Source organism: Lutra lutra, chromosome 4, assembly GCF_902655055.1.
Source record: "Lutra lutra chromosome 4, mLutLut1.2, whole genome shotgun sequence".
In the NCBI taxonomy this organism is placed as follows: domain Eukaryota; kingdom Metazoa; phylum Chordata; class Mammalia; order Carnivora; family Mustelidae; genus Lutra; species Lutra lutra.
In genome coordinates this window covers 86,337,075-86,409,163 of record NC_062281.1, presented here as the reverse complement: position 1 = coordinate 86,409,163, position 72,089 = coordinate 86,337,075, and the positions used below count along the sequence as shown (strand labels likewise).

Here is a 72,089-nt window from a genome sequence, read left to right as displayed (position 1 = left end):
TTCTTTATCTTGATTAACAGTTTTCTTATGTAATTGGCTGCTCCCATATTGGGAGCATAGATATTTACAATTGTTAGATCATCTTGGTGGATAGTCCCTTTTAGAATGATGTAGTGTCCTTCTGTATCTCTGACTACAGCCTTTAGTTTAAAATCTAATTTTTCTGATATGAGAATCGCTACCCCGGCCTTCTTTTGAGGCCCATTGGCATGAGAGATGCTTCTCCATCCCTTCACTTTCAGTCTGGGTGTATCTTTAGGTTAAAAATGGGTCTCTTGTAGACAACATATGGATTGGTCCTGTCGTTTTATCCAATCTGCAACCCTGTGTCATTTTATGGGCGCATTTAGGCCATTCACATTGAGAGTGATGATTGATAGATACGTTTTTATTGACATCGTGTTACCTTTGAAGTCTTTCTTTCTGTAGATTGTCTCTATATTTCTGTCCAATGCTATTCTTAGGGTTTTTCCTCTTTTATAGTACCCCTCTTAATATTTCCTGCAGTGTCGGCTTGGTGGTTGCATAGTGTTTTAAGCCTTGCCAGTCCTGGAAACTCTTTATCTCTCCATCCATTTTGAATGTCAATCTTGCTGGATAAAGTATTCTTGGCTGCATGTTCTTCTCATTTAGTGCCCTGAATATATCTTGCCAGCCCTTTCTGGCTTGCCAGGTCTCTGTGGACAGGTCTGACGTTATTCTGATGGGCTTTCCTCTGTAAGTAAGGAGCCTCTTTGTCCTAGTGGCTTTCAAGAGATTATATCTACAATTATGATTCCTCAACTTTACTATCAGGTGCCTTGATGTTTTTCTGGAATCTATAATCTTGGGTGGAGACCGTTCGGCCTCTAGTACAGGAACGCTGGTTCCATTCACGAGATTGGGAAAATTTTCCTGAAGAACTTGTTCCACTATGTCTTCTAGACTTCTTTCTTTCTCCTCCCCTTCAGGGATTCCAATAATTCTGATGTTGGAACGTTTCATGGCATCATTTATTTCCCTGATTCTGTTTTCGTGGCTTCTAAGTTGTTTGTTCCAGGCTTCTGGCTGATACTTTCTATCTGTTTGTCCCCCAGGTCACTAATTCTATCTTCTGTCTCAGTTACCCTAGCTTTGAGAGAATTTAGATTAGATTGGAACTCATTGAGAGCTTTGTGAACCTCTTCCCTGGTAGCTTTCAGCTCTGCCCTAACATTGTGAACATCTTCCCTGGTCGCTTTCAGTTCGGTCCTAATCAATTCCGTTTGGTCATCCATGGTTTTCTCCCACCTAGCTATTGCCTGGATAATTGTTAGCCTGAATTCTCTTTCTGACATATTGTCTATGTTGATAGCCATTAGCTCTGTTGCAGAAGACCCATCCTCTGTATTTTTCTTCTGTTGGGCATTCCTCCTCCTAGTCATTTTTGTGAGAGATGACTGAATGGATGTAGCTGGATGTATCGACCGTGCTGCAGTCAAAGGGCACCCTGGAACACTTCTGAGCAATCAGGATTCCCCGCCCAAACGAGAGAAAAAAGAAAAGAAAAAGAACAAAAGAGAGAGAGAGAGAGAGATACAGGAAAAAAAGGGAAGATAAAAGAGAAGGTTCAGCCCAAATGGGCCCCAAGGTAAGATTTAGGAAGTATACAAACAAAAACAGACAAAAAGACTGATAAACGTATATGACAAGAGAGAAAAAAATATATATATATATATAGGCAAATAAAGGAAGAACCTCGTCAGAAAGAACCCCAAGTATAAGATTTATATACTCTCAGGACAAACACAAAAACACAGAAGCACTGGCGGCAGCAGAAAAAGATGGGAGAGTGGTAATAAATTCTCAGTGTGGGCGAGGAAGATTGTTTTGATTTTTCCTGGATGTATCTTGATATGTTTGTTAAAGGACTCAACTTTCCTAAGATAAAGGGGGGATTAAAAATTGGTTTACCTATAGGGGTAGCATTGATTGGGGAAAGGGGATTACTTTGAAGTTTAACTCTATATGAATATTAGAAAATAAAAATAAAAAAGGAATAAACTAGACTAAATTAAACTAAAATTAAAAAAAAATAAAAGGATGAATACCCAACTTTTGTAGCAACATGGCAGGACTGGAAGAGATTATGCTGAGTGAAATAAGTCAAGCAGAGAGAGTCAATTATCATATGGTTTCACTTATTTGTGGAGCATAACAAATAGCATGGAGGACAAAGGGGAGATGTAGAGGAGAAGGGAGTTGAGGGAAATTGGAAGGGGAGGTGAACCATGAGAGACTATGGACTCTGAAAAACAATATGAGGGTTTTGAAGGGGCGGGGGGGTGGGAGATTGGGGGATCCAGGTGGTGGGTATTGTAGAAGGCACAGATTGCATGGAGCACTGGGTGTGGTGCAAAAATAATTAATACTGTTACGCTGAAAAAATAAAAAATTTTAAAAAATGCTTTTAACTTGAATGAATGAATGAATGAATGAATGAAATCCAGTTTATCTATTGATTTGTTGGGTTGCTTGTACATTTAAGAAGCAAGCTTCTATCCCCAAATCATGAAGATGTATACCTATATGTTCTTTAAAACATTGCTTTTTAATGAGAACTTTCCTGGGTTTTAGTGTGTGGTAGACATTATTTAATAATGTCTTTTGAAAAAAAAAAAAAGTCTCATCTGTTGATTGACATTTCTCTCAATTGATGCTCATGTACCTGTTTTCCCTCCTGCACAGCATGCCATGGTCTGTAACAGTGATTTTGGAAATGGTATCTATCAATATCCTGGCTTTGGTTCAAGGAAGAGTCCTGGTTCTATAGTGGAGCTTGTCTTAAACTCACCCACAGTTTCACAAATTGCTCAGTGCCTTTGGAGGTGAGTAGTTGATCTTTTTGAGGAACATGTGTCTTGTAGTCCAGATCATTCTAGTGTTCTAGGACTTTCTTAGCTCCCTCCAGACTGGAGGGGCTTCCATTAATCTCTGGTCTGAATGGAAAGTAGATCTGCTTCAGGGTTTTGGGAAAGTTGTTCCATACAAATTGGTTCCTCTCCAATCTTGTTATTATATACATTATTTCTTTCTAGAAAAGGGGAAAGGATATTTATATTAGAACAACTTGTCTATTCTTTGCCAATTGTCTGTGCTTTTAAAAATGCATAAAGGAGGGGCGCCAGGGTGACTCAGTTGTTAACCATCTGACTTCCGCTCAGGTCATGAGCTCAGGGTCTTGGGGTCAAGCCCCATGTCAGGTTCCCTGCTCTGCACAGAGCCTGCTTTTCCCTCTCCCTCTGCTGCTCCCCCTGCTTGTGCTCTCTCACTATTTCTAGCAAATAAATAAATAAATAAAATCTTAAAAAAAAAATAAATCCATCTATATCCTTACCTGAATCAATATTTCGTGACATTTTTATGCTGGGTAAGATTTTAAGGGTTTCATGTTTGTTTATACATTCCTCTGTTACTGGACTTTCATGTTCTGGTTTGAGGCAGTTATAATTTAGGCATAATAATAAAACTGTTATGAACATTCACATGCTGATCATTCTGTAGACATATTGTGTAAATACCTAGGAATGGAATGACTGTCCATAGGATTTGTATTTCTTTAATCTTATAAGTGGAAGTCAGCTTTTCTTTTTTTTTTAAAGATTTTATTTATTTATTTGACAGAGAGATCACAAGTAGACAAAGAGGCAGGCAGAGAGAGAGAAAGGAGGAGGAAGCAGGCTCCCTGCCGAGCAGAGAGCCCGATGCGGGCCGATGCGGGCCTCGATCCCAGGACCCTGAGATCATGACCTGAGCCAAAGGCAGTGGCTTAATCCACTGAGCCACCCAGGCACCCCGGAAGTCAGCTTTTCAAAGTGGTTGTACAATTTTTCATTCCCACAGCTACGTGAGACTTCCAGGTGTTTTTGTGAGATTTCAGACTTTCTGAATTTAGCCATACCAGTAGATACACATGGTATCTCATTGTATACTGATTTCTTTCCCTCCTGACTAATGAGTTGTGCCTCTTTTCATGTGCTAATGAACCATTAATATATCTTATTTTGTGAAGTTTCTGTTCAAGTCTTTTGACCAATTATTTTATTGTGTTAATTATCTTCTCAGACTACATGATATCTAATTCTAGAGAAAAGTCCTTTATCAGAGATAAACATACTTCTATACTGTGGCTTCCCTTTAAATTCTCTTAAGGTTGTCTTTTCTTTGAGAGTTACATATAGAAAGATAAAGATAGATAAATTCATTTTCATATCCTAAGAAATGATTCATTGCTTACTTTAATCTTGCAAAAATATATGGTTGATTTTTTTTTTTTGAAAGTAGAAGAACCACTTATTGAATTTCAGGGTATGAAACGTTTTGGGGATTTTTTTTTCTTTTGCATTTAAACTGTTTCAACAGGTATATTGAGATATAATTTCCATGCAGTAAAGTGTATATAATTAAAGTTTAACATTTAATAAGTTTAAACATATATATGCATCACCCCAATAGTGGATATATCTACACACCCCAAAGTTTCTTTGCACTTCTAGCAATTCCTCCCTCACATTCCCACCTCAGGAAACCACCGATTGGCTTTCTGTAACAATAGAATTATACGCAATTTCTGAGGTTTTATATTAATGAAATAATATGCAATGTACATGTTTTGTTTTGAACTCTTTTTGCTCAGAATAATTATATGAGCAAAAGAAAAAATTTTTCTTACCCATTTTCTTACATATGTGAAGAGTTTACTCTGTAAAACTGAATAGTATTCCATGAGCTGGGTATGTCACAATTTGTTTGGGTCACTAACCTGTGGATGGATTTGAATGACAATTAAAAATAAGAGTTGAGAGGTGGGACAAGATGGCAGGGAAGTAGGATGAGGCTCCTTTTCAACCTGTACCCTAAAGTGAGCTGATTACCTACCAAAGAACTCTGATCACCCATGAAATCAGCCTGAGATCAGAATTATACAGGTCTGGATCTCTACAGGGGCAGGAAACGCCAGTGGGCAGGTAAAGCAGAGTGGGAAAGTCTAATATCGGAAGATAAAAGGGGAGGGAGCCACCAGAGGCGACCGATTGGAAAGTAACACCCTTAATACAAGAGCGCCCTGCATCTGGGGACCAGCATTAACTTGGAGACTGGTTGAAAGCACTCCAAAAGAGCAATGGATCACGGGGGAGGGGGATTGTGGGGGAATCGGGGCAGCTAGGGACAGGGGCTTAAGTCCCTGGACCCAGGACAGCCTCCCTGGTGCTGAGCCAGAGAGAGTGCGGCGGAGAAACCAGGTCTTGGTCCCTGAGCCACCAGCACACCCGAGAACGTGTGGTGTCCTGCTCCTATGAGGGGCTAGGAGCCACGCCAGAGGGCAGAATGCGCAAGCCCTGCTACAGAGCCCAAGACCCGCCCGCCCCTCACCCTCCCCTGAGAGAGGTGTACAAAGGCCCACCCAGCGCCCTTAGACCTGAGCCATTGTTTCAGAGCCTGAGATGCATGCCCCAAACTCTCCCCTGAGAGAGTAGTGCACAAGTCCAGCACTCTTAGACCCAGAAAGACCAGGCACTCCCATCCCGGGCCAGCAGGAAAATCTCAGTGTGTGATCGCTGCTTGAAACCTCTCTGGCAGTCTGGAGCTGCCCAGACAGCCACCGCTGCCCTGGTTTTGGGTACTAGCAGAAGATCCTGCGTCCCCAGGGACTGCGACTTGGAACCTGCTCTGCCAGCGGCCAAGGGGGAATTTATATGGGCTCTGCAGCCAGACTGAGGCTTCTCTCTGAGAGGGAGGTCAGGGTGCAGTTTGCTTTCCTCTAAACCTACAAAAACCATCAAAAGCGGTCAAGATGAGAGGGAAAAAAAATAAAGGTGAACAAACATAAAAAGCTCCAGAGAACAAAAGCCTAAAAAAGCCGGTTTCCTCAGAGCGCACCCCCTTGAGGGGGGCGGGATGACTTAACTCAGGGAACATCATTGACTGAAAACCCACGAGGCAGGCCCCTTCCCCAGAAAACCAACCAGGAAAGAAAAAAAAAATCTACAAGAGAACAACCACCACTACTTCATAGGACAACTTTTATTTTTAATTTGTTCCCACTATTTTGGCTCATTTTTTTTATATAGATATTTTTTAACCTATTTACCATCACAGTGAGCTGTCCAGTACATCAAATTCCATAAGAACCTTCTAACCTGAACTTTCTGATACATACACCTGTGTTTTTCTTTTGCATTTCTATTTTTTAAATTTCTTTTTATTTTAGTTTAGTTTAGTCTAGTTTATTCCTTTTTTATTTTTATTTTCTAATGTTCATATAGAGTTAAACTTCAAAGTAATCCCCTTTCCCCAATCAATACTACCCTTATAGGTAAACCAATTTTTAATCCCCCTTTATCTTAGGAAAGTTGAGTCCTATAACAAAGATATCAAGATACATCCAGGAAGAATCAGAACCTTCCTTGCCCACACTGAGAATTTATAACCACTCTCCCATCTTTATCTTCCACCAGTGTTTCTGTGTTTTTGTGTTTGTCCTGATAGTATATAAATCTTACACTTGGGGTTCTTTTTGACAAGGTTCTTCCTTTATTTGCTTATATATATATTTTTTTCTCTTGTCATATACTTTTATAAGCCTTTTTGTTTGTCTGTTTTTTGTTTGTGTACTTCCTAAATCTTAACTTGGGGCCCATTTGGGCTGAACCTTCTCTTTTATCTTCCCTTTTTTTCCTGTATCTCTCTCTCTCTCTCTTTTGTTCTTTTTCTTTTCTTTTTTCTCTCATTTGGGCGGGGAATCCTGATTGCTCAGAAGTGTTCCAGGGTGCCCTTTGACTGCAGCACGGTCGATACATCCAGCTACATCCATTCAGTCATCTCTCACAAAAATGACTAGGAGGAGGAATGCCCAACAGAAGAAAAATACAGAGGATGGGTCTTCTGCAACAGAGCTAATGGCTATCAACATAGACAATATGTCAGAAAGAGAATTCAGGCTAACAATTATCCAGGCAATAGCTAGGTGGGAGAAAACCATGGATGACCAAACGGAATTGATTAGGACCGAACTGAAAGCGACCAGGGAAGATGTTCACAATGTTAGGGCAGAGCTGAAAGCTACCAGGGAAGAGGTTCACAAAGCTCTCAATGAGTTCCAATCTAATCTAAATTCTCTCAAAGCTAGGGTAACTGAGACAGAAGATAGAATTAGTGACCTGGGGGACAAACAGATAGAAAGTATCAGCCAGAAGCCTGGAACAAACAACTTAGAAGCCACGAAAACAGAATCAGGGAAATAAATGATGCCATGAAACGTTCCAACATCAGAATTATTGGAATCCCTGAAGGGGAGGAGAAAGAAAGAAGTCTAGAAGACATAGTGGAACAAGTTCTTCAGGAAAATTTTCCCAATCTCGTGAATGGAACCAGCGTTCCTGTACTAGAGGCCGAATGGTCTCCACCCAAGATTATAGATTCCAGAAAAACATCAAGGCACCTGATAGTAAAGTTGAGGAATCATAATTGTAGATATAATCTCTTGAAAGCCACTAGGACAAAGAGGCTCCTTACTTACAGAGGAAAGCCCATCAGAATAACGTCAGACCTGTCCACAGAGACCTGACAAGCCAGAAAGGGCTGGCAAGATATATTCAGGGCACTAAATGAGAAGAACATGCAGCCAAGAATACTTTATCCAGCAAGATTGACATTCAAAATGGATGGAGAGATAAAGAGTTTCCAGGACTGGCAAGGCTTAAAACACTATGCAACCACCAAGCCGACACTGCAGGAAATATTAAGAGGGGTACTATAAAAGAGGAAAAACCCTAAGAATAGCATTGGACAGAAATATAGAGACAATCTACAGAAAGAAAGACTTCAAAGGTAACACGATGTCAATAAAAACGTATCTATCAATCATCACTCTCAATGTGAATGGCCTAAATGCGCCCATAAAATGACACAGGGTTGCAGATTGGATAAAACGACAGGACCAATCCATATGTTGTCTACAAGAGACCCATTTTTAACCTAAAGATACACCCAGACTGAAAGTGAAGGGATGGAGAAGCATCTCTCATGCCAATGGGCCTCAAAAGAAGGCCGGGGTAGTGATTCTCATATCAGATAAAATAGATTTTAAACTAAAGACTGTAGTCGGAGATACAGAAGGACACTACATCATTCTAAAAGGGACTATCCACCAAGATGATCTAACAATTGTAAATATCTAGGCCTCCAATATGGGAGCAGCCAATTACATAAGAAAACTGTAATCAAGATAAAGAGTCATATTGATATGAATACATTAATAGTAGGAGATCTTAACACACCTTTCTCAGAAATAGACAGATCATTGAAGCAGAAAAATCAATAAAAAAACAAGAGAATTGAATGACACATTGGACCGGATGGACCTCATGGATATATACAGAACATTCCACCCTAAAACAACAAAATACTCATTCTTCTCAAGTGCACATGGAACCTTCTCCAGAATATACCACATACTGGGTCAAAAATCAGGACTCAACCGATACCAAAAGACTGAGATCATTCCCTGCTTATTCTCAGATCACAATGCTTTGAAACTGGAGCTCAATCAGAAGGAAAAGTTCAGAAGGAACTCAAATACCTGGAAGCTAAAGACCACCTTGCTTAAGAATGCTTGGATCAACAAGGAGATCAAAGAAGAACTGAAACAATTCATGGAAACCAATGAGAATGAAGACACTTTGGTCCAAAACCTATGGGACACAGCAAAGGCGGTCCTAAGGGGGAAATACATAGCCATCCAAGCCTCCCTCAAAAAAATAGAAAAATCCAGAACACACCAGCTGTCTCTACACCTTAAAGAACTGGAGAATCAACAACAAATCAAACCAACTCCACACATAAGAAGGGAAATAATCAAGATTAGAGCTGAGACCAATGAGGTAGAAACCAGAGATACAGTAGAACATATCAATGACACTAAAAGCTGGGTTTTTTGGAAAGAATCAATAAGATGGATAATCCATTGGCCACACTAATCCAAAAGAAAAGAGAGAAAGCCCAAATTCATAATATTATGAATGAAAAAGGAGAGATCACAACTAACACCAAGGAAGTAGAAGCAATCATCAGAAGTTATTATCAACAGTTATATGCCAATAAGCTAAGCAACCTAGATGAAATGGATGCATTCCTGGAAAACTACAAACTCCCAAAATTGAACGAGGAATAAATTGACAATCTGAATAGACCGATATCTAGTAATGAGATTGAAGCAGTGATCAAAAACCTCCCAAAAAACAAGAGCCCAGGACCTGATGGATTCCCTGGGGAATTCTACCAAACTTTCAAAGAAGAAATAATACCTATTCTCCTGAAGCTGTTTCAAAAAATTGAAGCAGAAGGAAAACTTCCAGACTCTCAATGAAGCCAGCATTACCCTGATCCCCAAACCAGGCTAAGACCCTACCAAAAAGGAGAATTTCAGACCAATGTCACTGATGAATATGGATGCTAAGATTGTCAACAAGATCCTAGCAAACAGGATCCAACAGCACATTAAAAAGATTATCCACCATGACCAGGTGGGATCCATTCCTGGGCTACAAGGATGGTTCAACATTCACAAATCAATCAATGTGATAGAACAAATTAATAAGAAAAGAGAGTAGAACCACATGGTCCTCTCAATTGATGCAGAAAAAGCATTTAACAAAATCCAGCATCCATTCCTGATTAAAACGCTTCAAGGTATAGGGATAGAGGGAACATTCCTGAACTTCATCAAATCTATCTATGGAAAACCCATAGCAAATATCATCCTCCATGGGAAAAAGCTCACAGCCTTCCTGCTGAGATCAGGAACACAACAAGGATGCCCACTCTCACCATTCTTGTCAACATAGTATTAGAAGTCCTAGTAACAGCAATCAGACAACAAAGAGAAATTAAAGGTATCCAAATTGGCAATGAAGAAGTCAAACTCTCTCTCTTCACAGATGACATGATTCTTTATATGGAAAACCCAAAAGACTCCACCCCCAAACTACTAGAACTCATACAGCAATTCAGTAACGTGGCAGGATACAAAGTCAATGTACAGAAATCAGTGGCTTTCTTATACACTAACAATGAAAATACAGAAAGGGAAATTAGAGAATCGATTCCATTTACTATAGCACCAAGAACCATAAGATACCTGGGAATCAACCTAACCAAAGAGGTAAAGGATCTGTTCTCCCAGAACTACAGAACACTCATGAAAGAAATTGAAGAAGACACAAAAAGATGGAAGACCATTCCATGCTCTTAGATCGGAAGAATAAACATTGTTAAAATGTCTATACTGCCTAGAGCCATCTATACTTTTAATGCCATTCTGATCAAAATTCCACCGGTATTTTTCAAAGAGCTGGGGCAAATAATCCAGAAATTTTTATGGAACCAGAAGAGACCCCAAATCGCTAGGGAAATGTTGAAAAACAAAAATAAAACTGGGGGCATCACGTTACCCGATTTCAAGCTTTACTACAAAGCTGTGATCACCAAGACAGCATGGTACTGGCATAAAAACAGACACATAGACCAATGGAACAAAGTAGAGAGCCCAGATATGGACCCTCAACTCTATGGGCAAATAATCTTCGATAAAACAGGAAAAAATATACAGTGGAAAAAAGACAGTCTCTTCAATAAATGATGCTGGGAAAACTGGACAGCTATATGTAGAAGAATGAAACTCAACCATTCTCTTACACCATACACAAAAATAAATTCAAAATGGATAAAAGACCTCAACGGAGACAAGAATCCATCAGAATCCTAGAGGAGAACATAGGCAGTAATCTCTTCGATATCAGCCACAGCAACTTCTTTCAAGATATGTCTCCAAAGGCAATGGAAACAAAAGCCAAAATAAACTTTTGGGACTTCATCAAGATCAAAAGCTTCTGCACAGCAAAAGAAACAGTCAAGAAAACAAAGAGGCAACCCATATTTGCAAATGACAGTACAGACAAAAGATTGATATCCAGGATCTATAAAGAACTTTTCTCAGCAGCCCAAGGAAAAGGAATAATCCAACCCAAATCCAATCATGTGCCAGGGAAGATTGTCCAGAGTCTTGTGGACAAATGGATGTGAAATTTTGTGTGGCCATTAATACACTTTCCTTGAGAGTAACCATTCAGTTGGCAAGGCTGCCAATTTATCTTGTGTGTAGCTGTAACACCACAGTTGCAAAATTTAGAGACCGATGTTCTCTCTTATCACTTAATTTAGTCTTCAGTAATCTATTGCCGGCATTATGTACTGACAGAAATTTTGGAACAGTATGCAATGATATATCCATCAACTGCCATGAGTTTGTGCCCAAATCTAATTTCTCTCACTTCTGATGTGGTCTATTATAGGATGGCACCAACAAAATGAAAATAAGTAATAATGACAGGCTGAGGGGTGTGTGTGATGAAGTTGTGTGATCAGTTGTGTGACTGAGTTGTGTGACTCAGTTGCCTTATGAGACAAAGGCTCATACTCCAGGTCTGAAGTAGGTGTCCACTGCCATCTGTAAGCATCGGGTCTGGATTCTGCAACAGAATCTGTAGTCCTTTGTGTCAGCTCCATTCCCCCAAGGAAGAGTGAAGATGTTTGATTTAAGTAATGATTGGTGTGTGTAGCATATTTAAGATACCTCTTTAGTCACTGAACTTAAAATCCTATCAGGTAAAACTTGCTCACCTGCATAACTCACAAGGTCACATTCCCTGTGTCTCAGGTAACAGGTCTCAAAGAAATCAAAGCATCCATTCAGTGTTAGGTGTCTCATAAAGTTCACCCTTGATGGGTTAACATGTGGCTCACAAATAGCTTTAAATGTGTTTGCTGTAGGTTTGCCTAATGGTTTTCTAAAGTCCAATTACACGAATGACTTTCAGGTGAGTTTTTTTTTTTTTTAAGATTTTATTTATTTGACTGACAGAGATCACAAGTAGGCCGAGCAGCAGGCATAGGGAAAGAGGGAAGCAGGCTCCCCGCTGAGCAGAGAGCCAGATGTGGGGCTCTATCTCAACCCTGAGATCATGACCTGATCCAAAGGCAGAGGCTTAACCCACTGAGCCACCCAGGTTCTCCCCTGGCCAGATTTTGTTTCCCAGTGCTCTGCCTATTTCACTGGACCTATGAGTCAATATAAACATAGATTTATTCCAATTTGTTTATAACCAACTGATCATTGTGTAGATGACATATAATTCCATACATTCTTTCTTTTACCTGTTTACTTTTGGATGTTGAAATGATATATTACTCACCTCTTCTGCTCTCTGTTGGAAAAAAAAAATTTAAAAATCTGCTTTGCCTTGTTGTTCATCAAAGTCATCATAGGATGTGTTTAAATCTGCATATTTGTGAGCATCATTATTTTTTACAGATTTTATTTATTTTAGAGAAAGACAGTAGTATGATCTGGGAGAACAGAGGGGGATGGAGAGGGACAAAGAAGTTGAAGTAGATTCTGTGCTGAACATGGAGCCCAACTCAGTGTTGATCCCACTACCACCAGCTCATGACTGAGCTGGAACCAAGAGTCAGACGCTTCACTGACTGAGCCACCGAGGTGCTCCTTGGTATCTGTGAATAGAAAAGTCATTTTTGGTTGAAGCCAATAGTGGATAACCTGTGAAAGAATGACTGCAGATCATGGATAAAACATTTAGTGTCCATTGAATCCAAAATTGTGCTAGACATGTTTTCCCAAGATTGTATAATGTTACCATGAGACAGCCCACCTGCAACTTCAAGCCCCAAACCACCTTCTCCAAGACCTAGGAGACACTGTCACAAACTCAACCCATCCCCTTCTTGGGCCACTGCCCAAGTGATCTGTTCTATTGCATGACCCTACAGGCAGAGTAACTTTCCAGTTATGTGCATTAAGGGCATCCTGTTTCTGTACAACCAATGGAAGTAAGTGGTTTGCTTTGTTATTTGGCACCTAGAGCCATGATTAGGGTCAGATTTGTCAGGACATAACTCTCTTCAGTAAGAATGGACATCTCCAACCCTTATCCAAACATCCTTGATCCCTCTAAGCCCACACTTTCTTGGAAGACATCCACCATGAGGGCAGCTCCAAGGTCGAAGCTAGGGGACTGGGGCAGAGCTTCATGGTTGCATCCTCCTCCTCTAGGAATTGGGTGTTTCCAGCAGTACAAACAAATCCCAATCTGTCCTGTGGGGTTCCTTGGCAGGGGCACAGGTTCACTATGGACTAAGTTACTCTCCTACTCCTCCCCGCTGAGCTCAGGCAGCTCCTTGCAGAGTTGGATGCTGGTGTATGCATTCCTCAGTTTCCCCTGATTTTTCTGAACTCAATTTGTCCTTATTCTTCCGTCCTTTTGCAACCACTTGCTCCACCATTGCCTTGTCCTTCTTTGTGTTATTCTCATCCCCCAAACCTGCTGATATCCTGTCTTCCATCTGCTTCCTCTGTTCTCTGCTTTCAGTGTGGACTCAGCTCAGGCACCTGCAGGAGACACACAGAGAAGGGACCAAGTCAGGTCTCAGCTGCAGTCCCCAAAGCTGAGTAACAGGCACCTCAGTCCCTTGTGCACTCGCAGAAACTGAGCAGGGACTTTGGAGAATTTGAATATCAACTTTATCTTACACATGAGGAAACTGAGGCCCACAGAGATTAGGAGAATTTCCCAAACTCCCCTTCCAGCTGATAGCAGCAGAGCCCCCACACAGGCCTTGGCTGCAAGCTTCCCTATCGGGGCTCCTACACACCCTCCAGAAACCTACTTTTAATTTCAGGGGACACTGAAATTTTGAAGAGACTTTGGATCAAATGTAGGTATTTCCACTGTTTAAAATACCAGAAGGGCCTATCTGGGGACAGATCTTTTCTCACAATTATGTAATGCTGTTACTTATATTCACTTTTAAATCACTGGCTAAGAGATTAGGATCGCATAACATGAAAGTATTAAATAATATTTATCATAATCACAAGTAAAATGCACTTATGTGATTATCTATAAAATATCTAACTCCAGTGTCAAAGTTCATTTTCCTGAGACTGGCACTTGGTCTGCCTTGCTCACTCCGTGTCCCCAGTGCCTCCTACCCAGTGAAACATTCAGTAAACACTTGTCCAGTGGATAAATAACAGTTCCCAGCAATAATTATAGTTTACTGATCTCTAGTTCCAACCATATTTTCATTCAAACCCTATCCCAGGTCTGTGCTGAAGCAAGAAAAGCACAGCCTTAAGAAAAGCAGTGTGAGATCCCAATGCCACATATGCTTTAGTGGACGATATAATTACCTCTTTGAACATATTTATCTCAGGTATGATAGAGAGTGTAGGATATAAATTAGAGAAGGCAGCATGAAGCACTGAAATGTTAGATGTGAAATGGAATATCATGTAGCAGACAGGGCTCCCGTCCCTGGGCACCAGCTGCAGAACTAAAGAACACTCCATCAGAGTCACTGTGGTGCCTGTTCCATTCCCCTGGGGGTAAGGCCTCTGAAGCTGCACTTCAGACAAAAAATTGAAGGAGATCCTCAGGTATGGGCAAAGTCCATTTTAATCAAATGGCTGAGGATGGAGACTCTGAAAGACCCAATGCTCACAAGACCAACTGCTTTGAGCAGACCATGTCCTTCATCCAAGGTGGCTTTCAATGGGGCGATGGGGACATTTCCAGGAAGGGCTCCTACCTGATGTGGGTCCTGCTTCCACGATTTGGGTTTATAGGGCTTCTGCTGCCCTGTAGGTTTCTTCCTCTGTTCTAATTGCTGGTGGATGTCAGCCCTCAGGGGGGTCTTTTCTTCCCTGAAGACCTCTGTCATTGATTCTCCTCCTGGAGAAGAGACAGCAGAGATCAGTTCTGGGGCTCCACAATTCTAGCCTTCTCCTAAGGCACATGGGTAAGCTGAAAGAATCATGACAGATAGAAATCCGTTCAGGGAAGAGGATCTCAGATGAGTGACATGGTGAGGGCAGCCCCTCCTGGGGGAGAAAACCACAACAAGGTCACTATCAGAACTGTTTGGGTGGGGACAACATACCAACCATTAAGGGGAGGATGCTGTATGAGAAGTAAGTGGAAGAGCCAGAGACCTATGAGAGAAAGGAAAAAATAATAATAATTAAATGAAGATGCAAACAAATGGGAGCCCAGAGGCAAAACCTCATGTCTTAGGACCTTGAAACCTAACCAAGGAATTCCTGCTGAATTTTGTTTGGGCGGATTTTCAAATTATTTTGGATCAGTGACCTTTTAATACCTTCCATTTTGCCTCTTTTTCAGCTAGAACCTGAATAAATGTTATTCTTTATGTGTCTCACTATTGCACTTGGGGAGGAGCACAGATCAATGGTTCCATAGTTTGACAGGTCCACAGAGAGAGGGGAATTGTACTCTGTGCTTAATGGACACCTTCAGGAGTCATCCACCCCTGATATAAATGATTCAGATGTGATTTTGGAATTTTGAGCTGATTACACAACATTTTTTTTTTCTACTTTGAACTGATGCTGCCATGGGATAAAACTTTGGGAACCTTAGGGATAAGGTAAATGTATTTTGCATTTGGAAGGGACATGTATCCCTGAACCCAGAGGCTGGACTATAGTGAAGAGAAGTTAAAATGGTTTCCAAATATGTCTCCCCCAAATCCCTGGAACTTGTTAGAGTGACGAGACATTGTTCCCATGGTGATGTTGTTATATAGCATGGCTGACTTTAAGATGGAAAGATTATCTGGGTGGACCAGATCTAATTGCATGACTCCTTATATAAGAGAACTTTCTCTGGCTGGCAGAGACAGAATCAGAGTGAATCATGAGAATGACTCAGCATACAACTACTTGTCTCACAATGGAAAAGGAGCCATGAAAAAAGAATGTAGGCAGCTTCTAGAAGCAGAGCATGGCCTCTGGTTGACAGTCAGCAAGAAAACAAGGACGTTGGTCTTACAACCACAAGCAAATGAATTATTTTTTTCACTTAATTTAATTTTTTAATTTAAACTCAATTAATTAACATATATTATTAGTTTCAGAAGTAAATGTCAGGGAGTCATCAGTCTTATATAATACCTAGTATTCATTACATCACATACCCTCCTTAATGCCCAGCACCCAGTTACCCCATCACCCCACCTATCTCCCTCCAGTAACCCTGTTTGTTTCCTATGATTAAGACTCTCTTATGGCTTGTCTCCCTCTCTGGTTTTGTCTTGTTTTCTTTTTTTCCTCTCTTCCCCTATGATTCTCTGTTTTGTTTCTTTAATTCCATGTATCAGTGAGATCATATGATAATGGTCTTTCTCTGACTTATTTCACTTAGCATAATACCTTTGTTCACCCATGTTGTTGCAAATGGCAAGATTTGATTTTTTGATGGCTGCATAATATTCTGTGTGTGTGTGTGTGTGTGTGTGTGTGTGTGTGTGTGTATCACATATTTTTTTATCCATTCATCTGTCTGTGGATATCTGGGCTCTTTCCATAGTTTGGCTATTGTAGACATTGCTGCTGTGAACATTGGGGTACAGGTGCCCCTTTGGATCACTACATTGGCATCTTTGGGGTAAATACCCAGGAGTGCAATTGCTGGCCATAGGGTAGCTCTATTTTCAACTTTTTTTTTTAAAGACTTTATTTATTTATTTGACAGAGAGAGATCACAAGTAGACGGAGAGGCAGGCAGAGAGAGAGAGAGAGGGAAGCAGGCTTCTTGCTGAGCAGAGGCCCGATGTGGGACTCGATCCCAGGATCCCTGAGATCATGACCTGAGCCAAAGGCAGCGGCTTAACCCACTGAGCCACCCAGGTGCCCCTATTTTCAACTTTTTGAGGAACCTATATACTGTTTTCCAGAGCTGCTGCTCCAGCCTGCATTCCCATCAACAGTGTAAGAGGGTTCCCCTTTCTCTGCATCCTCACCAACATCTGTCATTTCTTGACTCGTTTTAGCCAATTTTCAGCCATTCTGACTGGTGTGAGATGATATCCTATTGTGGTTTTGATTTCTATTTCCCTGATGCCAAGTGATGTTGAGCACTTTTTCATGTGTCTGTTGGACATCTGGATGTCTGCTTTGCAGAAATATCTGTTCATGTCTTCTGCCCATTGCTTGATTGGATTATTTGTTTTTTGGGTGTTGAGTTTGATAAGTTCTTTATAGAATTTGGATACTAGCCCTTTATCTGATAAGACATTTGCAAATATCTTCTCTCATTCTGTCAGCTGTCTTTTGGTTTTGTCGACTGTTTCCTTTGCTGTGCAAAAGCATTTGATCTTGTTGAAGTTCCAGTAGTTCATTTTTGCCCTTGTTTCCCTTGCCTTTGGAAACATGAAACAAATAAATTGTACCAGTAACTGTAGTGAGCTTGGAAGAGGAGCCTGAGCATCAGATGAAAACATAACAAGCTGACATCCGGATTTCAGACTTGTGAGGAAACTAGTCACCCAGGCAGAGCAGGTGCACCTGGGAGAGGTGTAAAAAGCCCATCCCTGTCTCTAATCCCCAAAGGAACTTGATCTCCATCCCCTACACGCAAGCCTCCAGATAGGCAAGGAGAATGTGATCCCTGGTGACTCCTGACCCCTGAGGCTGGGGGAAGAACCTGGCAGGAGGAGCACCTCAGGAAAGCTGGAGGGAGGAAAGGCTGTGTGCACACACTTCTGAGAGTCAGCAGGTCCTTTTCCCCGGGTGGTTCCATGGTGTCATGGTGAGCACTCTGCTGTGAATCCAGCGAACTGAGTTCAAGTCTTGATGGAACCTTGCCCTTTGTGCCAAGCTGCCGCTGCCTTTTGCTTTCCTCTCTGATACCAAGCGAGTGGCACCTGCCTTCCCCTGAGGGCATCCTGACCTTGCACCCATTCACCTGCATGGGTAGAAAACGACATCAGTGTGATTTTTCTTGCAGCTTTTCTTACCTCCATCCTGCGGGGGTGAGAATGCAGTTTCTCGGGTCCTAGGTTGGAGCCCAAGGTTGGGTGTCTTTCATGTTCTTTTCCTCGGATCCTTTCCTCTCAGCCCTCAGAAGAATCCCGAGTATCTGTTCAGGCCAGTCGGGGTCGCAGTTGTCCTAAACTCAGCATGGGGCGTCTGTCTGGTTGGTCAACCCTAAACCACGGGAAGTAAGAGATTCTGGCTGAAGATTCTCTGGGCCTCATCTGCTGCCACCCACATGGCTCCCCTTTCTTACTCCCTTGGATCTACTCCAACAAGACACCATAGGAAAAGGAGACCACTATCTTTTCCTTCTATTCACAGAGTCTTTGAAGTTTTAAAGTTTTTGTAGATATAAACAGATTCTCAATTTGTTGGGCTGGAATGGCAGAGAGATAGAACCCTGAGAAGAACTAAATATACTTTGTAAAAGTACCATAAAGTTAGAGGAATAAGACTACCCATTTATGGAGTTAGTATGAAGCTTCAGTTAGCAAGATATTGTGGGTGAGCAAAGGGATAGTCACACAGACCAATGAAACAGAATAGAAGGTCCAGAAATAGGGCTACAGAAATATGTCAATTGATTATTGACAAAAGTGTAAAAGCAATTCAGTGAAGAAAGACTTTTATTTTCTTTTCAACAAATTGTGTCGGCATAATTTGACATCCGTATGAAGAAAAAATCCACCTAAACCATACAGTTTATGAAAAAAAAAAAAACATGGAGAACAGACTAAATGTTTTATAGAAGAAAATCTTCATGGCATGGGTTTAGGCAGTGTTTTTAGGGATGTCACTCAAAGTGCTATCCAGAAAAAAGAAATCAATTAATTGTACTTCATTGAAATTAAAAAATGTTTTCAAAAAAACAGCTAAAAGAATGAAAAGTTACAGGTTGAGAGAAAAAAAATAAATCGCAAATAGGACAAAAAGCTGGTGACAAGAATATATAAAGAATTCTTAAATTAACAATAAGGAAGCAAAAAATTATGAAAAAAAAACAAAAGACATGAACAGACTTCTCTAGAGGATATAAGCACATAAACGTCATTAAGCATCAGGGAAAGGCAAACTGAAACCATAATGAAATACCATTACACATCTACTAGAATGACAGTACCAAGCACCTGGGATAAGGAGTAACTAGAATTCTCTTAACACTGCTGGTGAGAATACACAATGGTATAGGCACTCTGGAAAAGATTTGGTAGTTTCTCATAAAGTTAAGCATGCAAGTAGTATATGATCTAGCAAACTTGGGTTGCCAGGAATCTACCTCAAAGAAAACTAATGTTCACACAAAAATCTCTACAGGAATATTCAATAGCTGCTATATTTGTAAGAGCAGAAGTTACAATCATCCAATGTGGTTCAAAGGGTTACCTGATAGACAAAACAGTGGCATACCCACTGGATCGAATATTCTGTAGTAAACAGGAACTGTTGATCTACAAAACAAATCCCAACTCCACCTTGCTGAGTAAAAGAAGCCAGTTTGAAAAGGCCACATACTGTATGCTTCCATTCTTATGACATTCTCAGAAAACAAAATAGAGAGATAGATAGATCTATAGATCTCTATCTATATATCCCACAAATCGATAGAGATATATATATAGTGATGGACAGATCAGTGATTATAAGGGCTTTATCTTTGATGTGAGTTGTAACAGTAACAAGATAGCACAAAGAAAGTTTTTGGTGAGATGAAACTGTATGTATTGTAATTATGATGGTGACTACACAAATCCACATATACGTTAAAATTTATGGAGAATTTGTACCAACAAAAAAGGTCTGTTTCACTATGATAATTAAGACATCAGCAGAAGTCATACACTATAGACTAAACAAGTGAGATGTGAAAAGCTGGGATTTTTGTCTTCTACCTAAGGGTAGCAAGAATTCCCTTTCCAAGGCAAAGCTGGGTGCTTTTCTTCAGAATCTTATCCATCAATGGAAGTGAGTGGTTCCGGGTGCAGGCTCTTTCCTCCTTCAAAGCGGATCTGGCCCTTTGCTGTCTTTGCCTCCGCTCTCCGGGGTGAGGGTGGGGACTCTGGGCGCTGCAGACCTCGCCTCTGGGCGACTTTTCGGCCTTTACCCAAGTTAGGCAGGTCTCTCTCTGCTCCCTGTCGGGAGCTGAGGCTGGGAGCTCCGCCACGTGGAACCTCAGGAGCCTGATTCAGCTGTTCGAAGTCTCCAGTTTCATTGCGGGAAATCGCACCCTATCGCCGGCTTTACTGGGGTGGGAGGTTGTTTAAAGAGGAAAAGAGCAAGTTAGATAACGTCATAACTCCTATTCAAACCAGGGTTACTAGGGTCGCAAAGCAGAGTACCAACCACTGTACCACAGATGCAGGCCATGGACAACCTGCTGCGCTGCGGTTGAGATCTATCAACCGACCTAAATAGCCTCAGCGCTTTTTAACCTGTTTTGCTTTCAGTGGCTAGAGTTGGTGCCTCTCAGCTTTATTTTCACTCCTCCTCCCTTTGCCCTTTCTTTCTCCTAATCCAGACCGCCCTCACTCCCACCCACTTCCTACTGCTCTTCAGCTCTCCTCATCACCTTTCTCTCTGCACCCATCCCCGTCCCCTAGGCTGAGGCCACAGCACCGCCCTGGGTGGGGAGTTCTGGGTGGTGTCCTCTAAAGGTTTCCATAATCAGGACCTTGACCTGGTTCTAAATCAGCTTCCGGTATAAAGATCTTAAAGATGGCCAACTTTGACTTTTTCCCATACAGGGAATTCTCTAGAACTAAAATTAATCATCCAAGGTGAAATTCCTGGTGCCTCTCCTGTCCCCTTCAGGCCCCTGCGGCGGAATGGACTCCTTCACGGGGCACTTATTGGGCGCCTAAGTGTCAGGCAATATTTTAAGCCAGGGGGCTGCATCGTGAGCAAACCCAAATCCCTGCCCCCATGGAGTCCCCATCTAGTGGCCTCCAGAGGTTGGTGCGGTGGAGAAACAGCTGATTCTGGTTCTTCACGCTCGTGCCCTCCTCCACCTCCCACGATCTGGGGGGACTAGAGAAGACCAGGACACGTGAAGTGGGGCATAGAACTGGACAATGGATGACTCCCAACCAAGAGGCTGCGGTTGTCACCAGGGCACCTGATGTTTGATCTTGGGAGTTCACTCGCTGGGCTCCAACTCATCACCCAAATTTAGGTAATCCCAGAACTCTTGGCCTCAATATCTCCTGCGCGCTCTCAGGCTTCAGGAGCAGGGAGGGAGGTTAGGCCAAACAGAAGAGTTGAGGGTACCCTAGCTTGGGCACAAAAATCACTTCTCTGTACCTCTGTACAATGAGATGATTATGGATAATATACTTTCCCCCCAGTTTTACTGAGATTGAAATGAGATACAGCACTTTAAAAGTTTAAGATATACAGCATAATGACTTGACTTACTTATATTGTGACATGATTACAAGTTGGGTGAACGTCCATCCTCTCATATAACATAAAAAAACATAAAAATGTTTTTAAATGTATTTTTTCCTTTTGATATGAACTCATTACGACTACTGAACACCTTTCAAATATACTATACAGTAAGGTTAACTATAGCCATCAGGTTGTGCATTCTTGTCAGACTTCAACCAGGAACACAAAACCATAATGTATATAGTATAATTGACCACCAGCCAATGAGTGATTACACGGAGTGTGTCTGTGGTGCAGTTGGTTAGTGCACTGGGCTATTAACCAGAAGGTTGGTGGTTCAATCCCATCCAGGGACGCTTTGGTTTATGGAGAAGGTGGGTTTCCAACCTTTTCCCTTTCTCTTTAGGATACCAAATTTATGCTTTCTATTTCCCAGGCACCACTAACAATAAGTACCCCTTTGAAGAAAATGTTTTGGAGCTCCAGAGCACATATAATACAACCGCCCTTACATCTTCCCCTACTTTTCCGGAGCCTGGTTTATAGCTTAACATATTTGGAACATTGTAAATCCCTAAAACGGAGGACAAGAGAACCCAGCTCACACCCAATGGTGAAGGTACAGGCTCTGGGAGGGAAACTTAATCAGTCCAAAAAAGTTATGTGACTTTTCTTTGCTTCCATTTTTACATGTAAGATGAGCAAAATGGAGTATTTCGCTTGTCCAGAGTTTTTTTTTTTTTTAGGAGTTTTTTTTTTATTTTTTTTTATTTTTTCAGCATAACAGTATTCATTATTTTTGCACCACACCCAGTGCTCCATGCAATCCGTGCCCTCTACAATACCCACCACCTGGTGCCCCCAACCTCCCACCCCCCACCCCTTCAAAATTCTCAGGTCGTTTTTCAGAGTCCATAGTCTCTCATGGTTCACCTCCCCTTCCAATTTCCCTCAACTCCCTTCTCCTCTCCATCTCCCCTTGTCCTCCATGCTATTTGTTATGCTCCACAAATAAGTGAAACCATATGATAATTGACTTTCTCTGCTTGACTTATTTCACTCAGCATAATCTCTTCCAGTCCCGTCCATGTTGCTACAAAACTTGGGTATTCATCCTTTCTTTTTTCTTGCGCTTGTCCAGAGTTTTAATGAGATGTGTGGGGAAAGCACGTAGCCAATGACTCTCACAGGCAAATGTTCAAAGCACATTAGCTCTTACCAGCGCCATTGCCATCAGCATTTTCATTACTTGCTTTGTTCTTTTTAGTTAAGATCCTTCTTGATATAAATAAGTCATTATTCAAACAGTCTCTAATTGATGGTCATGCAATTGGCTTCAATATTGATTATCACACATACTACTGCAGGGAACACGCATATACTAATATGCATTATCATGCCTCTCCTTCTCTCCAGAGTCCTGAACATGAAATTGTCAATCAAAGTTTGTGACTGCCTACCTAACAACCCTGAAAAGAAAATGTAAGTCATAGTCCCCAAATTTTATGAAAATATTATTTTCTCTAATGTTTTGCCAAAATTGGAGAGTACTTACCTGCCATTTCGTTTGAACCTATTTTTGCTCACAGTTTTATAGACCTACAGTGGGAAAATGTTCTGTGCAAGACATCAAACCCAGAATTCCTCCATGAAAAGATCCAATAATATGAAAAGAGCCAATAATATTCGAGATACAAACAATACACTTTAAATTTACACATATATACATATATGGCAAATGAATTATATTGTATTTGGGGCAAGTTTTTATCAAAGTTATGCATACTCATAAGTTTGTTTTGAAAACAGGGGGCTCCTGAGTGGCTCCTGGGGCTCCTGAGTGGCTCAGTTGGTTAAGCCTCTGCCTTCAGCTCATGTCATGATCCCAGGGTCTTGGGATGGAGCCCTGCATCAGGCTCTTCAGGGAGCCTGATTCCTCTTCTCTCTCTCTACCTGCCTCTCTGCCTATTTGTGATCTCTGTCTGTCGAATAAATAAATTTTAAAAACCCAGCAACCCCCCCTTCACTATTCCTTGATTTTCAAATTGTAGATATTATCTCTCACATATCCCTCTAATATCACCTCCACACCAAACATGCCTCCTCTTGCTTTATCGTCCAGTATATCTGTATCATAATTTTATCGGTCACCTATCATATTAACTTTGTAAGCTCTATATTCGTAGTTGGGCCACAGAGGATACAAATAGGAGGAACAAAGACCCGTGTTTTCACAGACTCTTTTCTTCAAGTGGATAAATCTGAGGTTTATTTACTCTTTGGTCACCTCCCCTTCAATTTTCATATTCCAGGGAATTTTCATATTCTAATCACTGGAGGTGATTGATGGAGCTTAGGTCCATGTCCTCACCTTGAGCAAATGCGGGCAGAGCACCTTCATGAATAGTACAAGGAGGACATTATCCAAGAAAGGAACAACAATTCCAAAAACGAAAGAAGAAAAATGCTGGAGTGCTGGGTGGGCAACAAGAAGGACAAGAAGAAAACTCTATCACTCTGCAATGGATGTGGAGTAGAGTATGGATCCAGGGTGAAGGGAAAGGAGTTTTGAGAGATGTAGGCCTTGGATATGCTTCTGTGGGTTGAAACCATACACATATGTGGGACTGTGGAGGGGCTGGGAGTGAAGGAGCATCTGCCCTCCTAGCGTGGAGGGGTGAGGGGCTGTCTTGATCACAAGCCAGAGCAGTTCAGGTGGGAAAATAAAGGGTAACTTCTCCTTGAAGCAATGTCTGGGGCTCAGGTCTCGGTAGGGACTGAGGCTCTAGTTGGCCAGGTAAGGGTACCCAAATCTATGTTTCAATGCATTTCCATTAAAAGGATCGCTCCAGTACAGAAGGTGGAGGTCAGAAAGGAAGGTCTGCAATGCTTTGGAGAAAGTCTGACTGGTCCCCTTGCTCAGTCCTCTGGCCAGACCCCCAGGCTCCATGCTCTGGGAAGGGCACAGTCTGCTCAGCCACCACATGTCCAGCAAAGAACTAGTCCTTGGCCATCTTCATGCTCTTGGGTGCCTCGACCCTCTCCAAGCCTGTCCTGACGGCAGTCTTCTTGCAATGGGAGAGAAGGAAAGGAAAGTCTGCTTTTCAGTTAAGGCCAGGGAATTCAGTAAGGTCCTAACTTGGTTCCCAGTAACTTGCAGGTCTATTTACTCTCCTACTCCGACTTCCACAATTAATAAAAAGAGCAAGGACAATGCCAGAAACGCACATTTGTACTTTCCAGGTAAAGCCAAAGTTCTCGGGGGATCGATGGGATTCAACCCAAACACTGGAAGCGCTGCAGAATGAGCCAGAAGCGGCAAAGGAATCCGCAGGTCAAAAGCCTGGCTCCCCGCCCCCAGATCCCACCCCTTCTCCTTCTATCTCTTTTCCTCCTCCTGTCTCCGCTTTTCCGTTTCTCCCCTCCAGCCTTAGGGCTCTCACTCCTTTGCTTTTCAGACCCACAAAGCGAGCCCTTGGAGAACAATTGTATTTTACATTCCTTCGTAAAGGGGCGGAAGTTCCAAAACTAGGAGAGATGTGGCAGCGGACATTTTCACTAGCTATGAGGTCCTTCAGAGCTTGTAACCAAATTTTTCTACCGAGCAGAAGAGAACGAGCGTGTTTCCATCAGGTCCAGTCGTATGGCGTCTTCTCTGTGGAGGAGAGTCGCCCCAGGAGCGAGGAAAAGAGGGGAACCCTACGGGTCAGGACTCGGAGCTGCCCTGGCTCATGTTACTTTCGCTCCTGGAGGAGCCCCGAGGGCTGCAGCAGGTGAGGCACAGAGAATCCCCAGCTAGAATCTCTTATTTCCCGCGGTTTAGGGTTGACTGACCAGACAGACGCCCCACGCTCAAGTACAAAGTTCAGGACAACTGCGACCCTTACTGGCCTGAACAGACACTCGGGATTCTTCTTAGAGGGGCGGGAAAGGATCGGAGGAAAAGAAAAAGAAAGACGCCCAACCTTGGGCTCGAACCCAGGACCCTAGAAACTGCATTCTCACCTCCGCAAGGCGGAGGTGAGAAACGCTGTTTCACATTGCCATCGTTTTCTACCGTGCAGGCGAGTGGGTGCAACGACAGGACACGCGGCGGGAGCCCCTTGCCGTGCAGCGGCTGGGTTTTACCCAAGGCCCGAGGGGGACCCCGACGAGAGGTGGCACTGGCCCGGTGCCCTCTCTGTGGCCGCAGTGTCCGTGTCGCGGGGCGGGGGACGGCACTCTGAGACGCGGGTTTCCGGGTCCCTGGTTCCTGAGGAGGAGGCTGAGGAGCGGGAAGGGCGCCGCTGCTAAGGCCCACCTGAGGGGGGCGGGGGGAGAAGCACTGCGCGAAGTCCCCGGAGTTTCCCTCCCGGGATGGGGGCGGGGACATCGGGAGGGGGAAAGCACGTGCGACTGGGTGGGTATCAGAGAGGAAAGTAAAAGGTGACGGTGGTTCGGCCTAAAGGGCAAGGTTCCACCGAGACTTGAACTCGAATCACTGGATTCAGAATCCAGAATGCTCACCATTACACTGTGGAACCGCTGAATGACCGGCGTGCTGACTCTCCGAGATGTGTGCAAACAGCCTTTCCTCCCGCCGGCGTTCCTGGGACCCGCCTCCTGCCGGGTTCTTCTTCCCCCGCCTCAGGGGTCGGAGCTGGGCTCCTGGACCGGGGAGGAGTCTCTTGGGCTCACGTTCTCCCTGCCCATCCGGGGGCTTGCCTGTCGGGATCGAGATCAAGTTCGTTTTGGGGTTAGCGACAGGGACGGGCTTTGTATGCCTCCTCCAGGTGAACCTGCTGTGCCTGGATCACTAGCTTCCTGTCCTGCGGTAACAAAAAAAAAAAAAAAAAAAAAAAAACCAAAAACACCAACCCACACACACAAAAACAAGCAAACAAACAAACAATAACAAGTGTTCCTTTCCTTCCCTTTGCATATATGTACTCTTCCCACTGTCCGGAAGCTCCAGTGATCCACAGAAAGGGACCAGGGACTTGCTGAGATTCTAGTCCCTCCCGTTCCATTCCTGATCCTATTCTTGCTGTCCCCTCGCCGTCATTCTTGCTGTCTTCCTCACCACCCATTTTCTCTAGCTGTGCGGGGCCTTCAGTGGGTTTAGGACCATCCTGGGGTTGGGGCGACTCCACAGTAAAGAACCGGGTTCAGCGCAGCTCAAGGCTGGCTGGACACCTCCCGCCAAATTGAAGCTGGAGCACGGTTCTCCGCTACCCGTGTTGGGGAATGCGCTGCGTTCCTATCGCCCTCTCTTGGCCACGCCGGGTACAGCTCAAAGAGCCCCACCGAGGGCCGGAAGCAGTAGGAGCCACAGATGCCAGAAAATCAATGCACGCTGCGCCATGTTCAGGACCTTGAAATCAAATGTCCGACAAACCACCAACTAAAATGGATTCATGGAAAATGAATAAGACACGCTCCTTTCTCCTAGCTACAAGCCCGGTTTGGAAAGGCGATTGAGATAGTGTTTGGGGACTCAGACTGGATAGTTCCCCAAATGTGAACCTGGGGATCAAAGCCAGGCAGAATACTGAGTCCTAAAACCCCCAGCCTTCTGCAGCCAGCTCGCTACTTTTTAAGTTTCCGGTGACCCAGAGATAGCCAAAGCTCTCCTGCCACCGTGTTTGCACACCCCAACACCTATCTGAGCACTCGGAGGTTCCTAACTCTTGAGCAGCCAGCTGGGTGAGGCAGGTGAGGCGGGGAGGTCTTGTGAGAAAGGTGGGGAAAGGTTTCGCCCCTTAGACTGAATGAAGTATGCTATTCAGATTCTGGGAGAAATTATCAGTGAGCCAGAGCTGTGGTTTCTATCCTGCTAACAGTGGTTACTTAAGCCAGTGGAAATTAGTGTGGAGGAGAGGAATTTTCCCCCTATGGATTCTTTCATCATGTAATTTACAAAGAGAACACATCAATGTGATCTTTGGGTTAAAAAAAAAGGATGAAAATAAAATGAGAGAAAGATACGTCAGATGCCAGTGCGGAGGCACTTTAATTGGGGAGGGGGAAAGGAGAGCTTCTTTGGGGAGAGAACTCTGAGTGGGCACCAGAGTTCTGAGAAGATCCTAGGGGATAAAGCTGGAGCTTCACTCTAGCCAGTTGGGGCAGAGGAAGAAGGTTGGCAGTTGGACTGAGCGGCATTCACCTACAGGTGGGTGATTTGGGGATCTAATCCCAGCCTCTTACAGTCTGGGCGCACCTGGGTGGCTCAGTTCGTTGAGTGTCTGACTTGGTTTTGGCTCAGGTGGGTCATGATCTCAAGGGCCCTGTGAGGAGCCCAGTGTCAGGCTCTGCTCTTAGCTGGCAGCCTGCTTGAGGATTCTCTCCCTCTGCACTTCCCTCTACTCACTCTTTCTCTCTCTCAAAAAAATGTATAAATCTTAAAAAAAAAAGAGTATTGGATACAGTCTGTCACTGAGGTTCTTGAGTTTATTTCAGAAGTCTCAATTTCTAGTTTGTAGAAGGGCATTGTGTAAGGGAAAAAGCAGAATCACTATGTAGGATAGGACTGAATGGCTCTGGATAATTCTCCTTTATAACCAACCTCAGCATGGTCAAGAAATATACACAAAAGAGGGGCACCTGTGTGACTCAGTCAGTTAAGTGTCTGACTCTTGGTTTCACCTCAGGTTATAATCTCAGAATTGAGAGATCAGCCCCTCTAGGTCCTCTTCTCAACAGGGAGTCTGCTGGAGATTTTCTCTCTTCCCTAACCCCCTGCTGTGCATGTGCTCTTTCTCTCTCTCAAAATAAAGAAGTAAGTCTTAAAAAAATATAAAAGATAAGATAAAGTAAGAAATAGATACTCCTGGATGGCTCAGTATGTTAAGCATCTGCCTTTAGCTTGGGTCATGATCCCTGGGTCCTGGAATAGAGGTCCTTGTTGGGTTTCCTGCTCAGGTGGGAGTCTGCTTCTCCCTCTCTATCTCTCTATCCCTCCCCCTGCTGGCGCTCTCTCACTCACTCACTCATTCTCTCTCAAATAAATAAAATTGTAAAAAAAAAGAGAGAGTGAGAGAGATGTAAAGAAACATTAATGAATTTGATCAGTGATTATCCTGAGATTTTGTACCTGTTAAGATATTAAGTAATGTCATCCTTGCTAACAGGCAGTTTGAAAAGCATTCATCCTTGGAGTCACACAGATGGCATTAAAATGGCATTAAATCCTTTAGAGTCTCTATCTTTCTGCCCCTCTCCCCATCCTGTCTCTCTCATACCACACACACATGGGCATGTGCACACACACAACTGCCTCATTAGCACATAATTAGTATAAGTAGCACTAGGTATTTAGTAAGTTACAGGCCAGTAAACTTAACTAAGCAGTTGTAAAATCTAATGTGCACTAGCTTTTGAAACTTTAAGAACTAGTGAGCCACAATGTTTCCAATATATCTTCAATGGTTTAAGGAGAGTACAGTAGACCCTTGAACAACATGGTTTCAACTGCATGTGTCCACTTATGTGTAATTTTTTTTCAATACGTACAGGAATATAAATGTATTTTCTCCTCCTTATGAGTTTCTTAATAACATTTTATTTTCTTTTGCGTATTTTATTGTAAGACTACAGTATATAATACACTTAACCTACAAAATATGTGTTAATTGATTATGTTACTGGTAGACTTTCCAGCCAATAGTCAGCTGTTAGAAGTTAAGCATTAGGGAGTCAAAGGTTATCTGCAAATTTGTGACTGTGTATGTGGGGGGGGGGGGGTCAATGCCCCTAACCCCCGAGTTGTTCAAGGGTCATCTGTATTTGATTTCCTTCTTATTTCAACCTTCACACTGATCAACTCTGTTATTTGATTAGCTGCCCAATGAACATATTTCATATCATTCTTCTCCATTTTGTTCTTGCTTTGGGATCAGAAGCAAAGTGATTTATGTACACTTAAGCCCAAACAAAGCTTTCATATTTTTGTAGAATACTTTCAATGCTTGTGTAAAATACTTCCCTGAGGTCAAGATTTTCAACTCTACCTTGGTTATATCTAACTTCCGTGTCCTGCTGACAACAGGGTAAATGTGTGGATTTGTCACCATGAGCTCCTCTAAACAAAAGGCTTCTTTGCATAGTTGTGTTCATTGATAACAGTCCTGCAAGTTCATGCCATGCTCCTTGGTTACCAAGAAAATGTTCGAAATATTCATGGTAATCATGAACAGCTTCTATATGTCTCTTAGGGCTTTTTGAATATCCATTTTGTGTTTTCTTGCAGTAGTTGGATGTTCTTATATTATTTGGGTCTTCTTGTAAAATTGGGTTACGTGGCTGTAGTGCAACATTATTACATTAACATTAATAATAAACATTATTATCTTTCCATGGATTCACATTTTGCTTATCTCTGTGACTGCCAGGAAAATTTGACACCTGAAGGTCAAAACCGTGCCAAGCCATACCTTGAGCTGCAATCATCACCTGTTCACATTTTATCCAAATACCATCTCTGAGCTTAGAAGCAGTCATGGATTAACTCTTCAAGGTCTACCCTTTGATCACTGTTTCAAGAATTTTCTTCTTTTTTACACTGTAGCTCACATTTCTTCCCAAGTGACATCATAAGGTTTTGAGACCTTTGCTGTCTGTCCAGAACCTAGAGGCAGCCAGGTGAGAGGATGAGACAATTCATTGTTCTTTCAGTGCAAGGGGCCAGATATTGAAAATTTAACCATCATGAAGATGGCTTTTCGTTGGCACACAGCATTGGAGGGACTCTAACCACCACTTCATGCTCCCTTGTCTCACTGCCTGACATAAATTCTTTAAACATCATCAAACCACAGGATAATTCTAGGTTAAAAAGAACTTAGAGGTCATCTACTTCTTATCCTCTTTTTATAGCTGAGAAAATTGAGGTAAAGTGACTTCATCAAATTGGCACAATATTCTATGGCATAAATAATGCTAGAACCCTGGATGCTCAGAGCACAAAGCAGACCTCCCATTTCCCCTGTACCATGTGTTTTCTCTAGAGAATAATAGAAATTATAATTTTGTGATCATTTTTTTTCATGTCACAATTCCTAATCCCAGTCCTTTTATCCCGAATCATCACAAAATGGCTTGTCTGGCGTAAGCTCTCAATAAAATTAGATGTGTGATATTTTGGACAAGTAAACCAGAGCTTTGTTCCCACATTCAAACCTACAATTGAACCATATCAAGATATTATTATGGATTATTTTCTTTATTTGCCAGAGTTACTGACCTGAAGTGCCAATTGGTTTAATCTCTCCCATGGCTTTGAGAATTTCTGATAATGCAAAACAGAGAGTCTTCCTAATAGACAGCTTACCCATCAAGGAGTTATTACTAAATTTGTCTTTCTATAGCCTGTATTGTGAACATAGTGAGTTCTTTTTTTCCTAAACATAAAATTATAATAATGAATATCCTTTCTCAAACAATACATGTACCTCTTTCTCTGCCTCCTCCATCCCCATATTATTTCAACACCTGTCCTTTCTTCTGTCTTATTGAGAAACCCTGTCCTAGTTATTCTCTTCCCCATTTTCATGTTTCAAAGCATTTTTCCTTCATGTCAAGATAGATTCACTGATCATCCTGGAGGTGATTCTTCGGATTTTCAACTACCTGTTCAACTTCAGCTATTGTATAAGAGTTGCCTCAGAAATCTGTGGGGGGAAAGGAGGATTCCTTTGCTTTATCCCTATGCCCAGAGATTCTTAACAAGTTCTGCATGTGATTTTGGTGTCCATGATCCCTAGGTTTGCAGCCAACTGGAGAATGAGGGATTCACATTAAGTGAATTCACAGACACTGAAGTCAATCCCTTTCTCTCTCACACACACACAGACACACACACACAGACACACAAGCACACACAAAATCATCCAAAAGCTCTATATGTAATGTTACATTCTCCATTTTATAAAATAAAGTAATGAAGCTTGAAGAGATTAAAGAAGTTGTCTACTATTGCATATTAAGTAAGGGGTGGATCTGGTATTCAAATCCGGTAATGTCTTTCCCCAATCCATGGTTTTATCACTTCACTCCAGCCCCAGTAAAGGACTGAGTGAGGAATACATGGAGATCTAAGGAAAATTGGTAAAAATTAGTTGTTCATAATAACCTTATTTATTCAACAAATATTTATTGACTATGTGGTGGGTACTTGTGTAGTAGGGGGACCAGATAGTTCCTACTCACATGAAGATTATCTTCCAACAACCAAACGTTATACAGATAGTTACTAATGATTACTTATGTGTTCCTTGGTCCAATTTGATCAGCTAAGGACTGAAAGCTGGCTAAGCATTTAAAGTAGACCTATAAAGTCCATGAGAATACATTTTTCCTAGGCAAGGCTCTTCTGATGTATTTGTCCTAAAAGTGAGAAAACATTGTTTATTTCACAGGGTTCTGACATTCTAATATGAGACTGTGTGGCATGGTGCAAAGAACACTGACCTGGGAAGCTCCTGGATTTGTAAAGGTAGCTAGCTCTGCCACCAATCTTGCAATATGAATGCAGGCAGCTTAAAGTCATTCAGATTAGAAAGGAAGAATTAAAATTATCTTTGTTCACAGAAGTCATGATCTTATGTGTAGAAAACTCTAAAGATTTCACACACAAAAAGTGTGGTAGGCAGAATGCAAAATCAATATACAAAAACAATTTCTGTCTCTATACCCTGACAATGAACAATTGAAAAAGGAAATAAGGAAAATGGTTCCATTTGCCTCAGAAATAATAAAATACTTGGGAATTAACCAAGGAAGTGAAAGACTTCTACAGTGAAAACCACAAAACAGTGTTAGAAGAAATTAAAGAAGACATAAATAAATAGAAAGCTTATGTTTATGGATTGGAAGACTTCATATTGCTAAGATACTACTCAAAATTATCTACACATCCAATACAATCCCTATCAAAATTCCAAGAACATTTTTTGCAAAAATAGAAAAACCCATCCTTCGATTCATATGGAATCTCAAGGGACACCAAATAGCCCAAACAATCTTGAGAAAGAACAAAGATGGAAGACTCCTCATGTTTTCTGCTTTCAAAACTTAACAAAGCTACAGTAATCACACACAGGATAGTACTGGCATAAAGATAGATATATAGACTAGTGAAATGGAATAGAGAGTCCAGAAATAAGCCCTCACATATCTAGTCAAATGATTTTCAATAAGGGTGCCAAGGACCATTTAGCGGGTGAAAGGACAGTCTTTTCAACAAATGGCTCTAGGAAAAAATGGATATTCAGCTGCAATAGATTGAAATTGGGCCCTTATTTAACACCATATACAAAAGGGAACTCAAAATGGATCAGAGACCTATGTGTAAGAGGTGAAACTATAAAGCTCCCAGAATAAAACATGGCAGGGGAAAATTTCATGGGATATGACACCAAAGGCATGACCAGCAGAGGAATAAATAGATAAATTAGACTTCATCAAAATGAAAAACTTTGTGAATCAAAGGACTGTGTCATCAGAGGAAAATGGTAACCCATAGAAAAGGAGGAAGTATTTGTAAATCATATATCTAATAAGGAGTTAATAGTCAGAAAATATAGAGCATTAAAACTCTATAACAAAAAACAAACAACCCAATTTTTTAAAAAAATGGACAAAGGAGTTGAGTAGACATTTCTCCAAAGAAGATATGGCTAATAAACACATGAAAAGATGCTCAACATGACTAATCTTTAGGGAAATACAAATCAAAACTACAGTGAGACACCACTTCACACTCATTAGGCTGGCTATTATAAAAAATGTAAAACCTCCAGAACAAAACAAAACAAAACAGACATTCCCAAAAATGACAAGTATTGGTGAAGATGTGGAAAAATTGGAACACTTGTGTGCTGTTGGTGGAAATCTAAAACACTATAGTCACTATGAAAAATAGTATGGCAGTTCCTCAAAAATTAAACACAATTAGAGTATAGTCCAGTAATTCCACTTCAGGGTACATACCCAAAAGAATTTAAAAAGGAGGAACACAAACAGATATTTGTACACCCATGTTTAGGGCAGTAGTATTCACAATAGCCAGAAGATGCAGGAACCCCAGTGTCCACTGATGGATGAGTAGATAAAAACAATATGGTATATCCATGCAATGGAAGATTATTCACCTTTAAAAATTACATGCTATGTAAGATTCTATTTGTACAAAATTCAAATCCAGGTTTATTTCAAAGTAAAACAAAAACAGGCATTATCCCTGCTCTTGAGGCATCCCCTGTTTTGGAGCCTTTGTTTCCCAAATAGCAGGCAAGGTGCTGTTACAGCAACATGAAGAAAAACAAAAAAATGCAAAGTTTGAAAGAAGTGCGCAATGAGAGGTGACGTTATTGACTCTCCTAATCTCCGCACTTGCTTCTTGTAACAGCTGAGTGACTTGTCTCAGGCTGGGGACTCTGGGTCTCAGGCAGATTTCAGCCTCTCCAGACTCCCCCAGCACCAGAGCTCCTGCCTGGCTCAGTGCAGACAGGACTGCCAGGATCTCCAGAAACTGCTGATATCAGAAGCCTTAGTCAATCAGCTGGAGGAAAATAGAGGCGTATTTAATGAGTCCTGTAATTTGAGCATTCCCACAGTGTTGAGTGATAATGTATCTTTTTCCTAAGAAACTAACTGCTTTCCAGATTTCACTCGGATATCCCCAACATCAAAGTAAATGCAATCTTCATCATTTTCCTAAGATAGACCTCAGTTTTCAGTTTAAAAAAAAAAGAAAAAGCTGGGTTTTGCAACAACATGGGTGGAGCTAAAGGGTATAATGCTAGGCAAAATAAGTCAGTCAGACAAAGATGAATACCATATAATCTCATGCATATGTGGAATTTAAGAAACAAAAAAAAAATGAGCAAAGGAAAAAAAAAAAGAGAGAGAGAGAGACAGACCAAGACATAGACTCTAGAGAACAGACTAATGGTTACCAGAGGGGAGGGTGGTGGGGGATGGGGTAAATAGTGGATGGGGATTAAAGAATACAATTATCATGATGTAAAATAAAAATAAAATGAAATGAAATGAAAAGATTAACAGTTAAACAAGTTTTTGTCTTGTTTTGTTTTTGTTTGTTTGTTTGTTTGTTTGTTTTTAAAAGCCTGAGATACAAAGGAATAAGACAGTGTAGGGTAAAACTGAGGTCAAAATCCAAGGTTACTGATTTCTACAGACACTCAACAACCTTGCCTCTCTAAGGAATGTGATAATCACTCTTCTTTCTGTTCTTCTATTTACTGCATCTGATTCTCCACACATAGCATCTTTGCTGGTCTAGGTATCTTGGGACTCTAACTTAGGACTCAATTCAGGCATTTACTGAGATCCAGTGGGTGAAGTACTGTTCTAGTTACACTGGGAGACACAGAGGTGACCTTATACAATGTGTGACTTAAAGGGCCTTAGAAGTGTTTTTAAGTGAGTCTACCCGTATATGAGAACAGCAGTATTAGACAGAGATGGCCTTATTCTGCCAGAGGGAAAACAAGATATCTGAAGAAAATTACCTCTTCTGTCACCTAAGTCCAGAATCTAATACTCTCCGCATCTGATACTCACCTGTTTCCCAAATGGATCAAGGTATGTGCTTCTGAGCTTGAGAATGTTGCTGGGAAAAATCGAATACTCCATACTATCTCTTCTTTCCCTTCCTGACCATGTAAGTGAAGTTATTTTCTTACAGAGGGGATTTCAAATTAAAGAAAAATCTTTGTGTTTGCAAGGACAGGCTTTTTTCTTACCTGGTCTGCCAATCTTAATATTTTCCTTGAAGATTTTTGTTTGTTGAAATTGAATGTAATTATTGTTATAACTGGGTTTATATCTACCCCTTTATTACTTGGTTTCTATATATTCCATTTATTTTATATTCTCCTTTCTCTTCTTTCTTTGCTTTCTTTTGGGATAGATACATATTTTTTGTTATTACATTATTTTCCTAGTAATTTGCTAACATTTACCATTCTTTGAGAGCTTACTTCAGAAATATCAACATGTATACTTGATTTATTAGATACATATTTTTAAAGGTTTATTTATTTATTTGAAAGAGGGGGAGCATGAGCAGGAAGGCCAGAGGGAGAGAGAATCTCAAGCAGACTCCACACCGAATGTAGAACCCAATGAGGGGCTTGATCCCAGGATGCTGAGGTCATGACCTGAGCCGAAATAAAAAATTAAATGTTTAACCAACTGAGCCCTCCAAGTGCCCCACTTTATTATATTTTTATACAAATGATTACTTTCACAATACTGCAGAATCTTAGAAAAACGTTCCTCCCTTTACCTACTTCTATCTTTTGCATTATTGTTGACAAACTATTGTTGTCCCTTCCTGAAGTCATTGAATTTTTTATACCCATGTGTCAACCTTTTCCAGTATCATTCATTCCATTCTACATTGCTGTGTTTCCAATTAGGAATTCATCTTTTCATTCTTTCATAAAAATTACTTTTAATATATTTGTAGCATCCTGTGCTGGTGTTGAATTTCTTCAGTTTCTGTTTGTCTAAAAACATTTATGGCACCATCATTTTCTTTTACTTTTTTACTTTTTTCTGCTTTATTGAGGTATAATTGACATATAATTAAGTGCATATATTTGAAGCACATGCTTGATGTTTTGCCATATATATATTTGTCTGTGAAGCATTAGCACAATCAGGATAATGAATATAACTCTCTTCCGCCAAAGTTTCCTCTTGCTCTTTTGTAACCTCTCTCCCTCCCTCCTGTCTCTACCATTTACACCTTCTTCCCCAGGTAATCATTGATATGATTTCTGGATCATACATCTGCTCTTTTTCTGTTTGACTTCTTATGCTCAGCATAATGATTTGGAGACTTAAGGATGTTATGTTGTGGTGGCTAATTTTATGTGTCAACTTGCCTGGGCTAAGGGATGCCTGAATAGCTGGCAAAACATTATTTTTGTGTGTGTCTGTGACGGTCTCTATGGAAGAGCTTAGCATTTGATTCAGTAGACTGAGTAAAGACATCCACCCTCACCAATGGGGGTGGGCATCATCCAATCTTTGGATGGCCCAAATGGAACAAAAAGGCAAAAGAAGGGAGAACTCACTCTGTTTTCCTGGGCTAGGACATCCATCATTTCCTGTCCTCAGGCATTGGAGCTCCTGGTTCTTGGGCATTTGGACTTGGATTGAATTGTATCATTGGCTTTCCTGGCTTGGTTCTCCAACATGCAGATGGCAGACCGTAGCACTTCTTGAACTCCAAAGCCACATGAGCCAGTTCCCATTTTATGTAGATGTGTTTGTACACACACACACACACACACACACACACACACACAAATACACACACACACGTTTACATTTATATTTCCTATTGGTTCTTTCTTTCTGGAGAATCCTGATTAATACTTGTATGTGTCAAAAGTTGTTCTTTTTATTGCTGAGTAGTATTTCATTGTATGGATATGCAACAGCTTTTTAATTCATTCACTTGTTGAGGGACATTTGACTTTTTTCTGTTTCTAGCTGTTACCAAACACGTTGCTGTGTATAAGTTTTTGTGTGAATATATGCTTTCATTTATCTTGAGTAAACAGGTGTGGAATAGCTGGCTCATATAACAGTTGAAATTTTAAAGAAATAACCAAACTGTTTTCCAAAGTACCTGTACCTATTACATTTCCACTAGCAGTATGTAAAAGTTCTCATTGCTCCACATCCTCATCAGCACTTGATATGGTCAGGTTTTTAAAATTTCAGCCTTTCTAGTGGATATTTACTGGTATGTCATTATGGTTTAAATTTCCATTTTCTTAATGACTAGTGATATTTAGCATCTTTCCACATGCTTATTTCCCATTAGCATACTTTTTTGGTGAGGCATTTGTTCAAATATTTTCCCCTTTTTTTGGTGTTATTTACATTATTTATTTTAAGATTTATTTATTTGAGAGGGAGAGAGAGAGAGAGAGCATGAGTGAGCAGGGGAAGGGCAGAGGGAAAGAGAGACTCTCCAGCAGCCTCCATGCTGAGCACAGAGCCAGGCTCAGGGCTTGATCCCATGACCCTGGGATCATGACTTGAGCCAAAATGAAGAGTTGGATGCTCAACTGATTGAGCTACCCAGCCCCCCCATTTGTATTTTTATTATTTAGTTGTAAGAGCTCTTTGTATAAACAAGAGCTTTTTCAAATATATATTTGGCAAATATTTTTCCCAGTCTGCTACTTGTCCTTTATTTTCACAAAAATATCCCCCTAAGAGGAAAAGTTTTTAATTTTTTAAGTCTAATTTATTATTTTCTTTTATTTTTTGTGTTTTTATGTCATGTTTAAGAAATCTTTACCAAACCCAAAGTCATTAAGACTTTATATGGTTTTTTTTTTTTTTAGAAATTTTGTACTTCTAGCAAAATTAAGTCTATGAAAGTTCTCAAGTTAATTTTTGTAATGGTGTAAGGTTTTTTGGGGGGGAGGTGGGTGTTTTCTTTCATTTTGTTTTCATTATGGTTGCTTAAATGTTTCAGTACCATTTGCTGAATGGATCATCCTTTCCCCCAATTAATTACCTTGACACATTGGTTGAAAATGTCAACTGATGTGTGGATCCACTTCTGAACTCTTCATTATGTTCTGTGGATCTATTCTTCTATTTTTAGACCAATTCCACACTGTTTTGATCACTGTAGTTTTATAAGTCTTGAAATCAGATAGTGTTAATCTTCCAGCTTTGTTGTTTTTTTTTTCAAAGTTGATTCAGCTATTCTAGGTCTTTTGCATTTCCATATAAATTTAAAAAAATTTTTTACACATGCTGTTTTACTTTTAAATTAGTAGAAACCCACTTTAAATAAAAGGCACATATAGATTAAAAGTGTAAGAAACATCAGGGATATGCAAATCAAAACCACAGTGAAATTTCACCTGATACCTATCAGAATGGCTAAAATCAAAAAGACAAGTATTGACAAGGATATATAGAAAAAAGATCTCTCAGGAACTGTCAGTGGTAATGTAAATTTGTTCAGCCCTGTGGAAAACAGTATGGAGATTCCCTAAAAGATTAAAAATAGAAATACCACATGATCCAGTAATAAGTTCCATCACTGGTTATTTGCCCAAATAAATGGGAACACTAATTCAAAAAGACATATGCATCACTATGTTTGTTGCAGCATTATTCACAATAGCCAAGATATAGAAGCAACCTAAGTATGGATAAATGAATAGATAAAGAAGATGTGAGTGTGTGTATGTGTTTGTAATGGAATATTACACATCCATAAAAAAGGATGAGATCTTTCCATTCGTGACAACATGGATGGCCCTAGGGGGTATTATGCTAAGTGAAATAAATCAAACAGGAAAAGAGAGATACCATATGATTTCACTCTTATGTAGAATCTAAGATATGAAATAAGGGAATAAACAAACAAAATGCAAAATTAGACCTAAAAATGCAGAGAACAAACAGATGGTTGCTGGACAGAAGGGGGTGGGGAAGATGGACAATTTGGGTGAAGAGGAGTGGAAGATACAGGCTTCCAGTTATGGAATGAATAAGTCACGGGAATAAAAGCTACAGCATAAGAACTATAGTCAATGATATTGTCATAGTGCTGCATGATAATCGATGATACTTGTAATAAGTATAGCATAAAGGATAGAATGTTGAATTACTGTGTTGTACACCTGAAACTAATGTAATATTATGTGTCAACCCTACACCCCCCAAATGAAAAAAAGTGTAAGGATTGAAAACGATAAACTATGCTAACATTAGTAAAAAGAAAGCAGGAGTGGCTATATTAATATCTGACAAAGTAGATTTCATACCAAAAAATATTAATGGGATTTAAGGGAATCATTCATTAAAACTGATAGTAGGGTCAGTTATTAAGAACCCATAAAAAGTCTTAATGTTTAGGCATTGAATAATAGAACTTCAAATTATGCAAAATGAAACTGACAAAACTGCAAGGAGAGATAGACAAATCTATAGTCAATGTCAGAGATTTCAGTAGCCCTCTCTTCAGTAACTGGTAGAACAAGCAAACAGAATACCAGTAGGGTATAGAAGTTGAACAGTCCTATCAACCAAGATTCATAATTGACATTTATAGAATACTCCATCCAAAAGAGAGAGAACATATGCTTTCAAAGTACACATGGGACATTTACCAAGTTAGATCGTATTTTGGGCCATAAAACGAGCGTCATTAAATCTAAAACGATTCAAGCCATTCAAAAATATGTTTTATCGGGGCGCCTGGGTGGCTCAGTGGGTTAAGCCGCTGCCTTCGGCTCAGGTCATGATCTCGGGGGTCCTGGGATCGAGTCCTGCATTGGGCTCTCTGCTCAGCAGGGAGCCTGCCTCCCCCTCTCCCTCTGCCTGCTGCTCTGCCTACTTGTGATCTCTCTCTCTCTCTCTCTCTTTTAAATAAATAAATAAATACAAAAATGTTTTGTTGTTATAGTGGAATTAAATTAGAAATCAATGACAGAAGAGATGACATATGGAAAATTCTCAAATATTTAGGAACTAAATATAACACTTCTAAATATTTCATGGATCAAAGAAAAAGTTGAAGGGAAAGTAGAACTATTTTGAACAGAATGAAAATGAAAACATAAAATACAAAACTTTATGAAATGCAGTATTATTTTCACTGGAATGCAATTCTAGAATGACAGTTTTTTCAGCACTTGCAAAATGTTATGCCACCTCTTCTGGCCTCCATGGTTTTGATGAGAAATCTTGTCATTCAAATTGTCTGTTCTCTAGGAAAGTGTCATTTCTTTCACTGGTTTCAAGTGTTTTTTTTTTTTTTCCTTTAGTTTCAGAAGTTTGGTTATGATGAGTTTTGTGTATTTCTTTGGGTTTATTCTGTTTAGGGTTTGATCACCTTCTGTAAGCTGCAAATTTATGTTTTTTGCCAAATTTGGGAAGTTTTTAGCCATTATTCCTCTGGGTACTTGTTAAGCCCCACACTCTTCTCTCCTGAGACTCTGATAATGGGCATACTAGATTTTTTGTTTGCAAAACCATCGTTCTTTGAGGCTCTGCTAATTTCTTTTTAGTTTATTTTCTCTCTATTGTTCATCCTAAATTCTATTGTACTATCTTCCATTTCATTGATTCTTCCTCTGTTTCATCTATTCTATTGAGTCAGACTACTGAGATTTTATTTTAGTTATTGTATTTCTCAGTTCTAAAATTTGCATTTGTTTCTTTATAGCTTTTATTCTTTACTGAGATTTTCTATTTCTTTGATGGGACTTCTTTCTTCATTTGTTTTGAGTATGTTAGTAGTTGCTCATTGAAGCATGTTTATGATGGCTGCTTTAAAGTCCTTGTCAGATAATTCTAACATCTGTGTCAATTTGTTGTTCTCGTGTACTAGTTGTTTTTTCTTATTCAAGTCAAACTCTACCTGGTCTTGGTGTGACAGGTAACTTTTGCTTGAAACCTGGACAATTTGGGCATTATGTCATGAGACTCTGAGACTCTCGATCTTACTTCAACCTATTTTCGCTAGTTTCCTCTGATGGTATTGAGGTGAAGATATTGGTGGGGTAGAAGTCCAGGTTCCCCACTCAGCCTTACTGACACCCAGGAGAGGGCTCCTTGTTAATTCAGCAGGGATGGGAATTCTAGCTCTCCACTATGTCCCCCTGATACCCTACACCCCCAGGCTGGGAGGGATAGGAGGGCCTCTTTACTGGTCTCTGCATGGTCTCCATGTCTTGCTAAGCTGCCCCTTTGCTGGTCCATGGACTAGAGGGATCAGGGAATTCATCACTGTCTCATTCCTTACATCCTGAGGTCCCTAGTCAACCTGCCTTTTTCTATCTTTCAGTGTCTTATGTTTGTTTTATATATAATAACCAGGGTTTTAGTTGTACTTAGAGGGAAGATTAGGAAATAGTATGGCTTACTGTCTTCCCAGGCAGAAGTCACTCTTTTCAGCTTTTTATTGTAAGAAAAAGTCCTTATTTCACCTTCATTTTTTGAAACCTATTTTCACAGGGTAAATAGATCAAGGTGACACAGGGTTTTATTTTATTTTTTTTTCTTTTAGTATTTTGAAGATGTTGTTCCACTGTGTTCTTTTTTTTTTTTTTTTTTTTTGACAGAGATAACAAGTAGGCAGAGAGGCAGGCAGGAGAGAGAGAGGAGGAAGCAGGCTCCCTGTGGAGCAGAGAGCCCAATGTGGGGCTCGATCCCAGGACCCCGGGATCATGACCTGAGCCGGAGGCAGAGGCTTTAACCCACTGAGCCACCCAGGCACCCACTTCCACTGTGTTCTAAATTGTACTATTTCTGATGACAAATCTCCTGTGTTCTTATCTTTGTTCCTCTCTATATAAGTAGTTCCCCCCACCATTCTTTACACTTTTCTCTTTTAACAGGTGTTGAAAGATATGGTACGATTTTCCTTAGTTTAGTGGGATTTTTAAAAAATTATTTTTTGTGTTTGGGTTTATTGAGCTAGTTAGATCTGTGGCTTTATGGTTTTCATCAAATTTGGAGAAAATTGTCACTATTTCTTCAAATGTTTGTTCTGTTCCTCTTCCTATTACATCTTTTGGGTACTCTACTTATTATGTCACTTAAAAATTTTCCATAATTCACTGATGTGCTCTTCATTTTTACAAGTCTTTTTTCATCCTGCTTTATTTCATGTAGTTTCTATTTTTATGTCTTAGGGTTTGATCTTTCTTTTGTAGTGTATAAACTAGTGCTTATTCCATTCAGCGTATTTTTCCTTTCATGATTTTTAGTTTTCTTCTCTAAAGTTCAAGGTCATATCTGATACATCTCTACTTAAAATTTTCAGGCTGGCCTGGGTGGCTTAGTTTCAGCTCAGACCATGACCCCAACATTGGGCTCCGTGCTCAGTGAGAAATCTGCTTGAGATTCTCTCCCTCTGCCTCTCCACACACTCTTACATGCTCTCTCTATAAGTAAATAAATAAATAAATCTTTTAAAAATTGTTCAGTCTTTTCTCTTTGAACATATAGGATATAAAGTTATAATAAGTGTTCCACTGTTCATCATCTGGTATTTCTAACCTCTTGTGTTAGTTCTGAGTCTATTTTAATTGTTTATTTCTTTATCTATTTATTTTTATGATGTTAAGTTAGGCACCATACAGTACATCATTAGTTTCTGATGTAGTATTCAATGATTCATTAGTTGCATATAACACCCAATGCTCATCACAAGACATGCCCTCTGTTTGTTTGTTTAAGATTTAATTAATTAGTTAATTAATTTGACAGAGAGAGAGAGACGTCACAAGTAAGTAGAGCTGCAGGCAGAGTAAGAGGGAGAAGCAGGCTCCCTTGCTGAGCACAAAGCCTGATGTGGGGCTCCATCCCAGGACCCTGGCATCATGACCTGAGCTGAAGGCAGATGCTTAACTGACTGAGAGACCCAGGTGCCCCAAGAAATGCCATCCTTAATGCCCATCACCTGGCTATCCCTACCCCCCAACCACCCTCCCCTGTGAAACAAGGATTTTTTTTTTCATTATATTTTGATCGTCCTGTTGCTCTGAATAGCTTATATATTTTTTAACTGGATGCAAGACATTATAAATTTTATCTCGATTTGTACAGGATATGTATTTATTTATTTATTTATTGTCTATGTTCTTTAGCTTTATTATGGGATGCAGTTAAATTCCTTTGAAAAAGTTTGATCCAATGGCTTTTGTGTTTGAGGTGTTAGGGGAGATGATAGCAGTGCTGTATTAGTTTCCTATCCTTGCAGTGAGAAATTACAACAAACTCAGTGTCTTAAAACAACACAAATTTGGGCATCTGATTGGCTCAGTTGGTTAAGCAACTACCTTTGGCTCAGGTTATGATCTTGGAGTCCTGAGATTGAGTCCTAGCTCCCTGCTTAGTGGGGAGTATGCTTCTTCCTCTGACCCTCACCTCTCTCATGCTCTCTCTCTCTCATTCTGTCTCTCTCAAATAAATAAATAAAATCTTGAACACACACACACACACATTTATTACTTTGTAGTTCTATAGGTTATAAGTCCAAAATGAGCATTACTGGGCGAAAATAAGGATGTCTATCTTTTCTTTTTTCTTTTTCTTTTTCTAGACTCTCGATGGGAGAAACCATTTCCTTGTCTTTTCTAGTACTTAGAGGCTACCCACATTACTTGGTTTATGATCTTCTTTTTCCATCTTCAAAACCAGCAAGAACTGGTCAAGTCCTTTTCACACTGTATCACTCTGACCTCCCTCTTGCACTTATCTGATTGGTTCCACCCACTATAATAATCCAGATTTAACCCCCCATCTTAGGGTCAACTGATTGACCCTAAGCAATTGAATTAAGCAACCTTAATTCAATCTACAGTCTTAGTTCCCCTTTGGCATGTACTCCAACTTATTCATAGATTCTGGGAATTAGTACATAGACACCTTTGGAAGACCATTATTCTGCCTACCACAAACATTTTGTTTAGGGGCAATTGTTCTCCACAACTAAGGCAAGACTCCTCTGAATATTGTACTCATTATTCTATGAATTATGAGATTTACCAGGCTGGTAGGAACAGAGACTCTTTCTGGTCCTGTGTGAGGTCTGGGTATTATTCTCTTTATTCTTTCTGGTGGCTCTTTTTCTAGACCCAGAAAGTGTCTTTTCTCACATGCATTGATCAATGCTCTGCTGAACACTCAAGGGAACCCTCTGCTGCCAGTTAAGCTCTATCTGTGTGTAGCTCTCTCCTCCTTAGTACTCCATTATGTGCTTCTAGAAGTGTTGGATTCTGAAGACTCTTAGCTGTGTCCTCAACTCAGGCAGTTCACCAGGCTGGAAATTCTCAAGAAAGGCAGCTTAGTCAATGAAAGTGCTCACTTCGTTTGTTTCCTGGAGTTCAGGGATCACTGTCCTTTACTGTTTGGTTTCCCTGCAAACCATTGTTTCATATATTTTGTCTGGATGGTTAGTTGTTTTAGGTTGGAGGGTAAATCTAATCCCTGTTATTTCATTTTGACCAGAAAAAAAAAAATCTCCTGGTAATTTTTGATTGGATATCAAATATTGTGACTGTTCACCTTGTTGATTACTGCATATTTTTGTATTCCTAGACATATTCTTTTTTCTTTCCTAAAGATTTTATTTATTTGAGAGAGAGCTAGTGTGCACTAGAGCATGTATGAGTGGTGAGGGGGCAGGAGGAGAGAGAGAAGTACACTCCCTGTTGAACAGGGTGTCCCACGTGGGGCTGGGTCCCAGGACCCTGAAATCATGAGATCATGACCTGAGGTGAGGGCAGATGCTTAAGTGATTGAGCCACCCAGGCGCCTCATATTCCTATAGGTATTCTTCAGTTTTGTTTTCATATGCAGTTATTTGGAAGCCAAATGATTTCCAAAGCTAAGGAATTTTCCTTTAGGAATTTTTAATACAGTTCTTTTTTGTTCCACTGCCACATCACTCCAATGCTTGACAAATGTCTTGGGACCATGTGCTTCAGTAGAGACCCCTTGATATAATTTGTCTTTGTCATCTCAGCATCATCAGACTTACACCTTCTATAAGCCTTTTGTGCTAGCTCTTAAGCATTCCATGCAAGTTCAGACCTCAGTAAGTATCTTTTGGAGAAAACCATGCATCTGAAGCCCCTCAAGTTTTCAAGTCCTCCCTTTATCACCATGTGCAACCAAGAGCTTTGTTGGTTTTACTTTACCCCCTCAAGATACCTTCTGCCTGGGCAAAGCTGTCTTCAGTCCATGGCCAAAATCATCAAATGGCTACAGGGAATAAGACTAGCGATCTCAGTTCACTTGGATCCTATTTCATGAACTTGAGTCCATCTAGACCCAGTTGCTGCTACAGTTCTCTATAATAGCTGAAAATTCTGAGCTCAGACTGGCTCTCTATATCTGCCAGATATAGACCCTTGTATTTTCAAAGTCCTCTCCTCTGTCTGCAGATATCCTAACTCTAGGTCACTCTTCTAGAGGACCTCTGAACCAAATCTTCTAATTGGGGAAATAAAATAATTACCATCTTCAGGTTGGCCCTATAATATTTTCTGAGATCCAATTGAATGAAATACCCACCCCACTTCCTATCGCAACATCTGATTTCAAATTGTGACCCAGAACTATTGTAATCTATAACAAAGATCCCTGAGAGCAAGAACTAAGCTATGGTATAGCTCATGATTTGAGGACTCAGTCAGCCTGGGGTTAAGATTTCCCCCAAGAATTGGGTACACAGGTCTGCAGTAATATTGGTGGCTCTTTCAGGTGCTCGGTATTCTTGCCTGATATTCTTATCATAATCTATCACTAACAGGTGGGCTTTGGAAGCTGTAGTGAAGGGAATCTAGTTTGGAAGTAGTAAAGAAGTTTGTGAAAACCTACTTTTGGTTTAAACACATCCTACATTATATGGACCTTAGGTCTTCTGACCTCTGACAACATTGCCCTCCTCCCTAGGAAGTCAATGAAAAGAGAAAACTCTCAAGACATAAACCTCCTTCAGAGCACAACCAAATGCCTGAAGAATTTCAAATGGTAGGAGAGCATGGAGAAATTCATCTTCAGCCAATGTAACTGCCCTGGAGCCAAAGAATGGGTTTGCGGGGGCGCCTGGGTGGCTCAGTGGGTTAAAGCCTCTGCCTTCGGCTCAGGTCATGATCTCAGGGTCCTGGGATCGAGCCCCGCATCAGGCTCTCTGCTCAGCGAGTAGCCTGCTTCCTCCTCTCTCTCTCCTGCCTGCCTCTCTGCCTACTTGTGATCAACTATGTTAACAAACTATGTATCTGCTTATAAGCCTAGGCCCCAAATCACTAGAACATGAGGACTTAGGAATCTCTAAGAATAGAATATTTTTCAAACAGACACAGCATAGACTATTGCATATCATTTTTAGTTGAGGTCAAAATTTTAAAAGCCCTAATTACCCAATTAAAAGCAGGGGATTCTATCATTAGTACATCTCCTTCATTTATAATCAGATTAATACAAGCAGAGTCTGGAGGTAACACTTCTTTCCAAACTTCATTTTAGCAGCATACATGGAGTACTGACAGTTTGCAAAGGTTTTATCTCAGATCCATTAGGTCTATGAGAGACAAGAATTGGAGGCCTGGGATTAGTATGATCCTCTCAGAATCTTCTCTCGGACTCTTCTTTTACAGGGTTTCTCTACCATATAAGCATTGTTTTTTTAAAAAAAAAAAAAGCCAATACACTTGAAGCCAGGCATGCCCATAGGGGGTGTAACCTAGAGTGACCAAATCCTATTCAACTCTAAGCTTAGTGCAAGCTTTAACCATGACCAGACCAGCAGGATGACAAAACATTTGTTTTAGGTAATATTTGACCTGAGGCTCTGGTAAAGTCAGCTTGACAGATGAACGTAAAGCACAATATAAAAGAAAGCGTGGACAAAAGGAACAAGAGACCAAGGGATGTTTATACAGTGGGTTTTGCACAATGAGATCCAAAGGATACCAGTATGTTATGTCTTATTTAATTAACCACAACAAAAAGGCCATTTTTAGTTCTGAGTTGCTTAAGCCTTTTAATTTCCCAGTATCCTTAGCTCAGTCACTCTTCCTTTTCCTCACAACCCCCAAACCATGATGTATTTCTTGAAGGATTAGCACTCCTGAAGAGTGATTTTCTAACTTTGACTCTGTGAAACTCCTATAGGGAAAAAAAAAACCAACAAACAAAAACAAGAACAAAAATGCCATGTTTTTTAAAAGCTAAAAAGGTGGGTTTTTTTCTGCCTTTATTCATTTTCAAAATTTGCCAAGCTCTCTTCTTTAGAAAATAAACTACCCTTTTAACTAACATAAAAGAATGAATAAGTTGTACTCTGGGCTACCTTCCTCCTTCCCTCTCTACCTTCTAGAACAGTTTCTTGGGGACAGACTGTGTGTGATAGGCTTCTCAGGGCGAAAGGGTATATTAGCAGCATGGAGAAGGAACAGTGCTAAAGGAGGCATCACCCAGTTCCCCTTGCCTATCCTCTTCCATACCAGCTGGTAGGCTCTCATTTCACATTTGGCTGGGAGATTACCAAAGAATTTAGGAAACTGACACTTTCTGCACATATCCATATTAGGAAGGTTTAATGGCCACCATCATCAGTCACTGGAGCCAGAGCTAGTTCACAGAAGCCGGCGCCTGAGAAACTGAAGGAATCTCTTTTCCTGCCCCCACTCTACTGATACATCAGTGTAAAAAATTTAAAACACGAACACATAGTCGATACTGTTGACAAGAAATAGTAGTGTGATAAAATCCTCCAAGTAACAACCAAGAATTTGAATTCTCCTATGTGGCCCACTTACCTAATGGGTATTGGGGAAAAAACAGTAGTATAACTGAAGACAGTATAGATCTGGAGAGTTGGTTATAATAGGATTTGGCCTGGATTTTTAAAATGACACACCACTCAAAACGTGGCTGGGACCACACAGGGTTTCCCACAAAAGTGTTTTGCTGCAGAAAGGAGCCTCGAGTGGCTAAAGCTCAAAGTTTTAAAGCTCAAGTATTTACTCTAAGAAAGTAAGCACCAAAACACTTAGAAATTTGCATTCCCAGCAAGACAACCCCATGCCCTACTGCCTCACTCTCAGGATCTAAGGCCTATACACCAAAAGATAGCTGTGTCATCCATTTTGAACAAGAAAGACAGGAGGTAGCTAAACTGACCTATGGGTGCCCTTTCAGTGTGGCTGGGCACATCCTAACAGTCAAGGTGTCCCTTAAGCATCAAGTTTGGCCTCCTTCACTGTTGAAAGTTTTGAGTTGCATTTATCCTTAATGGGAGAACGACAGATACTTGGAAAAAAAATGTTTTCTCTCTGATCCCTAAGAGTGGACTGGATAGCTACTTTTCATTCCGCAAATGAGAATCATTGACACCACTTCTTCATCAAACACTTTAAAAAAAGAGAAAAACAAAATGGTCCTGTTTGTACTTGGTGCAGGGAAGCAATACTATTCATGGTTAGGAACCCCAAGGGTATCTTCTTGCTTCTTGGCCTATTGAGTCTAAGATGAAGGAATTTTTAGGTGCAGCAAAGGAACCTTAATTTATTTCCAGAACACTGTTTAGTGTAGTGATGTGCACAGGGTTGGCCACATTAATGAAAGACTACAGAGAGCAAGACTACTTCTCTCTTGTTTAAGAAAATCTTGGGGACCATTTATCAAGAGCCTAAAAATTTCCTATTCAGTCTCTTAAGAATAATGAAAAGGCTTTTTTTTAAAGATTTTATTTATTTACTTGACAGACAGAGATCACATGTGGGCAGAGAGGCAGGCAGAGAGAGAGGAGGAAGCAGGCTCCCTGCTGAGCAGAAAGCCTGATGTGGGGCTCAATCCCACATTGAGCATTGAAGGCAGAGGCTTTAACCCACTGAGCCACCCAGGCACCCCAAAATGGCATTTTTTAATTAAAGAAAAATGTAGGCACATAAAAATCTCCCAAAGATAAAAGACATTAAGGTTTTCCCTGGTTCCACTCCTGCTTTCGAAGCTGTCTGCTCTGCAAAAGAAAATATGGAAGCAGGGCCAGGCCAGGTGGCACTAACCTATGGGAATATGTCAAGAAAGTATAAGCTGTGGCACTAAACTAAAATAAGAAAGTAGGTCTTTTGCCCTCAGCCTTTCTTAGAGTGCTGAGACATATTTCTTTAGTAGAAGTGAAAACAAGTGGTAACAAAGTGGCCTGGGCCTGTGCTGGGCTAAAGAGGAGACTTCCTGATAGCCCCAGTCTGTGTGGTAGGTCAGGTCTCACATAGCCTTTGAAAGGGGTCACTGGCCAATGACTTCTGTTTTAGGGATGGGTCAGGTATAGGATCTGAAGGAGGTTATCAAAGTAAAAACATGAAATGAGATGAGAAATGGTTCCTGTGGGGCATCTGGTATCACAGAAAGCACAGACAGTGCCACATACTCTGGAATACAGAGAACCCATGCAAGGGAAAGCTGCCCCTGCAAGAAGGCAACTGTAAGTGGGGCAGAAGTCTGGCACAATCCCATCTCTTGGAAAGCCAAGGTAGCAGTGGTAGAATCTCTACCCAACAAGGATCCTGAGAGTTCGCTCTTCATCCATTTTAGAGAAAAAGCTTCCTGTAATGGTTCTTACCCCGCAGCTCCCCCAAACTGGTCTTGGTGAGTCCCCACCGGCAGAGAAAACACATCTAGCTAGGAGGCTTCCATTAACTATACACACACACACACACACACACACACACACACACACACACATATATATACCAGTCCTTCACAGTCACTCACTTTTAACAGAGAGAGTTGATATCATATAAACAGGCTGGTTCAGTTCAACTTAAATTCCAATCCTGACTCCAATTGTTACTCTATTTGTGGCCTTGCTTTATCTACTTGATGCCTCTAAGCCTTTTTTCCTCATCAGGACAAAGGATAACACCTACCATGAAAGTAGTTATAGGAGACTATCTGGAACAGTACCTGACACATAGCAGATGCTGAAGAAATATTACTTTCCTACCTTCTTACTCCCTTCCCTAATACAAATTTGAATATTAGGCTTAAAACTAGCATGGAAAAAAAAAAGATATCCTGACATTTATTTTTAGAAGTCTAAAATGCAGTGAGAAGAAAGGGGAGTGACTTTTTTTTCCATTTCCAAGTCCCAAAGAAAGTCTAATTTCCATTTCATGCAGGGAAGAACTTAAAAAGTTCATTCTAATCAAGAGGAGACCCAAGAATCCCCCTCTATCCTTGAACAAACTAGACCCCAAAAATCTTCCATGAAAAGACACTCAGTGCAATGGATCAACTCACACAGCCTAAACACTCTGACAGAACCTGGAGTGGGTCAAAGGCAAGCTGTATCACAGTAATCAAGACCCTGATCTGGGTTAGAACCAATGTGCCAAGTAAGAGGTACTCTTTCCCTGGCTGTGTTACAGCTCAAGGGTATGCCATAGGAGGAGATGGTAGGCCCGGGAGCATCAGTTGATAGTTAAAGAGCAGTTACAGGAGGCAAAAATCAGTCTGATCCAAAGAACCCAAGCAAATCCAACAGAGAAACCAATGTCTTCCCAATTTCCCATACACTGAGTTATCCACAATGAGTGCTTCTCAGATTAACATTCTGTGACCAGCGTATGCTGATCACAGCCTAAATATGACAGACGCTAGGAAGGTTAAAAAAAAAAAAAAGGAAAGAAAGAAAGAAAGAAAAGAAAAGAAAAGAAAGAAAAAAACAATGTCTCCAGGAAGGGTTTGGTAGAAATGAGGAACAGATGAGAGAAAAACCTTGGAAAGACCTGGCAAAGAGATCTCTAGAAAAGAACATGGAATGAGGACAGGAGGACCTGAGTCCTCTCTCTGGTACTTACTGGCATTAGGACCTTCTCTGAGCCTTAGTTTCTTTATCTATAAAACAGGAGTTAAAAATAATACTTACCTCACAAGATTATTATAAAAATTAAATTCAATAATATATATTTGAAAAGCACCACATAATTTGTTAAAGGTAGCTGTATTTGTGATTTCCCTAATCTGGCTGAACACCTAAGAAATAAAAGCAGCCTAAAAAACAAGTACTGGAGGGTCCATGCTAGATGCACATGTTCTGAATCTCTGGGGCTGTAGGCTTTGGTACTGTATTTTTACAAATTTTCCCAGGTGATTCTGATGATGGTCCACATAGTCTGATAACTATGGAGCCATATGAAACTTCATTCCAATAGCCAAAACACAAAGACATGACAAGACTGAAAAGGTATTTTCTTTTTTTTTTTTTTTAATTTTTTTTATTTTTTTCAGCATAACAGTATTCATTATTTTTGCACCACACCCAGTGCTCCACGCAATCCGTGCCCTCTACAATACCCACCACCTGGTGCCCCCAACCTCCCACCCCCCACCCCTTCAAAATTCTCAGATCGTTTTTCAGAGTCCATAGTCTCTCATGGTTCACCTCCCCTTCCAATTTCCCTCAACTCCCTTCTCCTCTCCATCTCCCTGAAAAGGTATTTTCAACCCAAACTCTAATGTGGCAGAGAAGCTAAGGACTCTAGAATTGGAGGGGACAGAGTAAATCTGGTCACATTCCTCCTTCACCTAGTGTAGTGGAGAGATGCAGCACTGAAGAGCAGCTCACATCCACCTTTAAAAAGCAAAACCCTTGAGGAGGAGTCAAGATGGCGGAGAAGTAGCAGCTGAGACTACTTCAGGTAGCGGGAGTTCAGCTAAATAGCTTATCTAAAGATTGCAAACACCTACAAATCCAATAGGAGATTGAAGAGAAGAAGAACAGCAATTCTAGAAACAGAAAATCAACCACTATCTGAAAGGTAGGACTGATGGAGAAGTGAATCCAAAGCGACTGGAAGATAGACCGCGGTGGGAGGGGCCAGCTCCCGGCGAGCGGCGGAGCAACGGAGCACAAAATCAGGACTTTTAAAGGTCTGTTCCGCTGAGGGACATCGCTCCAGAGGCTTAACTGGGGTGAAGCCCAGGCGGGGTCAGCACGGCCTCAGGTCCCACAGGGTCACAGAAGGATCAGGGGTGTCTGAGTGTCACAGAGCTTACCGGTATTAGAACAGGGAAGCCAGCTACAGAGACAGAGCCGAGGAGTGAGCTCTAAACTCGGGGTTACCTTGAACCGGTCGCAGGCTTGGTCAGCTCGGAGTGCGGCCGGAGGCCAGGATGACGGGAGTAATTGGGCGCTGTTCTCTGAGGGCGCACTGAGGAGTGGGGCCCCGGGCTCTCAGCTCCTCTAGACCGGAGACCAGAAGGCCGCCATCTTCATTCCCGCCCTCCAGAACTCTACAGAAAGCGCTCAGGGAACAAAAGCTCCCGAAAGCAAACCCAGCAAACCCGAGTGGATTACTCAGCCCGGCCCCAGGTAAGGGCGGTGCAACTCCGCCTGGGGCAAAGACGCTTGAGAATCACTACAACAGGACCCTCCCCCAGAAGATCAACGAGAAATCCAGCCAGGACCAAGTTCCCCTACCAAGGAGTGCAGTTTCTATACCAAGGAGAGCGGCGGAATTCCAGAAGAGAAGAAAGCAAAGCACAGAACTCATGGCTTTCTCCCCATGATTCTTTAGCCTTGCAGTTAATTTAATTTTTTTTCTTTTTCAATTTTTTTTCTATTCTTCTGCTAAATTTTTTTAACTTTTACCATTTTCTTTTTTAACGTTTTTTAAATAGTTTATCTAATATATATATATTTTTTTCCTTTTTATATTTTTTATCGGCTTTCTTTTTTTAATAGTTTCTTTTTTTTTTCTTTCTGAACCCCCTTTTATCCCCTTTCTCCCCCCTCATGATTTGGGATCTCTTCTGATTTGGCTAAAGCATATTTTCCTGGGGTTGTTGCCACCATTTAGTATTTTACTTGCTCCTTCATATACTCTTATCTGGACAAAATGACAAGGCGGAAAAATTCACAACAAAAAAAAGAACAAGAAGCAGTACCAAAGGCTAGGGACCTAATCAATACAGACATTGGTAATATGTCAGATATAGAGTTCAGAATGACGATTCTCAAGGTTCAAGCTGGGCTTGAAAAAGGCATGGAAGATATTAAAGCAACCCTCTCGGGAGATATAAAAGCCCTTTCTGGAGAAATAAAAGAACTAAAATCTAACCAAGTTGAAATCAAAAAAGCTATTAATGAGGTGCAATCAAAAATGGAGGCTCTCACTGCTAGGATAAATGAGGCAGAAGAAAGAATTAGCGATATAGAAGACCAAATGACAGAGAATAAAGAAGCTGAGCAAAAGAGGGACAAAGAGCGACTGGACCACGGGGGGAGAATTCGAGACATAAGTGACACCATAAGACGAAACAACATTAGAATAATTGGGATAACAGAAGAAGAGGAAACAGAGAGGGGAGCAGAAGGTATATTGGAGAGAATTATTGGAGAGAATTTCCCCAATATGGCAAAGAACAAGCATCAAAATCCAGGAGGTTCAGAGAACCCGCCTCAAAATCAATAAGAATAGGTCCACACCCCATCACCTAATAGTAAAATTTACAAGTCTTAGTGACAAAGAAAAGATCCTGAAAGCAGCCTGGGAAAAGAAGTCTGTAACCTACAATGGTAAAAATATTAGATTGGCAGCAGACTTATCCACAGAGACCTGGCAGGCCAGAAAGAGCTGGCATGATATATTCAGAGTACTAAATAAGAAAAACATGCAGCCAAGAATACTATATCCAGCTAGGCTATCATTGAAAATAGAAGGAGAGATTAAAAGCTTCCAGGACAAACAAAAACTGAAAGAATTTGCAAATACCTAACCAGCTCTACAGGAAACATTGAAAGGGGTCCTCTAAGCAAAGAGAGACCCTAAAAGTAGTAGATCAGAAAGAAACAGAGACAATATACAATAACAGTCACCTTACAGGCAATACAGTGGCACTAAATTCATATCTCTCAATACTTACCCTGAATGTTAATGGGCTAAATGCCCCAATCAAAAAACACAGGGTATCAGAATGGATAAAAAAACAAAACCCATCTATATGTTGCCTACAAGAAACATCTTAAACCCGAAGACACCTCCAGGTTTAAAGTGAGGGGGTGGAAAAGAATTTACCATGCTAATGGACATCAGAAGAAAGCAGGAGTGGTAATCCGTATATCAGATCAATTAGATTTTAAGCCAAAGACTATAATGAGAGATGAGGAAGGACACTATATCATACTCAAAGGAACTGTCCAACAAGAAGATCTAACAATTTTAAATATCTACGCCCCTAACGTGGGAGCAGCCAACTATATAAACCAATTAATAACAAAATCAAAGAAACACATCGACAATAATACAATAATAGTAGGGGACTTTAACACTCCCCTCACTGAAATGGACAGATCATCCAAGCAAAAGATCAACAAGGAAATCAAGGCCTTAAATGACACACTGGACCAGATGGACATCACAGATATATTCAGAAAATTTCATCCCAAAGCAACAGAATACACATTCTTCTCTAGTGCACATGGAACATTCTCCAGAATAGATCACATTCTTGGTCCTAAATCAAGTCTCAACCGGTATCAAAAGATTGGGATCATTCCCTGCATATTTTCAGACAACAATGCTCTGAAGCTAGAACTCAATCACAAGAGGAAATTTGGAAAGAACCCCAATACATGGAGAGTAAACAGCATCCTTCTGAAGAATGAATGGGTCAACCAGGAAATTAAAGAAGAATTGAAAAAATTCATGGAAACAAATGATAATGAAAACACAATGGTTCAGAATCTGTGGGACACAACAAAGGCAGTCCTGAGAGGAAAATATATAGCGGTACAAGCCTTTCTCAAGAAACAAGAAAGGTCTCAGGTACACAACCTAAACCTACACCTAAAGGAGCTGGAGAAAGAACAAGAAAGAAACCCTAAACCCAGCAGGAGAAGAGAAATCATAAATATCAGAGCAGAAATCAATGAAATAGAATCCAAAAATATAATAGAACTAATCAACGAAACTAGGAGCTGGTTCTTTGAAAGAATTAATAAGATTGATAAACCCCTGGCCAGACTTATCAAAAAGAAAAGAGAAAGGACCCAAGTAAATAAAATCATGAATGAAAGAGGAGAGATCACAACGAACACCAAAGAAATACAGACAATTATAAGAACATACTATGAGCAACTCTACGCCAACAAATTTGACAATCTGGAAGAAATGGATGCATTCCTAGAGACATATAAACTACCACAACTGAACCAGGAAGAAATAGAAAGCCTGGACAGACCCATAACCAGTAAGGAGATTGAAACAGTCATCAAAAATCTCCAAACAAACAAAAGCCCAGGGCCAGACGGCTTCCCGGGGGAATTCTACCAAACATTTAAAGAAGAACTAATTCCTATTCTCCTGAAACTGTTCCAAAAAATATAAATAGAAGGAAAACTTCCAAACTCATTTTATGAGGCCAGCATCACCTTGATCCCAAAACCAGACAAGGATCCCATCAAAAAAGAGAACTACAGACCAATATCCTTGATGAACACAGATGCAAAAATTCTCACCAAAATACTAGCCAATAGGATTCAACAGTACATTAAAAGGATTATTCACCACGACCAAGTGGGATTTATTCCAGGGCTGCAAGGTTGGTTCAACATCCGCAAATCAATCAATGTGATACAACACATTAATAAAAGAAAGAACAAGAACCATATGATACTCTCCATAGATGCTGAAAAAGCATTTGACAAAGTACAGCATCCCTTCCTGATCAAAACTCTTCAAAGTGTAGGGATAGATGGCACATACCTCAATATTATCAAAGCCATCTATGAAAAACCCACCACAAATATCATTCTCAATGGAGAAAAACTGAAAGCTTTTCTTCTAAGGTCAGGAACACGGCAGGGATGTCCGTTATCACCACTGCTATTCAACATAGTACTAGAAGTCCTAGTTTCAGCAATCAGACAACAAAAGGAAATTAAAGGCATCCAAATCGGCAAAGAAGAAGTCAAACTATCACTCTTTGCAGATGATATGATACTATATGTGGAAAACCCAAAAGACTCCACTCCAAAACTGCTAGAACTTGTACAGAAATTCAGTAAAGTGTCAGGATATAAAATCAATGCACAGAAATCAGTTGCATTTCTCTACACCAACAACAAGACAGAAGAAAGAGAAATTAAGGAGTCCATCCCATTTACAATTGCACCCAAAACTATAAGATACCTAGGAATAAATCTAACCAAAGAGACTAAGAATCTATACACAGAAAACTATAAAGTACTCATGAAAGAAACTGAGGAAGACACAAAGAAATGGAAAAATGTTTCATGTTCCTGGATTGGAAGAATAAATATTGTGAAAATGTCTATGCTACCTAAAGCAATCTACACATTTAATGCAATTCCTATTAAAGTACCATCCATTTTTTTCAAAGAAATGGAACAAATAATCCTAAAATTTATATGGAACCAGAAAAGACCTCGAATAGCCAAAGGAATATTGAAAAAGAAAGCCAAAGTTGGTGGCATCACAATTCCGGACTTCAAGCTCTATTACAAAGCTGTCATCATCAAGACAGCATGGTACTGGCACAAAAACAGACACATAGATCAATGGAACAGAATAGAGAGCCCAGAAATAGACCCTCAACTCTATGGTCAACTCATCTTCGACAAAGCAGGAAAGAATGTCCAATGGAAAAAAGACAGCCTCTTCAATAAATGGTGTTGGGAAAATTGGACAGCCACATGCAGAAAAATGAAATTGGATCATTTCCTTACACCACACACAAGAATAGACTCAAAATGGATGAAGGATCTCAATGTGAGAAAGGAATCCATCCAAATCCTCGAGGAGAACACAGGCAGCACCCTCTTCGACCTCAGCCACTGCAACATCTTCCTAGGAACTTCGCCAAAGGCAAGGGAAGCAAGGGCAAAAATGAACTATTGGGATTTCATCAAGATCAAAAGCTTCTGCACAGCAAAGGAAACAGTTAACAAAACCAAAAGACAACTGACAGAATGGGAGAAGATATTTGCAAATGACATATCAGATAAAGAGCTAGTGTCCAAAATCTATAAAGAACTTAGCAAACTCAACACCCAAAGAACAAATAATCCAATCAAGAAATGGGCAGAGGACATGAACAGACATTTCTGCAAAGAAGACATCCAGATGGCCAACAGACACATGAAAAAGTGCTCCATATCACTTGGCATCAGGGAAATACAAATCAAAACCACAATGAGATATCACCTCACACCAGTCAGAATGACTAAAATTAACAAGTCAGGAAATGACAGATGCTGGCGAGGATGTGGAGAAAGGGGAACCCTCCTACACTGTTGGTGGGAATGCAAGCTGGTGCAACCACTCTGGAAAACAGCATGGAGGTTCCTCAAAATGTTGAAAATAGAACTACCCTATGACCCAGCAATTGCACTGCTGGGTATTTACCCTAAAGATACAAACGTAGTGATCCGAAGGGGCACGTGCACCCGAATGTTTATAGCAGCAATGTCTACAATAGCCAAACTATGGAAAGAACCTAGATGTCCATCAACAGACGAATGGATAAAGAAGATGTGGTATATATACACAATGGAATACTATGCAGCCATCAAAAGAAATGATCTTGCCATTTGCGACAACGTGGATGGAACTAGAGGGTATCATGCTTAGCAAAATCAGTCAATCGGAGAAAGACAACTATCATATGATCTCCCTGATATGAGGGAGAGGAGATGCAACATGGGGGGTTAAGGGGTAGGAGAAGAATAAATGAAACAAGATGGGATTGGGAGGGAGATAAACCATAATTGACTCTTAATCTCACAAAACAAACTAAGGGTTGATGGGGGGAGGGGGGGTTTGGAGGTGGGGTGGGGTTATGGATATTGGGGAGGGTATGTGCTATGGTGAGTGCTGTTAAGTGTGTAAACCTGGCGATTCGCAGACCTGTACCCCTGGGGATAAAAATATATGTTTATAAAGCTGTAAAAAAAAAAAAAAAAAAAAAAGAAAGGATGAATCCCCAAGTTTTGTAGCAACATGGACGGGACTGGAAGAGATTATGCTGAGTGAAATAAGTCAAGCAGAGAGAGTCAATTATCATATGGTTTCACTTATTTGTGAAGCATAACAAATAGCATGGAGGACAAGGGGAGATGGAGAGGAGAAGGGAGTTGAGGGAAATTGGAAGGGGAGGTGAACCATGAGAGACTATGGACTCTGAAAAACGATCTGAGAATTTTGAAGGGGTGGGGGGTGGGAGGTTGGGGGCACCAGGTGGTGGGTATTGTAGAGGGCACGGATTGCATGGAGCACTGGGTGTGGTGCAAAAATAATGAATACTGTTATGCTGAAAAAAATAAAAAATTAAAAATCTTAAAAAAAAAAAAAATAAATAAAAAATAAAATTAAAAAAAAAAGATAAAAAAAAAAAGAAAAGCAAAAGCCTTAATCACATCCAAGCATTCTCTGAACTGGAAGATCAACTTGTTTTGCCTGCAAATGAAATCCTAGTGCTGTGAACTCCAATTTAATCAAGTAGTTGGTACAAAAGTTATAGCTATCCAGAAAGAAACCAGGAAGCGGACAAGTTCATTCAATCACAGGTCAATTCAGCTAGCCAGAACATGGGGATGGGGACTAAGATTAAAAACAAACAAACAAAAACCCACCTACCAGTTAAAAAAAAGAAAGTTCATCTCCTATAATTTGACGTTACAGCCAGCTTTAGCTTCAGTGAGGTAGCAGGGTAAGTAAGCACTGGAGAACACGTGTTACCCCTGCCCTCCCATTTTGGGGAAGAGGCAGGCCCACCACTTACCTTAATGGATAATGCATAGAGATGGTTCAGCATAACATGATTGGGCTCAGGAAGCAAGGCTGGGTCACACCAAGAGAGAAATAAAAAATCACTAAATGGAGTTAAGTGCACAGTTTTGATCCGAACAGTTCACTCTTCCTTAGAGCTCTTTGGAACTGTTGAGAAAAGCTAAACTAGAATGTGTATTTCTTTTAAATAATACACTCACCCTAGTATATATCAATTTTTATGTTCTCATTACAGAGTATTAGGAAAATTCTGAGTCCAGGACAGGAGCTCTAAGCTTTAGCATCTATTTATCTTCTTTAGTAGAACTAAAACAAAAATCTTGCCCACAACACATATAGAAGATTTGTGTTAAGTGACAAAATAATCTTAGTGGGAATCAAGAGGATTGACTAAAGATGTAAATTATATGGAAAAAAAGAATAAAAAAACAAAAACCAAACCAAATTCCTTATATTCCCTTTGTATATCCCCAAATGGTATGTATGTCTTATCTTGTGTTGGACTGGAAGTCCCAGAAATTGGTTCTAGCAATCCATGGCTCTGTGTCTAATTCATTAGGACCAGAAGATTACTATGAATTTTGATATTAGTATCTGGAAAAGTAACAACTCGGCCCTGGAAAAAGGAACCTGAATGCTATTGATATGTATATGATTTATATTCTCAACATAGCTTTGTAATAACCCCTACCTCTAGGATTACTAACTTTGGCTCCAATGGTCCTAATAACCCCCAGATGCTGCAGCAATTCTCTCAGAGTACTCACAGAAATATTAGCGCCCTTGTTAAGAATAACGAAGAAGGTGAGGAGCTAGGATGGGTGGGGATTTGAATCTCTCCTCAGATTGAAACACATACATTTCTTGACCATAAGGCCCTGGGGGAGAGCTGGAAAGGTCTTGAAGTGATTTATCCAAATATAAGGGAAAGTTGTGGAGCTAGTAAAACTGCATGGAAAAAACCATCAATACATGGCAGCTAATATTAAATACAGTCATAGATCATAAACTTGTAACCTGCTGGTCTATAACTGTAATGCAAAGAAAAAGTCCGAGTCTTCTTGAACATGAACTCTGAAATTCCTCAACATGGCAACATGATGTAGATGACAGAGGAGGGGATGAGAAGTGAAAGGCATAGGTTCAGAGAAGAGCTACTCTATTTATCAGTTGTATGGTTAGAACAATATGGTCAGCTTCTACATTAATAAACTGAAAGATAATCTCTCCCCTATTTCACAATGTTTTTACAGGAATGAAAGGAGGTAACAGATGTGACAATGCCTTGTAAACTGTCAAACAATGTAAAAAAAATTAGGTTTTTTCTTTTTTCCACAAAAAACCAACAGATAACAAGGTTATAAATACTAAGACTGCTGTTACTACAATGATTGCAACAAGGAGGACAAGATTACTAACAATGTAGTAGTGTGAGGGAAATGTAAATTAAATATCACTTCACACTCATTAAGATGGCTGTAATAAAAACACAAACAATAATCATGGTTGGTGAGGATGTGAAAAAACTGGAACACTTGTGCGATCCCCATTGCTGCTGGGAATGTAAAATGGTGCAGGAGCTTTGGAAAACAGTTGGGCAATTTCTCCAAAAGCTAAGCTTGAAGTTGGCATATGACCTGGCAATTATACTCTTTGGAAATGAAAACAAGTCCACACAAAGACTTGAGCACAAATGTTGAGAACATTGTTTTTAACATACAAAAAGTGGATACGATCCATATGTGCAATGGCTAATGAATTCCTACAATGGAATTTTATTCAGCCATAAAAAGGTGTGAAGTACTGAGACATATTACAACATGGATGAACCCTGAAAATGTGCTAAGTGAAAGAAGCCAAACACCAAAGACCACACACTGCATGATCCCATTTATATGAAACGGTCCCAAATAGGCAAATCCATACAGACACAAAGTAGATCAGGAAATTGGATGAAAGAGGGAAGAGAGAGATACCAAAAGTATGCTAGTCTTCTTTCTAAAGAATGATGATTCCCTATCTATTGCTCATCAGTTGCTTCTCCAGAATCATATAATCCAAAAATGTAGAGTTGCAAGTGGTCTCATCACTTAACTCAGTATAATTAAGCCCTTGTTAATCATTGCCCCACCAGTCAAAAAGAATGTTCAGCTTTACTTACTGGGATTGTATAATGAAAACTATTTTTATGATTTTCATACACAATTATTATACTCTTGATTGGTCTTTTAGAAGCTGCATAAGCCACCTCTGTGCCCTGAGATTCCACTTTGGGTTGTGTCTCCACAGATGAGAATCAACTGAGATTCAAAGCCTCTGATTTTTGAGATATGGAACTGAGAACCAGAGGGACCAGTATACTCACTGGGAACAGGGTGCACAATTCTTTATACAGTTAAAGCCTTTAATGTAATGTACTAAAATGGAAACTGTGAGTGTGGTTAGCAAATCAGTCTTCTGATGCTGTAGCAAATGTGATGAAAGCCATGGGAAAAAGTAAGATTGGGAGAAACAAAGGGATACAGGTCTTTTCCTGTAACAGGAAATTTATTTTTTCATCAAAAACTTATAAAACCTCAGTTAACATTCACACCGAAGAGTTGTGGGGGATTTGTAACCCTTTCTCCCCAGAGATGGTCATAGCTGGAGGGCCATAGAAAACTGTGAAATACCCAGCCTAGCTACCAAACTGGCAGGATTAAGCTAATGCAGAGGCAACTAAACAAGGCAAACCAGACATAACTAGTCTCAGCTAGGTGTAACTGCCAAAAGGTCAATGAAAACTTGAAATATTGCTAGAAACAGCTTCTTAAACTGTAGGCTATAACCCATTAGTGGCTCATGAAAGAAAGGATAAAATAGAAAATAGAGTGTATCACATATAACAAAGACAGACATTCTGCTGAGACTTGTCTTACAGTGTGCATGTGTGTGTTTGTGTGTTTGTGTGTGAGACAGAAAGAGAGGGAGAGAGATGGGGACAGGGAGAGAGATGGGAAGAGAGAGAATGGGTTCCAATGTGTAAAACAAATGTCTTGCTGTAGATCTTGGTTAAAAACTTTGAAATCAAATACACTAGGCTGAGTTTTTTTTTTTTCCTCACAGACAAGAACTAAATGTTTAGAAGACAAAGATATATATAGAAATAACTATATATATAATGTGTGTGTACATACACTTAAATACATTACATATATTCCATATATATTCCATATATATGTGTGTGTATATATATGTGTGTATATACACACATATATACAAGTGTGTATATACACACTTACATATATTACACATATATACACACACATATATATATGTGTGTGTGTGTGTGTGTGTGTGTGTGTATTTATACACACATATGTGATTCAGAGGATTCCTGAGAAAATGAAAAACAAAACACTCTTGGGAAGAAACATGCATTATAAGAAAAACACATCAAGAAAGAGCAAGACATCTTGACAAGATGTCTCCAAGCTTTCCACTGAATCTAGCTTTAAGGCATCAGACACCTAAAGTGAGATTTCTTGACATGGATCAAATTGTTAATTGTGGCAAGCTGATGGGTAACCACAGGCTGAAACAATGAAAGGAAAATATTCATATATCCTGTTTTAAATTCATCTCTTCCATCTAACTCTCCAGTTTTAAAAAATGATCATGCTGGGCACCTCCATCTTTAATCAAGAGAGAAACCCTCCAGTGTAGGAGCCCATCAATCCTGAGCACAATGACGTTTGACACCAAGAGGAATAATAGCCAAAAGGACAAAGTTCAGTTAATGGTTACCCTTGGAGATCAAGGCCTTACCTCTGATGGATCATGAACCCACTGTCCATCCACGAAGAACTTGTACTGGTGCTCTCCCTCAGGGAGGTCTAAGATGGCAACAAAGTCATTATGGCTACAAAAGAAAACAGAAGGTTAAACAAGCCAAGTTCCTGTTAGAAGACAGAATGTCAATGTAAAAACCATGAGACACTCACAATATACCCCAGTGATCTCCCACATTCCTAGGTGATTGTCCCCACTGGAATAAAAAATGTATAGACCCATTCTCCTTTTCTGTATCACATTGAGCACATATTTGCCAGCCCCTCCCAATAACTTTAGTTCTTAATATCTGGAAAAGAATAATAGTTGTTAATCCCCCAAAATGATTCACCTTGTTCAACTAATTTGCTTCAGTAGGAACAGATCCTTCACAAGTGTAAAGAAGATAGTAGGTAGCTTCAGAATACAGGAAGTTCCTCAAGGTACCATTTTCCATATTTTGGTGAGCACTGTCTGAAAAATAACCTACTGAAAAAGGGCCATTCTGATTACCAAGTAGTTCATTATTGCTCTGCAAGCAACAGTTCACATTACTCCCTAGAACATCAATTGTGTTTTTAGTGTAGAAGTCAGAACAAGTGGACTCAGCCAGTTACAGATGACTTCCCACAGGCATAAGCAGGACTTGTGTTGTTAACACAGTCCTAAAGAATGTACCCACAAAGCTGTATGACAAGTTCCTCTGAGGCAATGACATTCTAACCGGTTAAACATTTCTGACTCACTATGAGATTAAAAAAAAAAAAAAAAAAAACCCACAGATGTAGTCATTGGCCACAGAAAATGTCCTAGAGAGAGTCCCTAGTGGGAGAAGAGCAGTCCAACCAGGTCTCTCTCTCCTGAGTAGGAAAATCTGTACTCCTGGACCCTGTAGACTCAATCAAGACACTCGTCTTCACCTCTTAATCAGTAGAATCTTGGTGCTCCAATTGCTAAGGACCCAGAGATGAAGACCTCCTTGCCCCCTTCAGACCAGCAGATAACAGTGGGCTGGGCCTGCTGTGTGGGCTTTATGGAGTCCTCCAAATCCTGCTGCCATGATACAAACTCTTTGTCCCCAGGGAGCTGTAAGAAGCATTAGGTCATCCCTAAATTGTGACCCAGGAACTCTTAAAGGCCACTCTCCTCCCTAGGGCAGAGAGAGGTGCTAGGTTTCTGGGAAGGATCAGTAAGCCTTGAAATTTGCAACTGAATCAAATTTTGAATATACTATAGAGAAATAACCCGTCTAGGACCAAATGGTCAAAAGGCTTATGCTCAACGGTTGCCCAAAGCACAGCCTAACTTTAGAGTTTGCATAGATCACTCACCCTTTCAGAGTCTGAGGATCTCCCTTTCAAAAAAGAGGTGGGAGAAGTTTACTGCTCCCTGTACCAGATTAACCCACAGGCAGGCAATTACGATATGCTTCTGAATCTCTCTTAAGAGAAAAAAATATGAAAAAAGTATGCTTCCATAAAAACAATAAAGTTAACCAGGTATTTTTCACATGTAAATATGAATAGCTCTGAATTATCAGTTGTAATGCAAGTTAGAGACACTGAAATTCATAAGTAATTCATAAACTTCATTTTGGCTAATCGGTTACAAAAAGGACACTAAAAGTATAGAAAAACGATATCATTGGTTTCTTAATTTTTTAAAAGATTTTATTTATTTATTTGAAAGAGATCACAAGTAAGCAGAGAGACAGGCAGAGAGGAGGAGGCAGGCTCCCTGCTGAGAAGAGAGCCTAATATGGGGCTCCATCCCAGGACCCCAGATCATGACCTGAGCTGAAGGCAGGCTTTAACCCACTGAGCCACCCAGGTGCCCCAGTTTCTTAATTAACAAAAAAAAATAAGATTTTATATATTTATTTGACAGAGAGAGATCATAAGTAGGGAGAGAGGCAAGCAGGGGTGGGGAGGGGAGGTAGCAGGCTCCCCACTGAGCAGAGAGCCTGATGTGGGGCTCCATCCCATTACCCTGAGATCATGACCTGAGCCTCAGGCAGAGGCTTAACCCCCTGAGTCATCCTGGTGTCCCTGGTGTCTTAATTTTTGAGAAGTGTTTATGAAATCTTACTTGCTCACTTCTGCCAGGCATATACTAATTATTTCAGGAGTGGGGATGAAAACTCTGGAGGCTCAAGGAGCATCAGATCAAAAACAAAGCTTCCTTTTAGAAAAGCAGTTCCAATATCAAATAAGGTCTGTAGGATTAAAAAAAAAAAAGAAAAAAGGACTTCTTACTTTGTTTCTTCTCATTAACATCTTTTAGAACAAGAGTTGGTAGACTATGGCCAGGAGACGATGCTTTTATAAATAAACTTCTTTGGAAAATAGCCATGCTCTTTCATTTACATATTATGTATAGCTGCTTTCATGTTAAGCAAAACTGAATAGTTGTGACAGAGACTGTATGGTCCACAAGGTCTAAAGTATTCATTGGGGGTGCCTAGGTGGCTCAGTGGGTTAAAGCCTCTGCTTTTGGCTCAGGTCATGATCTCAGAGTTCTGGGATCGAGCCCCGCATCTGGCTCTCTGCTCATTGGGGAGCCTGCTTCCCTTCCTCTCTCTTTCTGTCTGCCTCTCTGCCTACTTGTGATCTCTGTCAAATAAATAAAATATTTAAAAAAATAAATACAGTATTCATTGTATGGTCTCTTACAGAAAAAGTTTGCTGATCCCCACTTCAGATTGGTTTAAATGACTTTGGCAAATAGGACTGTACTGTATCAAGTAAAAACATCCCCAAATAAAATAACGTAGGTTAAAAAAAGATTAACTTATTCATTTCGGCTTTACTTTGAAAGTGGCTAGGGTAGTCTACCTTTCATACGGTCTCTCAATAGTCCTCAAAACTGTAGTGTGAGACACCAGGAGCAGCATAAACTCAAGTAAACAGAGAAACAATGGAAGGGACTTTCACATTACAGAAGGAAGAGTCATAAGTGAAAACCTTTATCTCCATATTCTTAAGGCAATGCACTGTGCCTGACTGGATGCATTAGAATTACAGAAATTTTTATATATGCGTAAGAAAAACTCTCAGATTCTGATTTAGATATAGGGCCTAGGAATCTCTTTTTAAAGAGATTCACTGAGAATAATAATACTGATTGGTAAAATAAAGCAAAAACTCTACAGATACATCCTACAATATGTACAGATAAAATAATATTTGATAAGATGTCTGGAATTTGTCTCAAAATAATTGGGGGGGGAGAGTGGATTGGGGTATAGAGGATATAAATTTGTTCACAATTTTATCATTGTTTAAACTGGGTGATGGGTATATAGGAGTTCATTACACATTCTATTCTGAAACATGGAAAATGTTTCCAAATTTCCATGCAGTGTTTAAACAAATCTCAAGTGATTCTATTGTGCGAAACAATACCAATCTGTTTTTTTTTGGGGGGGGGGGGTTGCAAAAGAGGATTTATTTTTTGCACTTTGTCTAAGTCTTTGTTCACAAACTAAACAAAAACAGCAGAAGTGCAATCATAAAATATAGTAGACATTTAGTGGCACACTCAGCAATATACAGTAGTGATGAAAATTGGTAGTTGAAAGAGTCTAGATAACTAGTAAGTTATTACAGTACTACACATTTGAAGCTAAAGGTCACTTTTTTGAGTGAAATAGCCATCAAAATGATTTCGGGTACTCTTGAGGAATGGATGGTTGGTTGTCCATCATTAGTGATTACTGTTTCAGGATTACAATCTCTGTACTTCCTTGATTTGAATGCACAACGAACACCTGGAAGTGCTTACCCTGAAATGAACAAGTATAGGCAAAATGGATCTTCTGTTTATGACTTCTCAAGTGATTATTTCTGCTATGCAAGCCTCAATTTTCTGTGATAATTTCACTGTGTTTTAAAGTATTTTTTCTAGTAATTCTTTAGGAGTTTCACTAACTTGTTCAGATTTTCTTCTCTCCTTAGCAGGTTCTCTTTTATCACTACACCAACATATGTATTTGTATTTATCATCTTTACTTTCTATGAAAAGCTGTTTTCTCTCTTCTATTTACTTTAACATTCATATTCCTATCTCTTTTCAGGCCATTCTATCCTCTGTCCAATGTTTTTAGACTTTGATGCTCTCTTTTTAGACAAAGCAGCTTCTTCAGTACATTCCTCTTGTTCTAAATACACATTCTTCATCTTTGGTACTTGAGAACTTATAATGAAATCATTATGGTCCACCAATTTGATATCACATTCGTCATTTTGTTCAAGATTTGTTGCAGACCCATCCTCTGTTTCTGACTCTTCAATAGGCGAGAGAGCTCCATCATCATCCAAGTATTTGTATCTACGACTGTCAAAATCTTCTTTTTCTAAATCTTCACTAACATTCATTTGTTTCAAGGATTCCTTGAGGTAGTATTCATACTTCAGTTTTTCAAGGTAGTTGAAAAATCCTCTTGCTACTGCTTGCTCAAAGGTTAAAATTTTTCTCCAAGGTAATGGTTTTCTTGCATTCTCAGATTCTAAAAATGGGAACCCAGATCCTTTGTCTTGAACTTGTTTCTTATTTATTTGGGAATGTCTACTGTTTTTTCTCCCGGTTGGTCTTCCTCTTGGTCTTCCTGTTGGTTTGTATTTCTTCTTTTTACGTTTTCTTTTTTTGAATCTCTCAAAAATAGCTTTTAAAGTTAATGGTCTTGGTTCAAAAGATGAGTCACTAGATGAATCCCTTGCTTGAGCAACTTTAGGTGAATGAACAAACTTTCTAGTACGGTTTCTTTGCACCCTTTTAGGTGAGTAAGGGACACACTGAGTTTTAAATAAGCTGCTACCAGAAGAAGAGCTATCACTTTCACTGTCAATTTTCACAGCTGAATTAGATGCCATTACAGAGTTGAGAAAATTCACTCCTGTTACATACTCTCCCAAGTCCTTCTCCAAATTGTTTATTCACCACTTGTAATTTGCTTCAGAATTCTGACAATTCAGTAAATGTGATGTAGTTTCTCTGAACAATGCCCACAGAGCTCCACAACCTCGCGGAATGAAAGGAGCACCAATCTGTTTTGATTATGATAACTTCAAAATAGTTCTTCACATCAGGTGCAGCTAACCCTCAAACTTGGTTTGTTGTTTCCCAAGTGTTTGGCCATATGAGGTCATTTATACTTTTATATGAATTTAAAAATCAATTGGTCACTTTTGACCAAAGATACAGGCTGAGATCCAATGGGGGGCAGTTGATGTTTGAACAGTATTGAATCTTGTCACCCCTAAATATGGAAGTTCTCTTCATTTTCTAAGGCTCATTTATTTCTCTGTGAAATAGATTGTGATTTTCAGTCAGATCTGTCCCTCAGTATTTCAAGCTTCATGCTATTACAAATGAGACCACTTTTCACATTTCACTTAGGCATTGTGATCAGACAAATCACACCTGAGTTTTATGTATGGATGTTGGATCTTGATGCAAGCAACTGCGTTTCAGATTCAAGCTTGATCTGGCAGTGACCGTATCTTTGGAGATTTAGGTGTTTGTCAGGTGAGAAGGATCTGATTCCATTCCCTTGCACTTTTCTCAGCAGCCCAAGGAAAAGGGATAATCCAACCCACATGCAGTCCTGTGGCTGCGAAGATTGTACAGAGTCTTTTGGACCAATGCATATGAAATACATTTGCATATGAATGAAATGCATATGTATGAAATACAATGCATATGAATACATTTTCCTTGAGAGTAACCATGCAATTGGCAAGGCTGCCAATTTATCTTGTGTTTAGCTATAACAGCACAGTTGTAAAATTTAGAGGCTGATGTTCTCTGTTATAATTTAATTGAGTCCTCAATAATGTATTGCCATTATAATGTACTGACAGAAAATTTGGAACAGTATGCAATGATATATCCATCAAATGCCACGAGTTTGTGCTCAAATCTGATTTCTCTCATTTCTGATGTGGTCTCTTATAAAAAGACACCAGCAGCAGGTAAACAAATAATAGTGGCAGGCTGAGGGCTGTGTGTGACTGAGTTGTGTGACTCAGCTGCCTTAGGAGACAATAGCTCATACTCCAAATCTGACTTAGGTATCCACTCCCATCAATCCATAAGCATCAAGTCCTGATTCTGCAACAGAATCTGTAGTCCCTTGTGTCAACTTCATTCTCATAAGGAATAGTGAAGATATCTGGGTTAAGTAATGATTGCTGTGTGTAGCAAATTTAAGTTACCTCTTTAGTCACTGAACTTAACATCCTATCAGGTAAAGCTTGTTCACCAGTGTAACTCACAAGTTACATTCTCTGTGGCTCAGGTAACAGGTCTCAAAGAAATCAAAGCATCCATTCAGTGTTAGGTGTCTCACCTAAAGTTCACCCTTGATGGGCTAACATGTGGCTCATAAACAGATTTAAATGTGTTTGATTTAGGTTTATCGAATGATTAGGTAGATAATGACTATCAGGCCAGTTTTTGTTTCCCAGGGCTCTGCCTTTTTGACAGGATCTTTGGGTCAATATAAACATGGATTTGTACAAAGTTGTTTATAACCAACCAATCATTGTGTACATGACACATATTAAATACATTCCTTCTTTTACCTGTTTACATTTGTTGTTGAGATGATATGATCTTACTCACCTCTTCTACTGACATCCTGAATTAAAATTCTGCTCTCTCTTGGGGAAAAAAGAAGGTGCTATACCTTGTTATTCATCAAAGTCATCAGAGGATGTGTTTAAATCTGCATATTTGTGAGCATCAGAATTTTTTTAAAAGATTTTAATTATTTGAGGGAGAAAGAGTAATGTGAGCTGGGAGAACAGAGTGGGACGGAGAGGGAGACAGAAGCTAAAGCAGACTCTTTGCTGAACGTGGAGCCCAACTCGGGTCTTGATCCCACTACCACCAGATCCTGAATAAGCTGGAACCAAGTGTCAGATGCTTCACTGACTGAGGCACCCAGGCACTGCTTCATATTTCTAAGACTAGAAAAGTCATTTTTGATTGAAGCCAATACTGGATAATCTGTGAAAGAATGACTACAGATCATGGACTAAATATTTAGTGTCCATAGAACCCAAAATTGTGCTAGACATGTTTTCCCAAAGATATGTAATGTGCCCACCTGCAACTTCAGGACCCCAAACTTCTTCCCCAAGACCTAGCGGACACTGTCACAAACTCAATCAGACTCTTCTTGGGCCACAGGCCAAGTGATGCTTTTATTGCTTGATGCTATGGGCAGAGCCACTTTACAGTTTTTATGTGTAATAAGGGCCTCCTGTTTCTCTCCAGCCAATGGAAGTAAGTAGTTTGCTTTGTTATTTGGCATCTAGAGCCATGATTAGGGTCAGGTTTGATTCCCCAGAACTCATTAGGTGCTGTTAAATGTAGGAACTTTTCTCCCATTATGCGACACTTGTCCCCACACATGTACCCTATTCCCTAAAATTTTACTTTCTGAGTAGATCCATGACCCTTTTTATTCATGGCCCACCCAAGCAGCATTCTTAAGAATATTATTAATATGAATGAAAGGGGAGAGATCTCGACTCACACCAAGGAAATGGAAACAATCATCAGAAATTATGATCAGCGGGGCACCTGGGTGGCTCAGTGGGTTAAAGCCTCTGCCTTCAGCTCAGGTCATGATCCCAGGGTCCTGGGATTGAGCCCCGCGTCGGACTCTCTGCTCCACAGGAGGTCTGCTTCCCCCCCTCTCTCTCTCTGCCTGCCTCTCTGCCTACTTGTGATCTCTGTCAGTCAAATAAATAAATAAAATCTTTAAAAAAAAAAAGAAATTATGATCAGCAACTATAAGCCAATAAGTTAAGCAACCTAGAAGAAATGGAACATTACTCAGCCTTTGAAAAGGATGGTATTTTTGTCCTTTGGAGCATGGAAGGACCCAGACAGCATACACTAAAGTGAAATAGGTAAGACATGAAGACACAAACACTAGAGGATTTCACTCCTGCCTGGATTCTGAAAAGCAATACAAATGAATAAACAAGCAAACAAAAAGCAGAATCAGAATGTCAATATAGATAACAAAGAGATGGTTCTCAGAAGGAAGGTGAGGGGGGCATGGAAGAAATAGGTGAAGGGGTGTAGGAGTTGCAGTCTTCCCATTGTGGGTTGAATAAGTCACGGGGATGAAAGGCACAGCATAGGGAATATGATCAATTGTATTGGAATAGTGTCTCTGGTGATGGATGGTAGCTACACTTGTGCTCATTATAATATAAGGTAAAAACTTGTCCAAGCATTATAATTTTTATGTTAACAAAATAAATTTCATGTTAAGAAAATATCGTGTGTCAACTATGCTTCAAAAGAAATTAATGAGTCAGAAAGTATACATAGATAACAGGAATGGGTTTGTCTAAGAGGGACAGAAACCCAAAGGCAATCCAGCTGGAATTATCCTCACTCCACCAGTCTAGGGGTGAAAGGTAAATGGTCTCTTGGGGAGGCCCCACTCTTCACTTCTGTGGTAATTTACTTTTAGTTCATTTCTTTGCAGATTTCTGTTTCAGCATCTGTTGCCAACTTTTTCCTGTGTTTCCTTTTGGTGGGTGTTCAGTCCCAGGCCTCATGCTCTTCTTCTTCTCATGGTCCACACCGGGTAGGCCATCTGCTCCCATTTTTTGCAAGTACCTCTCTGTTCATATTCTCTCTCCTCAGAGCTCTAGAGCCTGTGTATCTGCACAGGGACGAGATGGCTCCCTCTGACAGTTCACTCTTTAACAAGTAATTTCTGGGAACTTCCTATGAGCTGGTGGGGAAGAGCTATGGAATGCCCCTGAAAACATTTATTTTAACTTACAGGGGTACAATTTAGTGATACATCAGTTGCGTATAATATCTAGTGTTCATTTATTAAATGCCGTCCGTAATGCCCACCACCCAGTTATCCCATGTCCCACTTACCTCCACTCCAGCAACCCTCAGTTTGTTCTCTAGTGTTGAGTCTCTTACAGTTTGCCTCCCTCTCTATATGCATCTGGTTTTATTTTTTCTCCCCTTCTCCTATGTTCATTGGTTTTGTTTCTTATATTATGCTAATGATAGAAATCATTTGGCTTTTGGCTTTCTGTGACTGTCTTCTTTTCCTTAGCATTATACCCTCTAGTTCCATCCTCATCCTTACAAGTGACACGATTTCACTTTTTTGTCACTGAGTAATATTCCATTGTATCTATGTACCACATCTTCTTTATCCAGACTTTAAAATGTTCTGCTTTTGCACCCAGCTGTTTATAATACTTTGTAGTGTCTTCCTGAAACAGACTCCCTCCCCTCCACAGTATCGTCAGCTATACCACATCAGATTCAAGTCTCCATCCTCCTGCCTTCCAAATGGTGGTCATTTTCTACTTGTAGCCGTGCAGCATTTATATGATCACAACTTTGATTGATTTCATGAGTGTTCAGATTGAAATGATAGGTATGTAGTTGTATTTGAAGGAAGAGAACAATTTAATTATTCCCCCCAGATTTTTCTGATTGGATTCTGGACATGAAATCTATGAACCTGGTGACAGGATGGATTTTGTCATCCCCCTTCTATGAGAGCTGAATGCCACTATGCTATTGGGAAGTAGATACTTACTGGTGACACAGCTTCATCCCTTCCAGTTGACGTT

The 72,089-nt window shown here is 40.3% G+C and overlaps 1 protein-coding gene and 2 pseudogenes across 1 annotated transcript; all 3 read right to left on the bottom strand.

Moving 5' to 3' along the window:
* Positions 1 to 46,365: 46,365 nt before the first annotated feature.
* On the bottom strand, positions 46,366 to 64,563 carry LOC125097304 (5'-AMP-activated protein kinase subunit beta-2-like; annotated as a pseudogene).
* Positions 64,564 to 65,861: 1,298 nt separating this feature from the next.
* On the bottom strand, positions 65,862 to 65,961 carry LOC125099573 (uncharacterized; annotated as a pseudogene).
* Positions 65,884 to 67,340, bottom strand: LOC125099153 (TATA box-binding protein-associated factor RNA polymerase I subunit D-like). The gene has a single exon (XM_047728531.1). The coding sequence runs from the start codon at positions 67,323 to 67,325 to the stop codon at positions 66,516 to 66,518; it is 810 nt and encodes a 269-aa protein (XP_047584487.1). The 5' UTR covers positions 67,326 to 67,340; the 3' UTR covers positions 65,884 to 66,515.
* Between the last annotated feature and the right edge of the window lie 4,749 nt (positions 67,341 to 72,089).

What these genes read in the sequence shown, in the direction of transcription:
- LOC125099153 (XM_047728531.1), bottom strand. Translation starts at nt 67,325, where the DNA reads ATGGCATCTAATTCAGCTGTGAAAATTGACAGTGAAAGTGATAGCTCT.